Genomic DNA, 50,926 nt, shown 5'->3' on the forward strand with positions numbered 1-50,926 from the left:
TTTTCTAAGTCCTGCCGTCTCATTCCTCTGCCCGGTCTCCCTACGGCCCTACAGACTGTGGAGGCCCTATTTACACACGTCTTCTGGCACTACGGGGTACCTGAGGATATAGTGTCTGATCGGGGTTCCCAGTTCACCTCAAGGGTCTGGAGGGCGTTCATGGAACGTCTGGGGGTCTCGGTCAGCCTGACCTCAGGGTTTCACCCCGAGAGTAATGGGCAGGTGGAAAGAGTAAACCAGGATGTGGGTAGGTTTCTGCGGTCATATTGCCAGGACCGGCCTGGGGAGTGGTCGGTTTTCATCCCCTGGGCAGAGATGGCCCAAAACTCCCTCCGCCACTCCTCCACTAACCTTTCTCCATTTCAGTGTGTATTAGGTTATCAGCCGGTTCTGGCACCATGGCATCAGAGCCAGATCGAGGCACCTGCGGTGGATGAATGGTTTCGACCGCCACCGCAGTGAGGCCCCGGTGTATGCACCGGGGGACTGGGTCTGGCTCTCGACCAGAAACCTGCCCCTTCGCCTGCCCTGCCGGAAGCTGGGTCGGCGGTTTGTGGGGCCATTTAAAGTCCTGAGGAGATTGAACAAGGTTTGTTATAGGTTACAGCTTCCTCCTGAGTATCGTTTTAACCCCTCGTTCCATGTGTCTCTCCTCAGGCCGGTGGTAGCTGGTTCCCATCCACTCCAGGAGTCTGAGATACGGGAGGTTCCTCCGCCCCCACTGGACATCGAGGGGGCACCGGCGTACTCGGTCCATTCCATCCTGGATTCGAGGTGTCGGGTGGGGGGCCTGCAGTATCTTGTGGAGTGGGAGGGGTACGGTCCGGAGGAATGGTGCTGGGTCCCTAGGTGGGACATCCTCGATCCCTCCATGTTGAGGGATTTCCACCGTCGTCATCCGACTCGCCCTGCGCCGCGTCCTCCTGGCCGTCCCGAGGCCGGTGTCGGCGCACGGCTGGAGCCGCGCGTCAAGGGGGGGTGCTGTCACGGATTCAGCCGAGGCTGCTCCTCCTCCTTGCTCGGGCAGGCTTCGGCGTTCGTTGTCACCGGAGTACTAGCTGCCACCGATCTTTGTTTTTGTGTTCTACTTGTTTTGTCTTCATTGTACACACCTGGTTCCCATTATGTCTATGATTTGTTTCCTATTTAACCCTCTGGCTCCCACTGTGTTGTGTGCGTGTTTGTTCTATGTTTGGTGTTATCGACTGGTGAGCGGGTTTGTCCTCCCTGCGTGGAGGTTATGTTCATTTGTTATTTACGAGTAAAGTACGTTGTCTACTAGCTCTGTGTCCTGAGCCTGACTCCATCCTACTGCTACACACTGACACCTGACAGCCATATAACACAAACCCCCGAGGTGCCTTATTGCTATTATAAACTGGTTACCAACGTAATTAGAGCAGTAAAAATAAATGTTTTGTCATACCCGTGGTATACAGTCTGATATACCACTGCTGTCAGCCAATCAGAATTCAAGGCTTGAACCTGTCATGACTTCTGCTGAGGCTGCCTCCCCTCCTTGTTCGGGCAGGTTTCGGCGTTCGGCTTCACCGGATTACTAGCTACTGCCGATCCATTTATCATCACTCCATTTGTCTTGTCTTCAATCACACACACCTGGTCCTTATTCCCTCATTAGTCATTGCATAAGTGTTCCCTCTGCTTCCTTGTCTGTGTGGGTGATTGTTTATTGTGGAGGTTAGTGAAGCTCGGTGGAGCTCGTGTATTTTGTATCGACGGGAGTATTTCTCGTGTGCCTTGTATTTTCCAGTGCGCCTGTGTTGTGCCCTGGAGTGTGTTTGACACATTTCTGCGTAAACCTGTATTTTGCGGATTAAAGCCTGTTATTCTGTGATTTACCCTCCTGCGCCTGACTCCTTCAACACCACTTCATCACAGAACCACCCAGTTTATGATACTACATTGAGTAGCAGAGTACATTATTGAGAAATATTCAGTACATACACATTGATACAAAGACACACATAAAGAAAATAAATCCAATATCAAGACACAAATTACATAATGAACATTTTTTTAAAGTTATCATTACAGGATTAAAAATATATTATCGTTAATGCTCGCACGCTAGTGTCAACGGACGGAATGCACATCATGGATGAACAATAGGATGAACAGCAATACGACAATTCTGGAACTGGCACAAGCTAAACCAGGGTCAGAGCTTGGGTTTCTGCTGTCAAGAGTCAGTCAACAGCTTTTATAGTGACAGACAAAAGGGCAATGGACTGAGGTCTTCAAGGGCTCTGACAGACCATAGAACTCTGGTGGGGATAATGAGCTGCTGGGTATCTCCACACTCACCTTGGCTCCTCTTGTGGCCAGCCCTCCTCCCCCTCCCATTCGCTGCTGCCAGCCCCTCGTCATCCGCAGTAGCAGGTACCTGACATGACTTACACCATGGCCATGACTCAACAGGTTGGCAGTGAATGACTCAATAGCATTTGACACGTCTTACACTTGCCACAGGCTCAGCAGTCACTGAGTCATGTTCTGATATTGAGTCATGTCACATGTTGTTTTTGTAACCTTCATAAACAGACTTTATCCAAAAAAGAGACACTCTTAATGGAAATGTATTGTGTAATTTATTAGTTATATTTGATATTTTATACATTGTATCCAGGCTTCATTTGTGACTCATTTGTTCCATTTTCAGTTAATTTGTTGAGCAAATTTTTCCAGAATGAAAAGCGTGGAACTGTCCTCCTCTGTTCCCTCTACAGTGAGGGACGTTTCTTGTAGTTGTCCACCAGGTTTGCACACATCTCAGGAGGGATTTTGTTCCACTCCTCTTTGCAGATCTTCTCCAAGTCATTAAGGTTTCGAGGCTGACGTTTGGCAACTCAAACCTTCAGCTCCCTCCACATATTTTCTATGGGATTAAGGTCTGGAGACTGGCTAGGCCACTCCAGGACCTTAATGTGCTTCTTCTTGAGCCACTCCTTTGTTGCCTTGGCCGTGTGTTTTGGGTCATTGTCATGCTGGAATACCCATCCACGACCCATTTTCAATGCCCTGGCTGAGGGAAGGAGGTTCTCACCCAAGATTTGACGGTACATGGCCCCGTCCATCGTCCCTTTGATGCGTTGAAGTTGTCCTGTCCCCTTCGCAGAAAAACACCCCCAAAGCATAATGTTCCCACCTCCATGTTTGACGGTGGGGATGGTGTTCTTGGGGTCATAGGCAGCATTCCTCCTCCTCCAAACACGGCGAGTTGAGTTGATGCCAAAGAGCTCGATTTTGGTCTCATCTGACCACAACACTTTCACATCATTCAGATGTTCATTGGCAAACTTCAGACAGGCCTGTATATGTGCTTTCTTGAGCAGGGGGACCTTGCAGGCGCTGCAGGATTTCAGTCCTTCACGGCGTAGTGTGTTACCAATTGTTTTCTTGGTGACTATGGTCCCAGCTGCCTTGAGATCATTGACAAGATCCTCCCGTGTAGTTCTGGGCTGATTCCTCACCGTTCTCATGATCATTGCAACTCCATGAGGTGAGATCTTGCATGGAGCCCCAGGCCGAGGGAGATTGACAGTTATTTTGTGTTTCTTCCATTTGCAAATAATCGCACCAACTGTTGTCACCTTCTCACCAAGCTGCTTGGCGATGGTCTTGTAGCCCATTCCAGCCTTGTGTAGGTCTACAATCTTGTCCCTGACATCCTTGGAGAGCTCTTTGGCCTTGGCCATGGTGGAGAGTTTGGAATCTGATTGATTGATTGCTTCTGTGGACAGGTGTCTTTTATACAGGTAACAAACTGAGATTAGGAGCACTCCCTTTAAGAGTGTGCTCCTAATCTCAGCTCGTTACCTGTATAAAAGATACGTGGGAGCCAGAAATCTTTCTGATTGAGAGGGGGTCAAATACTTATTTCCCTCATTGAAATGCAAATCAATTTATAACATTTTTGACATGCGTTTTTCTGGATTTTGTTGTTGTTATTCTGTCTCTCACTGTTCAAATAAACCTACCATTAAAATTATAGACTGATAATTTCTTTGTCAGTGGGCAAATGTACAAAATCAGCAGGGGATCAAATACTTTTTTCCCTCACTGTATACTCAATCCCTTTCCAGAGCTGTGCAGCTTCTATCAATCCCCAGTCCTGATTGGCTCTCTTTCACGTCTGAGAAGTGCCACGTTTAAATTCAAGGGCTTAATTCAGTCAAGCCTCCATGATATTGTTATTATAATGTGATTGGCTGTGGAGTCTTCAGGGATTTTGTTCTGAATTCATTTGATTGGCTGTCACATTGATAACAATAGATAGGTTTCCATCCAAATTGCAACAGACTTTCATGCGAATATTATAAAATCTGCAAAATAAATTGAATTGTGTTTCCATCAGACTGACTTTGTTGCTGATAAAAGGCTGTGCGTGATTACGTTGGGCACATAAAAACCAATGTTGTGGTTTTGTTTTCACGTGTCTAATAAAAAACAAATAACGAGTTTAATGTTCCCTTTGCATTTTCCATTCTACCAATAGTTTTGTCACACAAACTGTTGCGATAAATGGCAAACTTGGCCAATCAAATTTTCGCGCATGCTCTCTATAGACAACATTTCTCTGATAAAGTGGACACTGGACAGGGTAGGTTATAAGATGAGATGGTGTCAAAGTTGCGTCAATTCAAATCTGGTATTAGGAACAAAAGAGGTCAACACGACTTCTAAGATATACTAGTTATTTTAATTAATGCAAAAACCTTCAATGGTAAATATGATGTTTCGTATATACGGGCTCTTTGAAATACCTCGCAGGGCACTTCAGAGAACTAATCCATTGTTCTAGGTTCTTGCTCAAATACTCTGACAGAGAGAGTTTCCCACCTCTCTGCTGGCCAATCAGAGCAGAGACTTGAGCGTGGTTAAACTTACTCAGCCTATCCGTTGGCGCACCCCTGTTGCCAGGCATAAGTCCATATCATCACAACCTGTCATAGTGAGAAGAGCCAGCTCCCTTAGACACCATTCCTACGTCCAAGGAAGGTTCACAGATCACAAAGAACCAGTATATTCCAGTATCTGGAGACACAAATCCCTATCTCATCTTACCCCCCAAAACAGCTCTTCACATCAATCACAGCCTGCCAGGTGACACAACCTACATTAGCCCAGTCAAGAATGCATTCTTTCTAAGTTAGTCATCCCATCAATTATAAAAATAATAAATCTCTCACAATGGATAAGAGCAAGATCATTTTTATTTGTTAATTGGCAGCTAAGCACCGATCATCATGCCCCTAGCATACAAATGAAGACCTCGATTTTATTGGAAAGGCGCATCAAGCTCATCACCGTGCACTTTCACCACCCTGTAGCCTAAACTGTGCTTGCTTTTCCAAGTCGCAGTGAGAGGACCACACAACATAGTATCGCTTGACTGCAAATGTACATCGACATGATGGTTATTCTATCAACAATTGTGCAAGAAATCATTTCCACCTCAATTTGTTGCATAATTAATTTTCCCGACACAAAAAGATCCCACCATGTCGAACGAACAAATTGTCTGTCCACTTTTATAAAATTGTACCGACACTTCCTGTTCCCAAGACACTTGTCCAGATTTTTTTTAATATGCCATGACTCGCATAAAAACTGTGGATGGAAACGTGGTTATTGACTCTTTGGAATACTGGAATACAGTATGAGCCTGGGTCTGGCAGAGGCCTCCATAGGGGATATTATGGATTAATAATGTTGTTGACTGTGTGGTTCGCAGAGGTTAATTTGATTGGCAGAGGCCCCTGGGTATGCTTGTGTGTATTTAATGCTAGGCAACACTGTCACAATGCCATAGATGCTCCGTGGCATGACAACACTCACTCACCACATACAAGAGTGCCACACACATTCTGATACACACATAAAGACACACAAACACACCTTTTTTTATCCAATATCTTGCGCTACAGTATCTTTACTTGTGGTACAGTAGCACAGACAAACTCCATAACATTGTGTCACCATCCATCACTGTCCGGATTAATATAGATGTATTACTTTTGAAGGTCAGTAGCAGAGTATGTGAGCGGAGTTAAACTCCACCTCTCCTGCACTCCACATCCTTTCCAACAACTCCGCTAAAAACCGCTCAGCGCTTAAAGAAAAAAAAACTGCAGCACAATTTAATAATCTATTGCTCTTGGTCCTCATCTTTGTAAGTCACCTTGATTTCGCACCTGTGTTTCTTTATGAAAACATTTAGCGAACTCCGTGACAGTAGCTAAAGCCAGGGGCTATAGCAGCACACAAGTAGACTACAAATGAATGCTGGGCCGGCATGCCCTGAGCTCGAGTGAGCGTTACTGGAGCGAAATTGGAGTGGGCTAGAAGGCCGACACTCCAACCTTTGGGAATCTCGCTCAGCACTCTCCTCACAATAGCCGCGGGAAGTAGTTTGTGGCTGTGGGTGCTATGATTTTTTTTATTTTGCCCACACTGCAGATGGCTATATAGGTCCGCTAATACAGGACTATTAAAGACCCAGTGCACTACTCTGTGCACAAATTTGTTTACATCCCCATTAGTGAGCATTTCTCCTTTGCCAAGATAATCCATCCACCTGACCTTGACTACACTGGGCCAATTGTGCGCCGCCCCATGGGTCTCCCGTTCACAGCCGGCTGCGACAGAGACTGGACTCGAACCAGATATATTCTGTTTTTGTTGGAAAGGAAAGGGTTAACACTGAAGAGAATTTTTTTATAATCTAATCAGGATTTTTCTTTGCTGTTTCTGGACAGGATATGTAGCAAGCTACAGTTGAAGTCGTACATTTACATACACTTAGGTTGGAGTCATTAAAACTTGTTTTTCAACCACTCCACAAATTTCTTGATAACAAACTATAGTTTTGGCAAGTTGGTTAGGACATCTACTTTGTGCAAGACACAAGTAATTCTTCCAACAATTGTTTACAGACAGATTATTTCACTTATAATTTACTGTATCACAATTCCAGTGGGTCAGAAGTTTACATACACTAAGTTGACTGTGCCTTTAAACAGCTTGGAAAATTCCAGAAAATGATGTCATGGTTTAGAAGCTTCTGTGCACAAATGTGTTTACATCCCTGTTAGTGAGCATTTCTCCTTTGCCAAGATAATCCATCCCCCTGACCGGTGTGGCATATCAAGAAGCTGATTAAACAGCATGATCATTACACAGGTGCACCTTGTTCTGGGGACAATAAAAGGACACTAAAATGTGCAGTTTTGTCCCACAACACAATTCCACACATGTCTCAAGTTTTGAGGGAGCGTGCAATTGTCATGCTGACTGCAGGAATGTCCACCAGAGCTGTTGCCAGAGAATTGAATGTTCATTTCTCTAGTATAAGCCGCCTCCAACGTCATTTTAGAGAGTTTGGCAGTACGTTCAACCGGGCTCACAACCGCAGACCGCGTGTAACCACGCCAGCCTAGGACCTCCACATCCGGCTTCTTCACCTGCAGGATCGTCTGAGACCAGTCACCCGGACAGCTGATGAAACTGTGGGTTTGCACAACCGAAGGATTTCTGCACAAACTGTCAGAAACCGTCTCAGAGAAGCTCATCTGCGTGCTGGTCATCCTCACCTGGGTCTTGACCTGACTGCAGTTTGGCGTCGTAACCGACTTCAGTGGCCAAATGCTCACCTTCAATGGCCACTGGCATGCTGGAGAAGTGTGCTCTTCACGGATGAATCCGGGTTTCAACTGTACTGGGCAGATGGTAGACGAATCAAATTAAAGCAAATGTTATTTGTCACATGCGCCGAATACAACAGGTGTAGACTTTATTGTGAAATGCTTACTTAAAAGCCCTTAACCAACAATGCAGTTTTAAGAAAAATCATTGTTAAGTAAAAAATAGATAAGTAAAAAAAAAAAAAAAAATATTAAAGAGTAGCAGTAAAATAACAGTAGCAAGGCTATATACAGGGGTTACCGGTACAGAGTCAATGTGCGGGGGCACAGGTTAGTCAAGGTAATTGAGGTAATATGTACATGTAGGTAGAGTTAAAGTGACTATGCATAGATAATAAACAGAGAGTAGCAGCAGCGTAAAAGAAGGGGGGGGGGGGGCAATGCAAATGGTCCGGGTAGCCATTTGATTAGCTGTTCAGGAGTCTTATGGCTTGGGGGTAAAAGCTGTTAAGATGCCTTTAGGACCTAGACTTGGCGCTCCGGTACTGCTTGCCGTGCGGTAGCAGAGAGAACAGTCTATGACTAGGGGGGCTGGAGTCGTATACACCGCCTGGTATAGAGGTCCTGGATGGCAGGAAGCTTGGCCCCAGTGATGTAATGGGCCGTACGCACTACCCTCTGTAGTGCCTTGCGGTCGGAGGCTGAGCAGTTTCCATACCAGGCAGTGATGCAACCAGTCAGGATGCTCTCAATGGTGTAGCTGTATAACCTTTTGAGGATCTGAGGACCCATGCCAAATATTTTCAGTCTCCTGAGCGGGAATAGGCTTTGTCGTGCCCTCTTCACAACTGTCTTGGTGTGTGGACAATGATAGTTTGTTGGTGATGTGGACACCAAGGAACTTGAAGCTCTCAACCTGCTCCACTACAGCCCCGTCGATGAGAATGGGGGCATACTCGGTCCTCCTTTTCATGTAGTCCATAATCATCTCCTTTGTCTTGATCACGTTGAGGGAAAGGTTGTTATCCTGGCACCACGGCCAGGTCTCTGACCTCCTCCCTATAGGCTGTCTCATCGTTGTCGGTGTTGTGTCGTCGGCAAACTTAATGATGGTGTTGGAGTCGTGCCTAGCCATGCAGTCATGGGTGAACAGGGAGTACAGGAGGGGACTGAGCACGCACCCCTGAGGGGACCCCGTGTTGAGGATCAGCGTGGCAGATGTGTTGTTACCTACCCTTACCACCTGGGGGGCGGCCTGTTAGGAAGTCCAGGATCCAGTTGCAGAGGGAGGTGTTTAGTCCCAGGGTCCTTAGCTTAGTGATGAGCTTTCAGGGCACTATGGTGTTGAACACTGAGCTGTAGTCAATGAATAGCATTCTCACATAGGTGTTCCTTTTGTCCAGGTGGGAAAGGGCAGTGTGGAGTGCAATAGAGATTGCATCATCTGTGGATCTGTTGGGACGGTATGCAAATTGGAGTGGGTCTAGGGTTTCTGGGATAATGGTGTTGATGTGAGCCATGACCAGCCTTTCAAAGCACTTTATGGCTACAGACGTGAGTGCTACGGGTCTGTAGTCATTTAGGCAGTGTGACGAGTACTGAGGATACGAAGAGGCAGGACGCAGACGCAGGAATCAAAAATGTAAAGGTTTACTTAACACTGAGCATGAGAACAACAAAGAGCGAGTACACGACAAGACACTAACAATCACACACAACACAACACTGAACAGTCCAGGGCTATATAGGGGTGGTGATGAGATGATGAGGTGCAGGTGCGCTGGAGGTGATTAGGGTGCGTTGGGTTTCCATTCCGGTGTTGCCGAGGTGGTGTGCTCAGACTGGTGGCTCAGTAGACCGGCGAATCAGAGTGCCGGAGGGGAACAACAGGAGGAGAAGTGACAGGCAGGTTACATTAGTGTTCTTGGTCACAGGGACTATGGTGGTCTGCTTGAAACATGTTGGTATTACAGACTCAGTCAGGGACAGGTTGAAAATGTCAGTGAAGACACTTGCAAGTTGGTCAGCGCATGCTCAGAGTACACGTCCTGGTAATCCGTCTGGCCCTGCGGCATTGTGAATGTTGACCTGTTTAAAGGTTTTACTCACATCGGCTACGGAGAGCGTGATCACACAGTAGTCCGGAACAGCTGATGCTCTCATGAATGCTTCAGTGTTGCTTGCCTCGAAGCGAGCATAGAAGTAATTTAGCTCATCTGGTAGGCTCGTGTCACTGGGCAGCTCGCGGCTGTGCTTCCCTTTGTAGTCTGTAATAGTTTGCAAGCCCTGCCACATCCGACGAGCGTTGGAGCCGGTGTAGTACGATTCAATCTTAGTCCTGTATTGACACTTTGCCTGTTTGATGGTTCGTCGGAGGGCATAGCGTTCCTAGAAAGCGGCAGCTCTACCCTTTAGCTCAGTGCTGATGTTGCCTGTAATCCATGGCTTCTGGTTGGGGTATGTACGGTCACTGTGGGGACGACGTCATCGATGCACTTATTGATGAAGCCAGTGACTGATGTGGTGTACTTCTCAATGCCATCGGAAGAATCCCGGGAACATATTCCAGTCTGTGCTAGCAAAACAGTCCTGTAGCTTAGCGTCATCTGACCACTTATTTATTGACGAGTCACTGGTGCGTCCTGCTTTAGTTTTTGCTTCTAAGCAGGAATCAGGAGGATAGAATTATGGTCAGATTTGCCAAATGGAGGGCGAGGGGGAGCTTTGTACACATCTCTGTGTGTGGAATAAAGGTGGTCTAGAGTTTTTTCCCCGCTGGTCGCACATTTAACATGCTGGTAGAAATGAGGTAAAACGAATGTAAGTTTCACTGCATTAAAGTCCCCAGTCACTAGGACCGCCGCCTCTGGATGAGCGTTTTCCTGTTTGCTTATGGCCTTATACAGCTCATTGAGTGTGGTCTTAGTGCCAGCATCGGTTTGTGGTGGTTAATAGACAACTACTAAAAATATAGATTAAAACTCTCTTGGTAAATAGTGTGGTCTACAGCATATCATGAGATACTCTACTTCAGGTGAGCAAAACCTAGAGACTTCCTAAATATTAGATTTCGTGCACCAGCTGTTGTTTACAAATATACACAGAACGCCAACACTTGTCTTACCGGAAGCGGCTGTTCTATCTTGCTGCAGCGTAAACCCTGCCAGCTGTATGTTATCCATGTCGTCGTTCAGCCACGACTCGGTAAAACATAAGATATTACAGTTTTTAATGTCCCGTTGGTAGGATATTTGTGATCGTAGCTCGTCTATTTTGTTATCCAATGACTGTACGTTGGCTAATAGGACTGATGGTAGAGGCAGATTACCCACTCGCCGTCGGATCCTTACACGGCACCCTGACCTACGTCCTCGATATCTCTGTCTCTTTCTCCTGCGAATGACGGGGATTTGGGCCTTGTCGGGTATCTGCAGTAAATCCTTTGCGTCAGACTCTTTAAAGAAAAATCTTAATCCAGTATGAGGTGAGTAATCGCTGTCCTGATATCCAGAAGCTATTTTCGGTCATAAGAGATGGTGGCAGAAACATTATGTTCAAAATAAGTTACAAATAACGCGAAAAAACACACATAATAGCACAATTGGTTAGGAGCCCGTAAAACGGCAGCCATCTCCTCCGGCGCCATTATGATAGGTGGCGTTGTGTGGGCAAGCGGTTTGCTGATGTCAACGTTGTGAACAGTGTCCCATGGTGGCGGTGGGGTTATAGTGTCCCATGGTGGCGGTGGGGTTATGGTATGGGCAGGCATAAGCTACGGACAATGAACACAATTGCATTTTATCTATGGCAATTTGAATGCACAGAGATACCATGAGAAGATCCTGAGGCTCATTACCGTGCCATTCATCCGCCACCATCACCTCATGTTTCAGCATGATAATGCACGGCCCCATGTCGCAAGGATCTGTACACAATTCCTGGAAGCTGTAAATGTACCAGTTCTTCCATGGCCTGCATACTCACCAGACATGTCACCCATTGAGCATGTTTGGGATTCTCTGAATCGAGGTGTACGACAGCGTGTTCCAGTTCCCGACAATATTCAGCAACTCCGCACAGCCATTGAAGAGGAGTGGGACAACATTCCACAATCCACAGCCTGATCAACTCTATGAGAAGGAGATGTGTCGCGCTGCATGAGGCAAAGGGTGGTCACACCAGATACTGACTGGTTTTCTGATCCACGCCTCTACCTTTTTTTTTTTTAAAGGCATCTGTGATCAAGAGATGCATGTCTGCATTCCCATTTATGTGAAATCCATATATTAGGGCCTAATGAATGTATTTCAATTGACTGATTTCCTTATATGAACTGTAACTCAGTAAAATCTTTGAAATGGTTGCATTTATATTTTTGTTCAGTGTAGTATGATGCCTTACATAAAATGGAATGGCATGACAGTTTGTGCATGAGAAGCTATCCATCAATGTTTCTTAAAGGCTAAATTCTACCCTTGTTCGTTCTCACTGTCACATAGATCATCTCTTTGTCAACACCAGATTTTAGGATCAAATGATATCGTTTAATATGTTCAGGAAAACCCCACAGAAACAGTTGCGGGAAAAACGTACAGATTTACAATCATTCTTAACAGATGTGCCAGCATAACATCCTCATGACCAGTTAGCCCCCCCATCCCCCCCTGTAGTCCTTCACACAGCACTGGGAATAGAGGTACTAGTACTGATACCAATACCTGTTGTGTTGGTCTTGGTAACTCAAGTGTATAGCACAAAGTTGCTAAATGTAGCCAATGTTAGCACTAAGACCATTGAGCTAGGCTTATTTCCTTCATTAGCCTAGCCCTAACGTTACAGTTAAGAGCATTCATATTTGGTGATTTTCCTTCATCACATCCAGGATATTAGCAAGCAGCTGGGTACAGCTTGCTGAGGTACTGCCAGCCTCTGAGACAAGAATAATCTTGTGAACATTTCCAGGTAGAAAACAAAAATGTAGAGTTTTTACACCCTTAAGGGTACACTACATTTAGATACAAGATTTGTCAAACTGCTCAATTGCATTTGGTTTAGCAGTTGTACAAAGAGAAATGCTAGAACTAGAGACAACAGACATGTAACATTTCAAGGAATAAAGTTTGAAGCTTCTGAATGTCCACCTTCGACCAGCCCAATGCAGCCTATCAAAACAACCATGTATTGAAATGCCCAGTTGAATAAATAGGTGACATAAGTTGAAAATGCAGGAGCAACTTTTACCATTAGGACAACATTTGCTTTCAATTCATTCAGTCAATAAAATGTCAAGTTTTTCAAAAAATGACCAAGAGGAATTCATGTAACATTTACAGTTTTTAAATTCGAAGCTAATTTTAACATTTGAATATTTCCCTATGGTTATTGGGTTGTGCTTCATGGTTTCTCTCTCTCTCGCAGGGAAAAGGTAGTGTTCGCTGGAGAACCATTAAAGATGTTGGTAATATAATAACAAAAAAAGAAAAAAGCATGGTTTTCAAATAACACGAAGAACGTCCAATGGTGGAACATAATATTTTTAATTTGCTTCAACCTGATACAGGTTACGATGCAGTGTTATCACAGGTGGGGCTAGGTAAGGTTTCAAAATGCACGTCCTATTTTACAATCTCAACACTGGTAGTACAAATAAAGCTCTATATCTACCAAGGAGAGAGAGGAGGACCGTTTACACCATTGCTCGTTCTTTGCCTTGTGAAAACCATGCTTGGCGTGGGGAGGAGGGGAGAGGGGATCATGCATGACTGAGAGTGGGGTTGGGTGGGATGGCGCTCGAGGAGCCAGACCACTATTTCCACAGCAGGTGTGTTAAAGGCACGCCAGGGTTACTCCTAATCCCAGCTAGACACAGAGACGCCTTCACAACCACGCACACACATAATGCACGCACACACCTGACTGCAAACACACAGTACCCAAACAAGCAGCACAGGCTAGAGCCCCAGGAGTAAGGTTTGATACAGAAAAATTGGTTTTTGGAGAAAGACTGGGAGGGAGGAGTTATAGGGGGCAAGGGGCTTGGAACCGGTGCTGCTATCGTGTTAGACAGACGGAAAAAAACTAAAATGGTGGAACGGATCATTTCTGGTTCTTCAGCTGGTTGGAGAGCCAGTCGAGGCCCTCGTAGAGGCCGTCCCCGCTGGTAGCACAGGTAGCCTGGATGTACCAGCTGCGCTGGCGGAGGGCGTGGAGCCCCAGCTTGTCTGTGATCTCTGCAGCATTCATTGCATTGGGAAGGTCCTGAGAAACAACAGGGTTCAAATTATTCATCCTCTGTCTGTAATAACACTGTGCAATTAATAATATCCTACTCAAGCCCAGTGATAGTGTAAGGGATTGGCAATTCAAATAATGATTAAGTATGCATGGTCAATGAGTATGGTCCACTCACATAATTGTTAGCAGGAGCAAAGTGCACTACAAGGAGTCAAGGCTTTCAGAATTCAGATACGAGTACCCAAGCTCACCTGTTTGTTTGCAAAAACGAGCAGCACGGCATCTCTCAGCTCGTCCTCTGCGAGCATTCTCTGCAACTCCTCCCTCGCCTCGTTCACTCGCTCCCTGTCGTTGCTGTCCACCACAAAGATAAGCCCTGCAAAGAGGTACACAGATGGCAATATGACACTGGTTCTCCGACAAGCAACCCTGGTTCTTGTAATGATAGGGCAATCTATGGACCACCATTGCAAACGATCATCAAAGCTCCATCTATTCTCGCTGTTTATTATCTATGCATAGTCACTTTACAAATTACCCCGACTAACCTGTACCCCCGCACATTGACTCTGTACCGGTACCCCCTGTATATAGCCTCATTATTGTTATGTACTTTTCTTGTGTTAATTTTAGATTTTCTTAACTCTTTTTCTTGAACTGCATTGTTGGTTAAGGGCTTGTAAGTAAGCATTTCACGGTAAGGTCTACACCTGTTGTATTCGGCGCATGTGACAAATACAACTTGATTTGATTTTGATTTGAATCTTACCTTGAGTGTTCTGGAAGTAGTGGCGCCACAGCGGCCTGATTTTGTCTTGACCACCAACGTCCCACACTGTGAAGCTGATGTTCTTGTATTCTACCGTTTCAACATTAAAACCTGGACAAAGAACAACGAGTCAGAGAATGTTATAGAGGCACATATTCCATAAGTAGCCTAATGTGGTAGTGGACATTTTTTTGTGATAAGCTAATGCATTCAAGAAAAATTGTCTTTACCAATTGTAGGAATGGTGGTAACAATCTCTCCTAGTTTGAGTTTGTACAGGATGGTTGTTTTTCCGGCAGCATCGAGTCCAACCATGAGAATCCTCATCTCCTTCTTGCCAAATAGGCCCTTGAAAAGGCTTCCAAACATATTCCCCATTGTGACTTATCTGAGAGAAAGAGGAATGCAAGGTGAAGAAAATCAGTAATGGTACACGTTTAGATTTATACAGGGTTCATGCACATTTTGACAGATGGAATTTCATGACTTTTAACCAAATTTCCATGACCAATAAAAAGTATGTGTAATGTGGTATTGACACTGGTAGGCTGCTCTCTGATCCCATGTACCATCTACTGTCATTGTGCAAGGCACTTAAACCCCACAAAGCAGAATACCTGTTAGGCAACTCTATAAAACACATGTGGTCAACCCTCAGTCTGGAGAGCTACTGGGTGTGCAGGCTTTTGATCAAGCTTTGCTCAAACACAGAGACAGTTTATCAAGGTCCGGTTAAGCAGCTAATTTCTAAAAAAAATTAAAAATAACCTTGATGTATAAAATTGCAACATTACAACCAAATACATTTTATGCCTTTTGAAATAATTAATTCATTTAATATATCAAAGATCAAATGGCTATGGTAGGATACAAACATTTTTATTCAGCTGAAGCAAGCCCACACATTTTCTTCAGGAAATGTACATTTTAGTTTAGTCATATTTTGCATGTTGACTAGCATCTATAGAGTTGCAATGTCCCATACATTGGATGCCCAAATCAACTGGAAGTATCTACCAAAAGTTTTGAAGCCACATAATCCAAAAGAAAGTCTACATCTAATATTTGGTCCTAAAATTACAGTTCGCGATTCACAACTTATTATTTTGATTCACATTCGATATTTTGATTCACATTCGATTCATCGCGATTGAACCGAATCCCAACTAATACAATGGTAAAGTGAATCATTCGTTTCGTCAAAAATAATCGTTTAAATGAATGGCCTTATTCGCGAGTGTCGGTGTTACATTTTGGGATACATGACATAATGAAAACATCAACACATGCTAATAAAAGCTAAACAGTTAACTACAGGGTACAATATATGTTTTGAATTGGCTACCTAGTTATTAGTCTGTTCTCTATCATATTTTATAGGCTATACCGGTATATGGGCCTACCTGCTGCTGGAATGTCCGACTGTCTCTCTCTCTCCTTTGAGTAACGGCCCACTTGTCTCGCACAATTGCAGGTTATGCGGGCAAACACAGACGTGCAAAAGTGTCATTCCGATCCTGGCTGATATGTTGATTTTTATTTGATCGATACAATATTTAAAAACGGTGCTAAATAAATTACGTTAACAGACATTCGAATGAATTTCCATGACTTTTCCTAAACTTTCAGGATTGTATCATTATCCAAAACTTTTCCAGGCCGTACAAACCATGTTTCTAATGCTGGAATGGCATTAGCTAACTAGCTATGTAAATGTCAGGGGACAGATACGTTTGTAGGAATTAACTCCAAGCCACCAATATATTCCCAAACCCAACAGCCTACGTTAGCCTCCTGCTTTAGCTAGCTAGTTACCTAGCTGTATGGCTGTGGATGCCATTCAGTTCATTTAACACGTCAGAGCCGACTTCAAAAACGACAACAATGAACGGAATCCTGACGTCAGCTGACTCCCCACAGCTAGCTGCTTTGAGCCTGTCAGGTTTAAGAGTTCGGTAGCTGGAGTTCCGGGACAATAATCATCAACATAATATATTATTATTATTATTATTATTATTATTGATATAAGTCCTAGTTTCAATACACAGTGCAATTGTGAATTAATCTACGTTAAAGTTAACTAGGCCTTTCTTGACCGGTGCAAGGCTAACTAAGCCTGAATGTTTCCCATCAGGATCTACTAGAAACTATCATACAATTTCATGATTAAAATAAATATTTTTTAAAAATAGTAACAGGCGTAACCGGTGGATAGAGAACTGGACGGCCGAAAACAATCTTCCAACTAACGTTAGCTAGGTAAAGCTAAAATAAAAAGCTCTAACTAGTTAGCTAGCTAGCTTAGCATGATGCTAAGCATCCGCCCATCTTCTTAGCTAGCTAGTTAGCGGACAACCATAACAACAAACTGGGGATCTCAGGCATTTCAAAACATTTACCGAACATATCGTTTTACACGCATTTGATACTCATCTTATGACAAAACTAGTCAGCCTGAAGGAAGAGGCTATGTTCGCTACTTAGCATCATTAGCTAGCCATGCCGCAACGTCAGATATAGATGAATTGTGACGTCATTTCAATAATCGAAAATGGGACGTTTTTGTCAGATTCTAGTTCACTCGAACATACATTATTGTATGTTAAACAAACGTGATGTATGATATATTCACCTTAGAAAGTCGGCTTCTCGATCTTTGCTTCTCTATCAGTCACTCCAAAATGGCGTTTTGCGCAACTCAGTAGACACCGGTGTGTGAGCAGGCACTTCCCACTGTTCATCTTATCCAATCATATCACCCATTGTATTTAAAGACCCTTCCTTTAATACCATGTCATCCAATCACGGGGCCGATATGATTTGTAGACAACGAGGAAGTGAACGTACACATTTTAGCCAACTACTTTTGAATCACATTATTAATACAACGCAAGTTATCAATGCAAGTGGGAGATAATAGATTCGGATCAATGCAGTCAGTAGTAGAATATTCTGTGATTCAACTCAATGTGCACTGACTCTCCAGTGAGGTGATGTATCAGGGTGTCTTCTTTCCCAAGCCCACAGAGCTTGTTGACTGAATCTTTGTTTTAACACAAGCTTTTCAGAAGTATTCCAACTCAATAAACCAGATGTTGGTGGACTTGTTCATGTGATTAATTTATTCTCAACACGGTGGATTGTCTTTAAAAAACATGAATTGTAGGCCTATGCATCATCACACTGTGCCATTAAACCCCTTCAACTTATCCAGAACGCTGAGCCCGTCTGGTCTTCAACCTTCCCAAGTTCTCTCATGTCACTCCGCTCCTCCGCACACTCCACTGGCTTCCAGTTGAGGCTCGCATCTACTACAAGACCATGGTGCTTGCCTACGGAGCTGTGAGGGGAACGGCACCTCCTTACCTTCAGGCTCTGATCAGACCCTACACCCAAACGAGGGCACTACGTTCATCCACCTCTGGCCTGCTAGCTCCCCTACCTCTACGGAAGCACAGTTCCCGCTCAGCCCAGTCAAAGCTATTCGCTGCTCTGGCACTCCAATGGTGGAACAAGCTCCCCCACGACGCCAGGACAGCGGAGTCACTGACCACCTTCCAGAGACACTTGAAACCCTACCTCTTTAAGGAATACCTGGAATAGTATAAAGTAATCCTTCTTCCCCCACCCCCCATAAAAAAAAGGTGGTTGTCCCACTGGCTATCATAAGTTGAATGCACCAATTTGTAAGTCGCTCTGGATAAGAGCGTCTGCTAAATGATGTAAATGTCAAATAAAAGGCAGAATTGTTGAGAGACACAGCCCATCTATTCCAATGAGTAGCTAGAGACCTACTATTATAGGCTAATAATTACATTCAGAGAAAAATATCATCACAACGTGAAAATGTTGTGCCTGAGTCTCAATTTACAAAATAGCTGCATGTATACACCTTCAAAGTTGGCTCATTCCCGAATCTCAAGCTTTCCCTCTTTGATCCTCCAGCTCCATCGTGGACAGCAGTCTGGGGCAGGAATACAGCAAAGCCACAAGCCTGACTCCTGGATTTCCTGTTGGAAGGACACCGGCTTCCTGTCCAGAGTCTCCAGACTGAAGGCCTTCACTGTGATCTAAATGAGACACAGCACACTCTCATGTTATCTGTACATCAATTAGACAGGCTAATGGTATATTCAACCTTACTCAGATTTACAGTGATCTCTTACCTGCTCGCTTATCCCTATGGCAACATGACCCACTTTGACCTGACGCCGTTCACGGATCCTCAAACACTCACCACCAATGTTTTCAATCCATATCTCAATGCCTAGACCAGCAATGCACAGAGAACAGTGAGTTTATCAACAATCAGACCCTTCTCCCCTAATGGTTACAGGCAAGTCTACACAGAGCATTTGTTCACCTTCAAAGCAGTAAGATGGTGGCTGGTTGGTGGATACCACCAGCCATTCCAAGTTGAAGCTCTGTCCATCTGTCTGGCTGTTGTAGGAGAAGACTCCAGAGCTGAGGTCATCAGACGAGCAATCAGAATCTTTGTCTGTGTCTGTATCATCCTTGTGGGATGAACCAGTGCTGCTCATACAGGACGGAGGGTGGTCCCTTGGCTCAGGGGAAGGGGTCTGAGCCAGAATGCCCACAGTAACACCTGGAGAGAGACAGATCGCCTTACTTTCCTGTCTCAAGAATATACACTGCATCCTTTAGATGTACATAAAGCCTGCAGCAGTAGCCGTTTAACTCACCATCTCTTAAGTATTCCAATTCAGGCTCTGACCCCCAGGATTGGTCAATCTCCGGCAGGCCTTTCCGCAGGACTGGGAAGTGGGTATGGAGAGCTTGGTAAAGTTCTGTGGAAGACTCCTCTTCCTCCCAATCGCCTTCATATTCACAGTCACCTTTCTTGAAGACACTACTTTTCTCCGGATCTCCATCCTCCCCCAAGTAAATATCCACCTCGGAATCTGTCTCATATTCCCAATCTTCCACCACATGGCTCTCCTCCAAGGAATGTTGATAATATTCCCAGTCCCTATCCTCCAGGGAGTATGTCACCGATTCAGAATTTCTCTCCAATTCCGATCCGCCCTCCTCAGAATCACTACTGTCCGCTTCAGCGGCCAACGCTCTCCAGGGGCTCACCCAATGCATTTTGGGTGCTGACTGTGTGGCTGCTGGCTTAGCAGGGGCAGAGGGAATGTAGGGTCTGTCATGATTCCCATCCTTGCTGTTCACCAGTTTCTGACAATGACCTTGACCAGAACTGTGACAAAGTCCTCCCACTGAAGAGAAAAAAGGTGCACTCTCATTATTCTAAAACATACACTTGCTCCATCTCACACACAAACACCAATGTACTGAGGGAACATCTTCACAACAATCACAGTGATTGAATTCCAGCCATGGATACGCACTTGTAAGGAGCTAATTCAAGTTTGTCAATTCATAGATAGATTACCTGCTCTCAGGGCCTTGGTGGTCATCTGCCTTAGCGCTCTGGCAGAGGCTCTACTGGCGGGATCCTTCTGTAGTCCAGCTCTCAAGACCTCGGCAGTGTAGGGGTTACAGCTGGGGGGCACCTCCCTCAGAGGAGGTGGCTCATTGACAATCTGACCAGTGAAAGGAAATCTTTTAAATCACATGTTTGCAGCAAGGACTTTTCTCTGATCCTGGATAACATGGGTTGTTTTTTACCTTGAAGCACAGCGGGTGGTTGTAGTAGCGGATCCAGGGGTGGCATCCATTAAGCATGTGCAGTAGCATGCAGCAGCTGCTCCACACGTCTGCCTTGGCACAGCGGAGGTCCCCTCGCGCCACCTCGGGCGCCATGTGGGTCTCTGTGCCAGCGGGCCACCCAGATACTGAAATGTCAGGAAATAGTTGTGTGGGCATCGTTTCGTTTTTGTTTATCTCATTGAATACTAACTCATAAAGATTTTTCATTGTATTCACACATATACACTGACGTCTAAAGGCTTTGGTGCTCTGTCCATTTGGGTCCAGCGTCTCAGAGAGACCAAAGTCACAGAGGAACGTGTCCCTCCCATCCTCAGACAGCAACACATTGTCAACTGCAACGAGAAAGGAAGAAAAAGGGTAAACAAAATGTACAAGTAGAAGACTAACTGAGGAATAAGGAGTTAGGGATGAATAGGGAACTGCTTCCTGACAGACATAACAGTACTGTACATCCTGAAACTACAGGATGTGCTCTCTTATCTTCTGACACTAGAGGGAGTGCAACAACCACAAATAACTTTGCTCTACAAAGTCTCCATCTAGTAAACTACACTCAAATTTACCCAGTGGTGTAAAGTACTTAAGTAAAAATACTTTAAAGTACTACTTAAGTCGTTTTTTGTGGTATCTATACTTTACTTTACTATTTACATTTTTGCCAACTTTTTATTTTACTTCAATACATTCCTAAAGAATATAATGTACTTTTTACTCCATAAATTTTTCCTGACAACCAAAAGTACTTTTGACAGGAAAATGGTCCAGTTCACACACTTATCAAGAGAACATCCCTGGTCATCCCTACTGCCTCTGATCTGGCAGACTCACTAAACACAAATACTTAGTTTGTAAATTATGTCTGAGTGTTGGAGTGTGCCCCTGGCTATCTGTCAATAAAAAATACAATTGTGCTGTCTGGTTTGCTTAATATAAGGAATTTGAAATGGTTTATAATTTTACTTTTGATACTTAAGTACATTTTAGCAATCCCATTGACTTTTGATACTTAAGTATATTTAAAACCAAATACTTTTAGACTTTTGCTCAAGTAGTATTTTACTGTGTGACTTTCACTTTTACTTGAGTCATTTTCTATTAAGATATCTTTACTTTTACTAAAGTATGACAATTTAGTACTTTTTCCACCACTGAATTTACCTATGCTATTCTTTCAGATTTTACACGTGTCTAGGGGTTGTTAACATGCCTTTAACATCCAGATGCAGGACGTGTCTGTGATGCAGGTGCTCCAGTGCTCCCAGGAGCTGACAGAGGTACCGCAAAGCCAGTTCCTCTGGTAAACTTCCCCTCTCCCTCAGTAGCTGGGCCAAACAACCTGTTTTCAGGTCCATGAAGAGTGTGACGTATGGACCCTCCCTCACAGCCCCAAAGAGCTTCACAACACCAGGGGAGTTCAGAGCACTCCACGTGCTCACCTCCTCACAGTTGAAATGACTCAGTGGGATCTGGAATGAGTAAAATACATTATTTTATGAGATTATGGACCATGTTTACTAGGAGCTTGCACCAAGTGAAAAGTTTGGGCCTATTTCTCTACAGAGGGAATTCAACTTTGAAGCTGCTGCATATAGTGAAAAGGATCATAAGACATCTCTGTTGTATTGGGGACATACTTTTTTTGCAGCACACTTGAACCCGGTACTTTTGTCCTGAACACTGAACACATCACCGTACGATCCATTCTGGATGTGGTATAGAATGTGATATTCCTTTCCCTCCCTGTACTCAAACTTATTGGGCTGGAGTTGCTGAAAGATACACAGTACACATAAATGCACATTCTGGTTATTCATGCATTCTTTATAAAACAAGGATACTGAATATTGATGAGGAAATAAATGAAGAGTACTCCTACCTTGTGGAATATGAGGCCTTCGTTGATCTGTGCAGTGAACTCTTTCATCTCATCCGAGACATCTTTGACCAATGCTTTGAAAAAAGGTGAGACGAATCGCTGATGCTTCTGGGTAACTCTGCTGCGCAGTTCCTCAAACATTGTCTCAGAGTCAGACACTCCCCCAACGCTACACAACGATCCAGACACACCCCCTGGTATGTTAGACACACCCACCAGATTGCAGAAGGAGTTGGACGCACCCTCCACACTGGAGGAGGATCCGGACTCCCATCCCCGGCTGCAGGTGGAGTCCGAGTCAGACACGCCCATCAGATTGCAAGATGAGTTAGAGTCGGACGCGCCCTCTGGTGCCAGGAAGTTGTCCGACACACACATCACACTGGAGAGACAGTCCGACACGTCCACCAGGCTGCAGACTGAGTCCGACAGACCCCCATCCCCAAAACTACATGAGGAGTCCGACTCGCTCTCATGAGTACGAATGGATTCAGAATCAGATATACTCTTCAGACTGCATGGAGACTCAGACATTCCTCCTGATTCACTAGAAGAGTCGGACACACCCATGAGTTCGTAGATGTCTGACAGGCCATCTGCACATTTTGACACACCTTCCAAGCTGCAGTGGGATACAAGTTCAAAAACAGTGTCCAAACTGCAACCTCCGCGTCTATGAGGTACCCAGATAGAGTCTGTGTGTTTGGGGAGGTCCACAGGAAGCTGGTTTACCTCAGAGGCCCAGCTCATGTCCTTGTTGGTTGATTTGGACCAGTCGATCTCCTGCACCCATAAACCTTGGATGACTGGTGGCTCTTGTTCTTCCTCCCTCTGTCTTCCTTCCTGAGGCTTTCGCCGAAGCTTCCTTCTAATGTGGTGGTGTGGCACTGTGCGTGTTGTACCCACATAGTTCTCTTTGTCTGTATCACTCTCGGTTGTAGCTTTCTTGGCTATGGACCTGCAAATTAAGTGACATTGATTGAGTTGACGAGACTTCTAGGGGAGTCTGTGGGCATGTAACCCCTGAACAATATGTTTTGGGGAATTGAACAGCTAATTGTAATGAGCCTAAAATGTACTAACTTTATTACGAACAATTTCTTGTGCACTTCTTAAGGATACAGTGCAAACTCCATCTAACGGCAGTACAGTTTTCTAGTCCCAATTCAATTTCAAACATGAGATTAAAGATCGTTATGCTCTGGTAAGTACCTGTGGCTTTTGAGCAGGTGAGATCTGGAGTAGACACATGCTGTGCTCGTAGGGCTGAACTCTTGGGAGCCTTCACCTGGGACACACAGATTTACTCTGGATCAAACACGGCTCACTAAATAACATGGACTTGTTGTTCCCCTCCTTTCTGCTCCAAAGAATAGGGCATAAAAGGCCAGAAGAGAGGGAACAACTTTCTAGAATGTAACCCCTATCCCTCCTCCTGGTTGCATGCAGATACAAAACTCTTTCAGTGGTACTTAGCCATTTAGCAGTATACCACCCTACATCCCACTGCTGGCTTGCTTCAGAAGCTAAGCAGGGTTGGTCCCTGGATAGGAGATCAGATGCTGATGGAAGTGGTGTTGGAGGGCCAGTAGGAAGCACTCTTTCCTCTGGTCTAAAACAAATATCCCAATGCCCCAGGGCAGTGATTGGGGACATTGCCCTGTGTAGGATGCCCTCTTTCGGATGGGACGTTAAACGGCTGTCCTGACTCTCTGTGGTCACTAAAAGATCCCATGGCACTTATCGTAAGAGTAGGGGTGTTAACCCCGGTGTCCTGGCTAAATTCAAAATCTGGCCTTCATACCGTCATGGTGACCTAATCATCCCCAGCTTACAATTGGCTCATTCATCCCCCCTCCTCTCCCCTGTATCTATTCCCCAAGTTGTTGCTGTAAATGAGAATGTGTTCTCAGTCAACTTACCTGGTAAAATAAGGGTAAACTAAAACAAATAAGTACAAAACATTTACTACTGTGTAACTACTATGCACTTTGGAAAGGAAGAGTTCTCCATTAGTTACTGGCTTACCCTCTGCCTGGGCGATGATTGAGACACATGGGACTTGGTCGCTGTCACCATGCCCCTCTGTGCCCACCTGCTTGGCAGTGCCCTGCTCCATCACCAGGCTCAGGCTAGGAAGGACGGTCTGCACCAACGGGTCCTTGTTCTCTTCACCCTCCATTATGTTCTCCTCCCCCAAAGAGAACAACAGTGACACCCCCTTCACTTCGAACATCTTGGGTATGGCCATTCCTCTTGGCACCCTTAGAGAAACTGAGATAAAATCAAAGATAAAAAGTAAAATGAGTGCTAACATGCTACTGGAGAGAAATGGGGGAAGTTTACTTTCGGAATAGTGAGAATGGTGACAAACCCTCTCCTCAAGGTCTTCTTCAAGGAGATCTGTGTGCCAATAAGCACTGTTGCTCAAAAGCTAAGGCTATGTGGTAGTTAGTAGTAGGATTTTATTTGAAGAGCTCTAGGAAATGTAAAGGGATACCAAACACAGAACAATAAATATTACGTAAATTCACCAAATTGTCTTATAATACCTGGCAAAATAATTCTCACCATGTCATAAGACAGTTTGTGACCCCAAAGGGAGTGAAAATATAGGGCTTATTCATTGTGTGGATATGCTGACGTTAGCTATGCATTTGGCAGGTATTTTAATGTGATGGCATTTGCCATGGTCGGTGTGAATTAACTGACTCGGCTAGTGATCCAGACGAGCGTGTATAAATAGCATGCAGAGATTCGGCATTCTCTGAACTTGTTACATGCCTTCCACTGGGCTGCTCAGCTGTCAAAGTCTCTCTTAGTGCCCGCCATATTGACAGGGAAGGCCGGGGATCAAAACAATCCTTTCTCAACTCACACACAGACAATGCTACACAGGTTATCTGTGTCCTTGTACTAACTTAGCCACTAACTTAACTTAGTTCAAGGGTTTCCTATGTTTCTTAGTCCCTTTTTTTGAAAAATTACATCATTGTTCATTATTATGTGTATGTGTGGTTCCACTGCAAAGTTGTAGGAATTTTAGATCGCAATCCTGATTCTTGTACATGCATCACTGTAAAGTTCCCATTCCCTGTGAAGTTGGCATTCAACTAACACCCTCAACCCTCAAATCTTACTGTGTGAGAACCTTTATATCTAAGTCTTCTGTACACCTAAGGGAAAAGAATGGCCCATCTCTCCCATTACTTCCTGTTATCTTCATTGTCTGCCAACACCAACACCCACATCCCCTTCCTAGCCCTAGTAGCAATAAAACCATTAATACCAAGAAAATACATTGGTTTGAATGACAATAAAAAATCAAGAGGTAGTAATCCAACATACCGTAAAGGCGAAACAGTTGCTCCTTTTCTGTGAGAAGTTATCTTTGTATTAGTAGTAGTAGAGACAGACAGAGTACTTCGGCCAGTTGGACTAAGCTACTTGCTTCTGTTCTGTGAATGTGTGTGGGTGTCTGTGTATGTCTGTATGTGCTGTCTCCAAGTGTAACCAACCGGCTTTCTGCTGACAGGCCGTGCTGATTGGTGGGCCATATGTGAGAGTTATGAGACAGCTTTCTCCCCCGACCCCCGGCACATATTACTGTTACTGTATCTAGACTCGAGTACTGTCTCGAGTCTATCTAGCAGTTTTACTATTAGAATATTTATATTTTTAATGTGTCTTTTGACTAACGATGTAGTCATTGTTCATTAAATAAACCAACACATACATCCGCCTCCCCACATGGAACTGTCCTCCCAATCTCTGTCCTCATCTCATTCTTTTGTACAATCATCTTCAAAGATACGTTCAAGTTTGTATTGATAACTATGGCAGTCATAGAGAATGAAATACATAGGTTTAACATGGATATAACATCGATAAATAAGTGTGTAACTCAATGAAGGTAGAATAGCAGTATTGAGACTGATTGACAAAAAAGTGCAATTTAATAGTCCACTAACAGTTTTAATCAAAGTGACACTGATAAAAGTTATGGTAGAGTCAAGTCAAACTTTTCATACAAGTATGGTCGTTGGCACTGGTTCAATAATACTTCCCATCCCATCCAACACCCGTGTGCTACCCTGCCCCAAATTCTGATCCCCAGAATTCGCACATTCCCATGGGAATTAGCAACATGCCAGAGGAGGGGGTGTCAGCAAAAAACACATACTACCCATGAGACATTTTACCTGGCAACATCTGAATGGTGAAGGGACAAACCAATGGAGAGGCACTCAGCAGGAACACACATAAGCAGGTCAGCGAGTTTCATCCGTGTACTGGTCGAGTGCCCTGGGATCTAGCTATACATAGACTTGGAAAAGGTCCATTGTCATAAGTCTGTCTCAGTGGCGGTCAAATTAAATTCTGTTTCTAACCATTCATGATAAAGTGGTACAGTTATCTAATTACGGTACGGTACAAGTTGAAATGACTGGAAACCTTGGACTGTGGCTCTTTACAATCGTGTCCATTTGTCAAAATACAACAAAGGGTTGTAAAAGCCAAAGGGGCCATGGGCCAGAGCATTATAGTGCAGACGTGCCTCATTGGAGTTAAAACTCATTCTCTCTACCCTTGTCCTCCACTGAGGCTGATTAGTCTATGGCTCTTAGCAGCCAGCAGAGAGCACCAGAGCCAAGCCTGGCTGTGTCCACTGGTAACTGGGACACATCTCACCAGCTGTGATATGCCAGGGCAGGGTCAAGGATTCTGTTACTCTTCATGCCTCTGCTTGCTACTCACACCTCTTGTTTTCATTGGTCGTCATAACAACTTCTGAGGGGAAAAGGGGCTAAGGGGGAAAGCAAATAAGCCCAATGCGTTTCTATGGGCTTATTTTGGACCTAAGCTTGTTGCTGGCCTTTCCGCCTTTGGGACGACTCCCATTGTTAGAGCGGAGACATGAGCATCTCGTCATTATATACAGATCTCTATGTAAAGGGAGAGGGGAGAAGTGGATAGGAATTGAGGTGTCCTTTCCTTGGGAATCTCCATGACCATCCCCTCCAAGGTTCAGGCAAAAATATGACTCATACATTGCTTATTATTGTGCTTATTATTGGGGCGGAAGGTAGCCTAGCGGTTAAGAGCATTGGGCCAGTAGCGAAAGGTCGATGTTTCGAATCCCTGAGCTGATAGGTGAAAAATCTGTCGATGTGCCCTTGAGCAAGGCACTTAAGCGTAACTGCTCCTGTAAGTCGCTCTAGATAAGATTGTCTGTTAAATGACTAAAATGTAATTGTCCTACAGTACAGCTCAGGAAATTATATGGCTCATGTCTAAATTCATACACACAAATGTAAAGTATGTCAGATAATCTATTTGCACATGATTGACTGGAAAAGGACTAATCCCCCATGGAATCATATACAGTACAAAATCACAATGCCACGAACACACCCAAAATGGTTGTTTTATGACGAAAACTTTGAAATATTTTAAACAATTTTATTTCACCTCAGTTGGCATACACTTATCACTGACACAAATTCACCCTCTCTTCAATGAGATAAAATATTTTAAAAGGAAACTAGAATTAACAGAGAAACGTGCCCTTCCTTTATTAATAACATCACATTTATTAAAATAAATAATGTCAAATCCAAAACAAAAAGCTATAATTGAGTACAGATACAAATTTGGGACGTTAGTCGGTAGTTATGATACGCTAACTGGTATTGTGTATGCATTGATTTTCAAAGTTGTATTGTTGCTTAGTATTACTAGGGCTGGTAGAACACAGTGTTTGGTGTCCATTTTGATATCAACCAATCAAATCAAATTTTATTTGTCACATGCGCTGAATACAACAGGTGTAGACCTTACAGTGAAATGCTTACTTACAAGCCCTTAATCATACATCATTCCTATGAACTAGATTGACTTCCCTATCACTTTTGTAAAAGCACCACAAATTGCATGTAGAAACCATTTAACTGGGGTTTCCAAGTAATTCCTATACTGAAAACCTAAAAGGCACAACCATAGAATTAGGAATTAGAATAATTTAATAGGATCTCTATGGGCACAATCCTTTATTTAAAACAAAGTTATTTATGATAATTTGTATTGATCATAATAGTGATCAAAAATGAGTATTATGAAATCAAGATAAAATGACTGATTAAAAGGTTTTGCTTTAAATACATTGTATGCAACTGATTGTAATGTATTCCAACTATACGATTATAAAGATGTATATAGATCCATGGAAATTACACATTTAAGAAAATGGCTATGACTTGACGGGTTTGAGTGACAGCATTCAAATTTTAATGACAGAACTGTCTGAGGTTGGACCATCCATCTCGATCCTCACTTCACAGAAAATAAAGAACCAGCAGCCAAAACAGAAATAAAATCGAACAAAATGTTAAATCACTAACACTGTCGGCTGATCAATGGCTACGTAGTGCTTCCAGCTAGAACAATACACTAACGGTCACTTACTAATGCTAGGTTGTGCCCTACATCAACGAAACATGAAAATCATCCTTTCTTATAGGATGTAGCTGCGTTCTTGAAAATAGTTTTGTATACAAATGCAGGCTTATTCTGGAGAGTGAGAGTTCCAACAAGAGACTATAATACATTAATGTTTCTCATTTGCATAGAGAAAATGGCATGATATGGGGCAGAAGTAACTAAACGTAAATCTAAAAGACATTAAGAGGGACAAACGGACAAGCTAGCTGCATAAAAAAAAAAACGCTCTAGATGGGCGTTTGGTGTAGATGCTGAATTCTCGACTTCCAACCATTTCCATTTCCTGGTTCTACCCCAATTGAAAACCAAATACATTCACTTCAAAAAAAAGAAAGATAGATAGAAAATACAAAATATTCAGTCCCTTGTCCATAAGGTTGTGTTCCTCTTATGGCATGTTCTGCAGGTTAGTTAGTGCTGGAGGGAGGAACATTAGATCAGTGCTGCTTCCTGACTGGCTCAAAGTCCAAAAGGAACAAAGTCTCTCTTTTTGTTGTGGGTGAAGAAAATGTCCCAGGTCAACTCCGCCTGCTGGGAGCAGCCTCCCTTCCCTAGGTTACATGTGTATCCCATGGGGCAGCAGTGCTTGGCATCACTGCAGCATACTGCCTGTGAAGAGAAAGCGAGTTTAAAAGGAGTATTTCAAGGTTTTTCAACTTGATGTTAGATGGTTCCTCACCCTGAAAGTAGTCTATGGGTCAGGAGAAACTGTGGTTCGGTTTTCTTTAAACAGCCACCACAAACATCAGCAAACATTAGCCACCACAAGCTAACAATCAATAGAAGTGATGGGGGCATGTAATTTACCACCCACAAACATTGGAACCTATGTGCGGCAGACTGATCACTTGAATTGCCGGGCATGTTAACATCTAAATGCGCAGAATATTGTATAAAAAGTTGAATGTTACTTATGGTCAAAAGTCAGTTACATATGTCAAGTTAAATATTCAAAGAATTTTCATTCCAAGTAGCTGTTTCGCTACCTTTGGTGCAGGGCAGCAGGACCATTCTGTGGGTGAGGTCTTGCAGCATGTCTGCAGTTTGGGACAGCTGTACTCTCCAGTGCCATCACACTTCACATCTACCCCCATCTCCGCTGCTCTCTGCTGGGACTCTTCCACCTTCGTCAGGGGCATTGTATGGGGGAGCACACCCTCTACCGGTTTCTCACAGGTCCCAGTCTGCATGTTGCAGCTGTAGCCCTGTGGGCAGCAGTGCTCTTGGTCTGTACAGCAAACAGCCTGCGGATAGAGGGAAATAAGGAGAGAGAGAGAAAAGGAAAGTGTCCCAATCAAATACAAATATAAGTGTGTGTGTACTATACAGTGCCTTCGGAAAGTATTAAGACCTCTCGACTTTTTCCACGTTTTGTTACGTTTCAGCCTTATTCTAAAATTGATTAAATAAAACAATTTCCTCAGCAATCTACACACAATACCCCATAATGACGAAGCAAAAACAGGTTTGTAGAATTTTTTTGAACATTTATAAAACAAATCAAAAAACCTTATTTACATAAGTATTCAGACCCTTTGCGATGAGACTCGAAATTGAGCTCAGGTGCATCCTGTTTCTGTTGATCATCCTTGAGATGTTTCTACAACTTGAATGGAGTCCACCTATGGTCAATTCAATTGATAGGACATGATTTGGGAAGGCACACACCTGTCTATATAAGGTCCCACAGTTGACAGTGCATGTCAGAGCAAAAACCAAGCCATGAGATCGAAGGAATTGTCCGTAGAGCTCCGAGACAGGATTGTGTCGAGGCACAGATCTGGGGAAGGGTACCAAAACATTTCTGCAGCATTGAAGGTCCCCAAGAACACAGTGGCCTCCATCATTCTTCAACGGAAGAAGTTTGGAACCACCAATACTCTTCCTAGCGCTGGCCGCCCGGACAAACTGAGCAATCGGGGGAGAAGGGCCTTGGTCAGAGAGGTGACCAAGAACTCGATGGTCATTCTGACAGAGCTCTAGAGTTCCTCTGTGGAGATGGGAGAACCTTCCAGAAGGACAAGCACTCCACCAATTAGGCCTTTATGGTAGAGTGGCCAGACGGAAGCCACTCCTCAGTAAAAAGGCACATGACAGTCCGCTTGGAGTTTGCCAAAAGGCACTTAAAGACTCGCAGACCATGAGAAACAAGATTCTCTGGTCTGATGAAACCAAGATTGAACTCTTTGGCCTGAATGCCAAGTGTCACATCTGGAGGAAACCTGGCACCATCCCTACAGTGAAGCATGGTGGTGGCAGCATCATGCTGTGGGGATGTTTTTCAGCAGCAGGGACTGGGAGACTAGTCAGGATCGAGGCAAAGATGAACGGAGCAAAGTACAGAGAGATCCTTGATGAAAACCTGCTCCAGAGCACTCAGGACCTCAGACTGGGGCAAAGGTTCACCTTCCAACAGGACAACGACCCTAAGCACACAGCCAAGACAACGCAGGAGTGGCTTCGGGACAAGTCTCTGAATGTCCTTGAGTGGCCCAGCCAGAGCCCGGACTTGAATCCGATCGAACATCTCGGGAGAGACCTGAAAATAGCTGTGCAGCAACGCTCCCCATTCAACTTGACAGAGCTTGAGAGGATCTGCAGAGAAGAATGGGAATGTATAAATCCAATCCATTATCACAGAAAGTCAATGGAGACGCACCTTGACCAGAGGACAGCAGCCCCATTCTCCCGTGGGCAGCTTGCAGCAGGTGGTCCCCGAGGCGCAGCTGCTCCTGTCGTCACACTTCACGTCTTTCAACATGGCTCCCTCAGTCAGGGCCTTCTCCTTGCGGTACCAAGGGATGGTCAGGCGGCCCTTAGAGCAGGAGGTCTTGTGGTTATCACAGCTGTAGCCGCTGGGGCAGCAGTTGTCTCCGTCGGCACAGCACACTGCCTGGGGAGGAGAAGAACATTACAGTGAGGTCATACAGAGATTACTACTGTATAATCACCATGTCATTTCAGGCAGCTTTATGCTCCACAAGGAGCATAGAGAAGTAAGTAACCAAGACTATTATTTTCATAATTTCAACTAAGTGGTAATTCTATGCTATGTAAAATGGTGCTAACTTCCCATTACTGTGTTAATCATAAATAAGAATATTTTGAAAGGTTGCCACAGCTAAAGGCTCCATAGTAACCTCCTTACCTTTGGCAGGGGGCAGCACCCCCATTTGCCAGCCTTTTTCATGAAGCAGCAGGTGGTATCTTTGGGGCAGCTAGTGTGGGGGTCACACATGTTCTTGGCTGGGGGGACGGAGGGGGTACTGGCCTGGGGAAGCCCCCTATGCAGGGGCAGGGCTCGCAGCTTGGGGACCCAGGGCAGGCTGAGGAGCCCGGGCTTGTCACAGGTCTGTTCGGCCACATTACACGTGTAGCCTTTAGGGCAGCAGTGCTCATGGTCGTCGCAGCACACCACCTAAGGGGCAACAATAACATTATTTTAAAGCATAACTTCCAGTTAAGAGCCCTTGTTTTGTAATCACAACAAATCTGGGCCGGTATTGATAAAGAGTAGTCGTGCTGAGACACTTTATGAATATTGGCCCTGATCTACAGTATCTGGTGTCTTAAAGTGAGAAAACAGAAGATATGACAGCTTAGGAAACTTCTGTAACACACATCCAGGGCCCGGAGTCAAGTCTAAAACAATATTATACACAACTCTTCAATTCATCTCAGTCTCTATGAAGGGAGTCATTGAATGGGAGCGAGTTAACTCACATGAGGTAGAGGACAGCATGCCGACTGTCCTGAGTTCTGCCTGCAGCAGGTGGTGCCCCCGGGGCACATGGTCTGTTCGTCACACTTCTCAGTGGCCAGTGGTGCCTGGGTGGCGAGGGCTGGCACCTTGGTGACCCACGGCATGGTGAAGCCTGAGGGATCATCACAGGTACTGGCCTCCAGGTTACACACGTTGCCGTGGGGGCAGCAGTGGAGGTGGTCGTTGCAACACACCGCCTGAAGGGCAGAGAACCCATGGGCTTGTTATTATTGAGATAAGTTAGGCTACCTTTAGGTTAGAAACGTGATGCTTATTTGACTCGGATTTAATTCAATGACTGACAGAGATGACTGGAATAAAGGACAATTCATAACATTATCAAATTAGGACCACTTATGACTTTAATCTGTACAGGGACAGTTGTGATTTCCAATTAGAGTCAATTCAATTTCATGTCTAGTTACTTCAAGAATATAATTTAATATCGACGTCATTCAATCAGATTCAACCTGAGGTAAAGTTGCCTAAAGGTTAGACCCTTAACAAGGACTTAGCAAAGAATAAGTCAGTGGGGGTGTATGTGGAAATGTCCGTACATTGGGCAAGGGGCAGCAGGCCCAGTTTCCTGTGGTGGTCTTGCAGCATGTGGATTTGCCCGGGCACGACGTGGATTCTTCACATTTGCTGTTGGGCAGCGGCTCCTTCTCCGACACATAGCTGAAGGCAGGCACCTTGTCCAGCATGGGAACCAGGGCAGAGCCCGAGGAGGGGTCATCACACGTACTCTCTACCAAGTTACAGATGGTCCCATGGGGGCAGCAGTGGAGATGGTCATCACAACACATAGCCTATGGGAAGCTCAAAGGAATCAGTGTGGGTTTTGTTGGTTCAGAAGGAGTCCACAGTTTATATAGTGTTTCTGTTTGCATATCTTGAATGCTACAAGACAAATTTAACACCACTGACTGTAAAATAATGGCAACACTTGCAACATGAATAAGATTTATAAGTAAGATTTAATAAATCAGGTGAGTCTCAAGGGCTGAGCTCTACTGTCAAGTGTGACAAGAATTATGGCTGACACACACACACTCACACAGGGGTTCACAGTACCTTGGGCAGGGGGCAGCAGAGCCATTCTCCAGCTAGTGATTTACAGCACGTGCTCCCATCAGCACAGGCCACAGAGTCGTTGCAGGGCACAGCATTGACTAGAGGACACAGACCACACAGACCTTCACATGTTAACGTATGGACATGACACCTCTGGCGAGATGCAGAATAGCTACAGATCTGGCCAAATATAAACTTTCATTCCTTGGTCACTATGCAGCTGTCTATCTTGAATAGCCCGACTTGGATAGTCGGTTGCAAATTGATGTTAACATCATGCGCTAATGTTTGATGTAGAACTTTGTCTCGGACCTCTGCTCTGTAGGGATGTGGTGGTCAATGTGGCGGGGAATTTGACAGCCATGGGGGTTTGGCCATGTTTAGACACACAGGTGCCCTGTTCCAGGTCACAGGTAGTGCCCTGTGGACAGCAGTGGAGGTCATCCGAACAACACACAGCCTGCGGAGAGCAACAGAGGGGTCTTGATAAATAAAAATACATACTTGTACTCCGTCACAGAGACAGAGACAGAGATCTGGCCAAACTAAAATAATTCCTCTTCATCCAGCTGAATTCTACAGGAGCTGACACATTTCCTGGCAGCTGATTATAGATGTGTGGTGAGTCATTGGGCTCAGAGCAGAGTACTTACACTGGGCATAGGGCAGCAGCCATAGCTCCCATCCACCAGCAGGCAGCAAGTGGTGAGTTCAGGACACGATGACAACCTGTCTGGACAATCCACTAAAAGAAAGATGCACATTAAAAAATATATTGTATACCAACAGAAACTCACAAAATAATTGTGTTATACTTTTCTTACAAGAGCATAGAATTCAAAAAGGACCACATAACCACTCATTTCACTGGAAAATTACACGCTTACACTACAAATTCAATTAGTAACATCCCAGTAGCCAGCGATTAGGGTGAGAAGTGGTTGGTGCCTCACCATCGTTGGGGATGGCAGGGATCTTCTTGGCCAATGGAGTCTGTGTATCGGGGGAAGTGCACATCTCATGCTCCAGGTTACAAGTTGAGTTGCCAGGGCAACAGTGGAGTTTGTCGGTACAGCACACAGCCTGTACAGAACACATGATTTAAAACATAGTTCATCAGTTTTGAAATGTTCGATCTCTACATCTCCCTTTAGCTACACTTTCCTCACGTTGAAACACTTTCTTAGACATGTGACTAACAGTTATTACACATCCGCCTGTGTGCAACACACATTGTGCAACACACAGCTGAACAAAATGGCTTAAGATTGTGTGACCCAGGATCTACTCAAATGACCCAGCACCAGCTCCACTCACCTCAGGGTAGGGGCAGCAGCCAAAGTCTCCACTGGCCAGCAGGCAACAGGTGGTTCCGTCTGGGCACGTGCTCTTACCACTTGGGCAGGTCACTGCTTGTCCAACTACAGCTACTGAGACACCAGGAAGAGAACTGTGTTGTGTTCATTAGGCACCAAACCGAAGAAAGCAGACTGAAAAAGGAAGTGACTGGACTATTCCAATAAAAAAATAGCTTTCCGTTAATTTTGTGCCCTAACGAACATAACCCTGGAACATAATTCAACAGCAACTTCATGATAATCTTGTCATTTATTTCTGTCTGTCCCTTCAGTACCTGTCTGCCTCTTCCTTGCAGGCACTTTCTCCTTCATGAGGAACGTGTCCAGGGTGGGCGACACACACTTGGAGTGGGCTAGGTCACATTTGGTGCCCTCTGGACAGCAGTGCATCTTGTCCTCACAGCACACTGCCTTGAGAGAGAAGAGAAGACAAGGTTTAGAACGCACTCAGGCGGGAAGACCAGGTCTAGAACGCGTTCAGGCGGGAAGACCAGGTCTAGAACGCGTTCAGGCGGGAAGACCAGGTTTAGAACGCGTTCAGGCTGGAAGACCAGGTATCTCCCAAGATAATTTTCTACGGTTATAGTCACGGCCGTGTATATCCCCCCTCAAACCGATACCACGACGGCCCTCAAAGAACTTCACTGGACTTTATGCAAACTGGAAACCACATATCCTGAGGCTGCATTTATTGTAGCCGGGGATTTTAACAAAGCAAATTTGAGGACTAGGCTGCCGGAAGTTCTATCAACATATCGACTGTTGTACTGCGCTGCTAAAATCCTTGACCATTGCTATTCGAACTTCCGGGATGGTTATAAGGCCCTCCCCCGCCCTCGCCCTCCTTTCAGCAAATCTGACCACGACTCCATTTTGCTCCTCCCTTCCTATAGGCAGAAACTAAAACAGGAAGTACCCGTACTAAGGACTATTAAACGCTGGTCTGACCAATCGGGAAACCACACTTCAAGATTGTTTTGATCACGTGGACTGGGATATGTTCCGGGTAGCTTGCGAAAATAATTTAGATGAATACACTGAAACGGTGACTGAGTTTATCAGGAAGTGTATAGGTGATGTTGTGCCAACTGTGACTATTAAAACCTACCCTATCCAGAAACCGTGGATAGATGGCAGCATTCACGCAAAACTGAAAGCGCAAACCACCGCATTTAACCATGGCAAGGTGACTGGGAATATGGCAGAATACAAACAGTGTAGCTACTCATGCCGCAAGGCAATTAAACTGGCAAACAGTATAGAGACAAAGTGGAGTTGCAATTTAACAGCTCAGACACGAGACGTATGTGGCACGGTCTACAGACAATCACAGACTACAAAAGGAAAACCAGCCACGACACCGACGTCTCGGTTCCAGACAAGCTAAACACCTTCTTCGCCCGCTTTGAGGATAACACAGTGCCACCGACGAGGCCCACTACCAAGGACTGTGGCCTCTCCTTCTCCATGGCCGACGTGAGTAAGACATTTAAGCATGTTAACCCCCGCAAGGCTGCCGGCCCAGACGGCATCCTTAGCCGCGTCCTCAGAGCATGCGCAGACCAGCTGGCTGGTGTGTTTACGAACATATTCAATCTCTCCCTTTCCCAGTCTGCTGTTCCCACATGCTTCAAGATGGCCACCATTGTTCCTGTACCCAAGAATGCAAAAGGTAACTGAACTAAATGACTATCGCCCCGTAGCACTCACCTCTGTCATCATGGAAGACCAGGTTTAGAATGCGTTCAGGCGGGAAGACCAGGTTTAGAATGCGTTCAGGCGGGAAGACCAGGTTTAGAATGCGTTCAGGCGGGAAGACCAGGTTTAGAATGCGTTCAGGTGGGGAGACAAGGTTTAGAATGCGTTCAGGTGGGAAGAAAAGGTTTAGAATGCGTTCAGATGGGAAGACCAGGTTTAGACTGCGTTCAGGTGGGCATTCGCACTTCAGCAAACAAAGGAAAGGAGCTCAACAACAATGACAAAAATAAGGGCTTGCCTTCACATCAAATGACTTCCAATACGTGGGCAGTTTCCACTAACACATTCGGGGTACAACGATGGGAGCTGCATTCGTGTCTAACTATGCGAATTTATGGTACACTGGAAGGAGACCTTCATTTGACCCATATTTCCAGAATGTCGCCCTTTGGAAAAGATACATAGACGACATCCTACTGGTATGGAACGGTAGTGATGCTCTCCTCTCTGAGTTAATTTCTTATATTCACTTATCTGACCCCAATCTCAAATTTACAGCAGAGAGAAGAAGTCGGGAGAAAATAGACTTCTTGGATCTTACAATCCACAAAAATTAAGAAAACAAGTTGGAGTCTAACATCTTCCGCAAGGCGCAGAGTAGGAATACACTTTTACATGCAGATAGTAACCATCCGGTACACCTTAAGCGGAACATACCGGTGGGTCAATTCCTAAAACTCAGACATAACTGTAGTAAAGACATACACTACCAGTCAAAAGTTTTAGAACACCTACTCATTCAAGAGTTTCTTTAATTTTACTATTTTCTACATTGTAGAATAATAGTTCAGACATCAAAACTATGAAATAACACATATGGAATCATGCTGTAACCAGAAATGTGATAAACAAATCAAAATATATTTTATATTTGAGATTCTTCAAATAGCCACCCTTTGCCTTGACGACAGCTTTGCACACTCTTGGCATTCTCTCAACCAGCTTCACCTGGAATGCTTTTCCAACAGTCTTGAAGGAGTTCCCACATATGCTGAGCACTTGTTGGCTGCTTTTCCTTCACTCTGCAGTCCGACTCATCCCAAACCATCTCAATTTGGTTGAGGTCGGGGGATTGTGGAGGCCAGGTCATCTGATGCAGCACTCCATCACTCTCCTTCTTGCTAAAATATCATCAGATGTGGAGGTGTGTTGGGTCATTGTCCTGTTGAAAAACAAATGATAGTCCCACTAAGCCCAAACCAGATGGGATGACGTATCGCTGCAGAATGCTGTGGTAGCCATGCTGGTTAAGTGTGCCTTGAATTCTAAATAAATCACAGACAGTGTCACCAGCAAAGCACCCCCACACCACAACACCTCCTCCTCCATGCTTTACAGTGGGAAATACACATGCGGAGATCATCCGTTCACCCACACCACGTCTCACAAAGACACAGCGGTCGGAACCATAAATCTCCAATCTGGACTCCAGACCAAAGGACACATTTCCACCGGTCTAATGTCCATTGCTTATGTTTCTTGGCCCAAGCAAGTCTCTTCTTCTTATTGGTGCCCTTTAGTAGTGGTTTATTTGCAGCAATTTGACCATGAAGGCCTGATTCAAACAGTTGATGCCGAGATGTGTCTGTTACTTGAACTCTGTGAAGCATTTATTTGGGCTGCAATTTCTGAGGCTGGTAACTCTAATGAACTTTTGCTCTGCAGCAGAGGTAACTCTGGGACTTCCATTCCTGTCGCGGTCCTCATGAGAGCCAGTTTCATCATAGCGCTTGATGGTTTTGCGACTGCACTTGAAGAAACTTTCAAAGTTCTTGACATTTTCCAAATTTACTGACCTTCATGTCTTAAAGTAATGATGGACTGTCGTTTCTCTTTGCTTGTTTGAGCTGTTCTTGCCATAATATGGACTTGGTCTTTTACCAAATAGGGCTATATTCTGTATACCCCCCCTACCTTGTCACAACATAACTGATTGGCTCAAACACATTAAGAAGGAAATAATTTCCACAAATTAACTTTTAAGAAGGCACACCTGTTAATTGAAATGCATTCCAGGTGACTACCTCATGAAGCTGGTTGAGAGAATGCCAAGAGTGTGCAAAGCTGTCATCAAGGCAAAGGGTGGCTATTTGAAGAATCTCAAGTTTAAAATATATTTGGATTTGTTTAACACTTTTTTGGTTACTACATGATTCCATATGTGTTATTTCATAGTTTTGATGTCTTCACTATTATTCTACAATGTAGAAAATAGTAAAAATAAAGAAAAACCCTGGAATGAGTAGGTGTTCTAAAACTTTTGACCGGTAGTGTAGATTTTGAGCACAAAGCTAATGATATGTGCACCAGGTTCCTGCAACGCATGTAAATTTATGATAAGAGTGTCATTGAACAGGCCTATACCCGTGAAAACCTATTTGCTGGCACTAATAGAAACCAGAAAACGTTTGTTTTTCCACAGAGTACAGCCTATGTGCCGGTCCCGTCAAACCCATTGTATTGAAACACCGGAACATCCTCAAAAGTGATCCAGGGCTTGGGCCACTCTCTCGGGGCAAACCCGTTCCAGGGCTCCCTGCCTCAGAAACGTGGGGGCGTGGTGACATAGGGCCACAAAATTGTGAACCGCTATAAAATAAAAATATAAAATACCATTCTCTGAAGCATCTTGTTACAAATTACATTTCTTTTTTTTTTTTTACAACTTTCAAATACATACAGTGGGGGAAAAAAGTATTTAGTCAGCCACCAATTGTGCAAGTTCTCCCACTTAAAAAGATGAGAGAGGCCTGTAATTTTCAACATAGGTACACGTCAACTATGACAGACAAATGGAGAAAAGAAAATCCAGAAAATCACATTGTAGGATTTTTAATGAATTTATTTGCAAATTATGGTGGAAAATAAGTATTTGGTCACCTACAAACAAGCAAGATTTCTGGCTCTCACAGACCTGTAACTTCTTCTTTAAGAGGCTCCTCTGTCCTCCACTCGTTACCTGTATTAATGGCACCTGTTTGAACTTGTTATCAGTATAAAAAGACACCTGTCCACAACCTCAAACAGTCACACTCCAAACTCCACTATGGCCAAGACCAAAGAGCTGTCAAAGGACACCAGAAACAAAATTGTAGACCTGCACCAGGCTGGGAAGACTGAATCTGCAATAGGTAAGCAGCTTGGTTTGAAGAAATCAACTGTGGGAGCAATTATTAGGAAATGGAAGACATACAAGACCACTGATAATCTCCCTCGATCTGGGGCTCCACGCAAAATCTCACCCCGTGGGGTCAAAATGATCACAAGAACGGTGAGCAAAAATCCCAGAACCACACGGGGGGACCTAGTGAATGACCTGCAGAGAGCTGGGACCAAAGTAACAAAGCCTACCATCAGTAACACACTACGCCGCCAGGGACTCAAATCCTGCAGTGCCAGACGTGTCCCCCTGCTTAAGCCAGTACATGTCCAGGCCCGTCTGAAGTTTGCTAGAGTGCATTTGGATGATCCAGAAGAGGATTGGGAGAATGTCATATGGTCAGATGAAACCAAAATATAACTTTTTGGTAAAAACTCAACTCGTTGTGTTTGGAGGACAAAGAATGCTGAGTTGCATCCAAAGAACACCATACCTACTGTGAAGCATGGGGGTGGAAACATCATGCTTTGGGGCTGTTTTTCTGCAAAGGGACCAGGACGACTGATCCGTGTAAAGGAAAGAATGAATGGGGCCATGTATCGTGAGATTTTGAGTGAAAACCTCCTTCCATCAGCAAGGGCATTGAAGATGAAACGTGGCTGGGTCTTTCAGCATGACAATGATCCCAAACACACCGCCCGGGCAACGAAGGAGTGGCTTCGTAAGAAGCATTTCAAGGTCCTGGAGTGGCCTAGCCAGTCTCCAGATCTCAACCCCCATAGAAAATCTTTGGAGGGAGTTGAAAGTCTGTGTTGCCCAGCGACAGCCCCAAAACATCACTGCTCTAGAGGAGATCTGCATGGAGGAATGGGCCAAAATACCAGCAACAGTGTGTGAAAACCTTGTGAAGACTTACAGAAAACGTTTGACCTGTGTCATTGCCAACAAAGGGTATATAACAAAGTATTGAGAAACTTTTGTTATTGACCAAATACTTATTTTCCACCATAATTTGCAAATAAATTCATTAAAAATCCTACAATGTGATTTTCTGGATTTTTTTTCCTCATTTTGTCTGTCATAGTTGACGTGTACCTATGATGAAAATGACAGGCCTCTCTCATCTTTTTAAGTGGGAGAACTTGCACAATTGGTGGCTGACTAAATACTTTTTTCCCCCACTGTATGACTAAATACTCCAAAGTAATTAAAATACCTATTTCAAATAATTATAATAAATAATATAATAATAATAATATGCCATTTAGCAGACGCTTTTATCCAAAGCGACTTACAGTCATGCGTGCATACATTTTTTTGTGTACGTGTGGTCCCGGGGATCGAACCCACTACCTTGGCGTTACAAGCGCCATGCTCTACCAGCTGAGCTACAGAGGACCCAAATAGGCCTACTGCCCATCTGTGTATATGCACACCCAAGTCAACTCAACTACATTTGCCAACTGGCACAAGCACACTGTTTCAAAGTATTAATACCCTAGGCCTAAGTAGCATTTTCCCCGCTATTCTGGAGTGTTAACCATTACAATCAAATATTTACCATCAAAATTCAGAGACCAAGGGAGTATTTCACAAGGCAAGGGTCATGAGTCAGTGAGCCCGCTTTTGCAAATACTATAGAAAAGGGAAGTAAAAAACATATTCAATATTTACTGAATGTAGCTAGCTCCTTGCTTCTGTTTAGTGAAAAACCCCTCCAGCCGTCACTGGGACTCACTTCATTAACTATGTCTAATCTACTGCCTAGTAGTCAGGTCAAGTCACTTTCTAAACAAATGTTTACTCTGTTAATACCTGAAGCCAAGCTTACCATTTTATTTATCACGCTCAAGAAGATCAGAGGAACTTATAATGTGTGGATGAATCAATTATTTCAATAAGGTCCCTAGGGTATTTTAGTGTGCAGTGTTGACAGTTGCAAAATCAACTGAAACATTGTTTCAACACATTACAGTGGTTGTTCCAAATGAACATTGTATGACCACAGGAAGAAAGAATGGTTCTGAGGCAGCAGTTATATGCAAGGGGCCTCATTTCGACAGCACTAAAATATGCTGAAATGTGCAAAACACTACTGTATTATTCACCTATAGATTTTTGATCTCTGCAATTTTATACTCTCAAAATGTCACCCAAAGAGGACTTCCAAATATGGAATAGGCCTTATGGAAAAGTATGTAACGTACCTTGGCCAGGGGACAGCAGCCCCAGGAACCGTCTGGGAGTTGACAGCAGGTGGTGTCGTCTGGACACTCTGCCTCGCCGTCGGGACATTTGACTGCCTTCACTCCCTCCAGCATCTAATGGAGTGACAGGCAACACATACCAATGAGTGAGTTTGAAACATGCGTTACATTTATTCAGGCAACAAAGTGAATTACCATGAATGAATAGGCTTCATAAAATTAAGAAATATAATCTATATTAAACAAAACATAGATATAATAGATTATACTAGACAAAAATACACAGATATATGGAGAATAACGTTGCATTCCCTTTACCAGATGGCCGATTAGGTGTTTGGCAGGAACTCTTCTGACCCACGGCAGAGAGACGGTTTTATTAAGGCACTTGGAGTGCACTAAATCACACACTGTCCCCTCATAACAGCAATGCAGGTGGTCTGAGCAGCACTCAGCCTGGAGATGGGATTCAAAACAGCGTCATGATTTTGGCAGCAAAACAGTCCATTTTATAGCTATGTTACAACAATTGAATGAAAAGCACCCCCACAGAATTAGCAAGACCATCAATGCTGATTATGGTTTTGCTGAGCAATGGCCATAAAATTAGCTACAGCATGTTCTTAGCTTTGTTCTTTCACACTATGGTGTTGAGTAAGCATGTTTCACACTACCAGTATGATTCAAAGCGGGGTCAGCTAGACTGACAATATGTCCTGCAGTAACCAAATTTAATCAAGCAACCACACACACAGAAACTTTAGACCAGAGACTAGTCACTTACATTCGGTAGTGGACAGCAGCCATATCCACCGCTGGGCGTCTTGCAGCAGGTGTTCCCATCTTCACACATCCCACCATCGGGACAAATCAGAGCTGAAGTCAGGCCTAGCAGAGCCAGACACACCACCCCTATCTGCACAGTCTGAGGAGAGAGATTAAGAAAACCTAAGACTGTGTGCTCGAGACATATTTCTTCATTTTTCTGATTCTGCTATGTCAATAGGTGGTGGTGATGAATAACGTTGTACACAGGGTGATCAATGTTTCAGCTGTAGGCCTACTGCGTTCGCCCACTTTAGGAATGCAGAAATCTGTGCTTAACTCCATATATTTGCTCTGAGGTTCATGTCCTTTCTAGGCAAATATTTATATGTGCTGGATCACACTAGAAAATGTAAACTCCAATCTTTAAGTCTTTATCTACACAAAACCGCCATAGCTAGTATGTCGTCTGTGTACCTATGAACCTGAAATGGCCTATTTATCTCACTCACTCACTGTAGCCTAGTAACCCATGTCCAGAAACATGATTGCTAAAATGTTATCAGAATGGACTTTTAGCACGTCCAACTCATTCCAAATAAGTACTGTAGCTAGCTAACTCAGCTACAATGCTTATTTAATACTCCTACAATGATTTTAATTGATTCTCAACAAAGAGTTGGAGGTGAATCTCTTACCATTGTATTCAGTCTGAGAAGAGGGCAGATGAGGGAATATTGTCATAAATTAGCCTTCTAAAGATGAAAGAAAACAAGAGTACACCATTATCAGATGATCACAACAACATTGAATAACAGAGCTGACAGTTGTCGCTAGCTTGGCTCGCATATTAGCTAACAAGTTAAGCAAAATCAATTGGTCAGGCGTGACACAAAATGAATGAAATGTGTTCTCTACCTTCGTGTGCAATGTAAAATTATCCTTCATTCGACGCGAGGTTGGAGTATTTTGCGATCTGGGATGACTTCAGCTTTTTTCTGAAAACAACATGCTTATCACAAGATACTCGCACGGTGTGACCAAGGGGCTTGTTCCAAATCGTCATCAGTCGCCCTGCTTGGGCGCGTTCCACAGCTAAGGCGAGGCGATGCAACAACCAATGGTGACTCATCGACTGACAAGGGTTTTAACATATGATGTGGTTAGCTGATAGTTAAATACCTATCCAGGCGTTGTAAGATCTGTTACGCGTCATCAACGTCTAAGTCCATTAACGCTAATATTTTTCTCTCAAAGCTGGAGAACCTGGAGAACTGACTTCTCAGGAAGGAACCACATCAATATAATACATTATTGTTAAATATCTTTGTCAATACTGTAACTAACCAAGCGTTGATAAGACCTTCCGAGATTGGTACAGTGATAACACAGATAGAACAAAGAGACAGATGTTTCACCAGATGTATAAATCTGAAGTCAGGTTGGAATTTCCCTCCCCACCAAATGTGGTGAGGAGAGGAAGCCCAGTGGCTGGCAGTGGGAGAGTATGGACCGAGATGGAACTGGGCTGACATTCTGCAGATTTAATGTGTTATGGGTTTTTAACCTCTGCCATATTGTGGATTCAGAGCTATCTATCTAATAAAAAACAGAGGGTATTCTTTTATGGAAGCTTCTCTAATGTTAAACATGTAAAGTGTGGTGTATCGCATGGCAGCTCTCTTGGCCCTCTACTCTTTTCGATTTACCAATGACCTGCCACTGGCATTAAACAAAGCCTGTGTGTCCATGTATGCTGATGATTCAACCCTATACGCGTCAGCAACCACAGATTCAGATGAACTTTATTATCCGATCAACATTATTATCCCACCAAGGGGAAATTCATTTGGTCATGTGCTCAAAAAGATGGCACATAAAACATGAAAACACAGAAACTACACAACAGAATCGATTCAAAGTGCCACAGCTACACACCTAAAGTGAAAGTGCAATATGTTGTATACTCGAGGGACCAACAGACTATCTATTATACAGCCTAATCTGTTTTAATTTTCTTTTGAAGACGTCTCTTTCCCCTTGTCCGGCTGCTGCTGTGAGTGAATTTTGAGTGAAGGGGATGAGTACTGTCCTGTAAAATGCTTTCAAGTTTTAGGAGGATGAGTTTTGTGTACAGGTTATTGGCTGATTCTTGATCTATACCAATTATCCTTGCCATCGTCTTAATCAAGTGCTGAAGCTTGACTTGGTCTTCCACTCGCATGTTTCCAAACACGCATATCAGACCAAAGGACAGCACACTCTGCAGGACAGATTTATAGAACATTTGTAAGATATGGCGATCGACATTAAAATGGTTGTTGCGTTAAAAAAAATCATTCTCTGTTGCAATTTCTTTATCTTTGCAAAGGCACAGTCATTGAATTTCAGTTTATTATCTATTTCGATTCCCAGGTACTTATATGAGGTCACTCTATTTCCCCATTGATCTTCGTAGGGGTTAGTGGAGTTTTGTTCCTTCTGAAAACAATTTCCATCTCTTTTGTTTTCTTAACGTTTATTTTCAAGAAAGTTATCTGGGCACCACTGGATGAATTTTGCCGTATTCACCATTCTAGATCTAGAGATGGTGGAGTTAAACTTCACTTGTTGAGTATGGTTCACAAGGAAACTATTAATCCACCTGATCAGTAGAGAGTTGACACCCAAATTCACCAGTTTATCCACCAGTAGGTGGGGTTGGATGGTGTTAAACGTGCTACTGAAGTCAATGAATACAATTTTCAATAGGCTATTTGCCTTTTCTAAATGTTCGTAGATATTGTTCAGCATGACTAGTAATGCATCATCAACACCCCTGGAGGCACGGTAGGCTAAGTGGTTTGAGTCTAATTGGGATGAGAGACAGCTAGTGAAATCACTGCAACCCTAAACAAAGGGTTGCAGTCCGTTTTAGAATGGGTGGCCAGTAATAAACTGGTCCTGAACATCTCTAAAACTAAGAGCATTTTATTTGGTACAAATCATTCCCTAAGTTCTAGACCTCCGCTGAACATGGTGTGGCTGTTGACCCAGTTGAGGAGACTAAATTACTTGGTGTTACCACAGATTGTAAACTGCCATGGTCAATAGGTTCAATGGTTGTAAAGATGGGGATAGGTATGTCCATGATAAAGAGATGCTCTGCTTTTTTGACACCACACTCCACAAAGCAAGTCCTGCAGGCTCTAGTTTTATCTTATCTTGATTATTGTCCAGTCATATGGTCAAGTGCTGCAAAGAAGGACCTAGTTAAGTTGCAGCTGGTCCAGAACAGAGGGGCATGTTTTGCTCTTCATTGTAATCAGAGGGCTAATATCAATAATATGCATGCCAGTCTTTCTTGGCTAAGACTAAGAGTTGAGGAAAGACTGACTGCTGTATCGCTTCTTGTTTTTATAAGGAACATTAATGTTTTGGAAATTCAAAATTGTTTGCATAGTCAACTTACACACAGCACTGACACACATATTCAAGGAAACGTACGGTATTATACAGAGCCATGATTGCATGGAACTCCCTTCCATCTCATATAGCGCAAGTGAACAGCAAACCTGATTTTTAAAAAAACTAATAAAGCAACACAAGGCATCTCCCCCATGTGCAGTGGTGGAAAAAGTACTAAATTGTCATACTTGAGTAAAAGTAAAGATACCTTGACAGAAAATGCTCAAGTAAAAGTGAAATTTACCCAGTAAAATACTACTTGAGTAAAAGTCTAAAAGTATCTGGTTTTAAATGTACTTAAGTACAGTAGTAGAAAAAGTACTCAATTGTCATACTTGAGTAAAAGTACAAAGTAAAAGTAAATGCTATACATCAAATTCCTTATATTAAGCAAACCAGACGGCACAATTTTTGTATTATTTTTAATTACGGACAGACAGGGGCACACTCCAACACTCAGACATAATTTACAAACACAGTATTTGTGTTTCGTGAGTCCACCAGATCAGAGACAGTAGGGATGACAAAGCGTTATATTGATAGGTGCCATAATTCTGTCCTGCTTGAGCATTCTAAATGTAATGAGTACTTTTAAGTGTCAGGGAAAATGTATGGAGTAAAAAGTAAAAGTTGCAAAAAATATAAATAGTAAAGTAAAGTACAGATACCCCAAAAAACTACTTAAGTAGTACTTAAAATTATTTTTACTTAAGTACTTTACACCACTGCCCATGTGACATACTTTTTGTGTGTATGTAGGTACTGACAATGTATGTGTAATTGATAGATGCAAACACACACGCACACTACAGGTTAATGTTTTAAAATGTATGTAAATTGTAAAGTATTTTGTCTGTAATGTATTTTTCGTTATGTATCGGACCCCAGTAAGACTAGCTTTTGCCACTGACGTCAGCTAATGGGGATCCTAATAAAATCAAATTTAAAAAAAAATGCTAATTGAAGAAAAGCCCGATATCAGTACAGTTTTCTGTTCCCAAAACTAGAATCTGTTATGAACATAGTGCACTAGGTTTTGTAGACGTGACCCTTTGCCAAAGTTTCTAAAAATGGCGTTGTTTACGAGGAGCGCAAGAGCGAATTGAGCTATTGCACAAGTGCACTCCACAGAGAAGGCGTTCCCTACAGGAAATATACATGCTAGAATGCACCAATAGGATCTCGCTAGCTCATGCTTGGCTCTGCCCACCTCTTTCCTTGTTCTGCCCACTATGCTTAATTTGCTCCCATTGAAAACGACATAGATGAACTATTTGGGGTTAGTTATTTATTTGGTGATAATCTTTCGTGACAGGGCTAAAATTAAGATGACCTGGAACGCGCCCAGTCTTTGCTTACAGCTGATTTCTGACCAATCACTGGTTAGGTACATGGTTCCGTAATTTCCGTTTCCGCTCCGCCATCCAAGCCCTTCCCCCTTACCGTGAAAACCCAAAATAGTTTTTAAAAGCTTCTAACAGCTCGCATTTCAATTAAATAAACCACTGAGCGTAACGTGTGTGTGTTGAGGCAGGCGGAGTTTTGCAAGAATTTGCTACGAATTCAGGTGGTGAGTGAACGCACCCGTAGCCACCTGTTTAGCCAATAGCTAACTAGCTAGCTAGCCAGGCACAGAGACCCCCCCATAATGTCATGGTGTAATTCGCACTAGTCACTGAGGTAACCCATACAAATGAATGGAAGTATGGAGGTAGTTTTGTGCCAACAAAAATAAGGGTTTAAATATGTGTCCAAAACCCACAAATATTTCCTGAGCTTTCTTATATCTCCTACATATTAAAAACCTTATTCCTTAGGATTTATTTTTTGACTATTTAGCCATTTATGAATGTGTTATTCAATGCGTTTCTATGGGCTATAATTCAATATTTTATGAAAATATTTTTTTATATACCTAAAGGGGTCCTACAATTCAAAATCAAATAGCTAAATGATCCATGGTATAACCATCAGGTTTTTTTTTATCAAGAAGGGGCACATAAGTGACCCTGCAGGGACAGTTTCATCAGCTACCCCATAAAAGCACATGAGGGGGAGGAGTTTCTGTGATGTAGGCTGGCTTTGGCTCTGCCATTGGTTGATGGCAGGTCTTGTTTATACTGTCTGGAATGTTTAATAAAAAGGTTGGACAGTAGCCATTTCAAAGGAGATGGGCTTATAGACGTGGCTTCATAACAGACATAAACAGGACTTGGTTGATAAGCAGGTATCACCGTGAGTTTTTCTCTCCTTTATCCAAATGCAGACAGACTATGTCATTCAATAAAACCTGGAATCCTAACTTCTGTGACTTTTTTCAGTGTTCAGCTGTGATGTGAATTCTGCAAGTTCAAGAAATGAAAAGAGAGATAGAACTTGGAACATTGAAGATTTGACAGGGATTTAATTTCTCTAGCTTTTATAGCGGCTGAAAGTGCGGGTCAGTTGACCATGCTGCTACGGAGGCTGTCTCTGTGTGCCGGGCTCCCCCTGAACCCCAGGACTCAACGCGCCATCATCTTCCCTCGTCTAGCCAAAGCACTGACACAAGGCAAGTGGGAATGGCAAACATATGCATACATTCAAATACCCACACACATGATATAGGCCTACGTGCACCTGTAATTGAGGAGATGTATAGATGTCTATGTAGGATAAATGTTGAAAATATTAGGCTATTATTCCAGTGATTGCAATTTCAATGATTTCAGTAGCTTGAGTTTTTAGTAATAGCATGATCATTTCCCCAAGCAAGAAGGATAGCCTAGTTCCCTAAATTGATCAAGTCCCAATCGTTCAATGATATCATCTTGAAAACTTGTGCATACTTGTGTATACTTTTTTATCCTCCTGGGGCCCCTGATAACATGAGTTGGGATTGATTGCATTAAGATAATGGAGGCCTATCCCTTTCTGTCCATCTTAATCTATCTCTCTGTTTCTGTTATTTCCCCTCACCCCTGCACCCCAGTCTTTTTCTCTTCCCCTCTCTGTTTCTATCTCCCTCTCTCCCTATCTCTCTCATGCGGTTGGCTGCTCTTTAGTGGAGAGATGTGTGCAGTTTGCACTGGCTTTGGCGGTTGCCGTGCTGATGTGACAGTTTGCACCCTGGCATTTTCCATCTCCATGGATACCAGGGAATTTAGGAGGGGGGTGAAGGGGATTCCTGGCTGCTCTGTTAGCCTAACACTTTATATAATCAGTGATGGACCAAAACAGAACCTAGCACACACACATACTGGTAGGAGATGTACTGTTGTGTGTATGCTTATGCTGGTTAGGCACAGTGTTTATGAACATTGTCTCAAGCTAACATGGCATGTGTGCACAGCACACTATATGCATATGTGAAGGTTGCATGAAGCTGATCTGTTATCTTAGATCTTCCCTCCTCCATTTAGGCCCTGCTTTAATTATTCTTTCATCCAAGTAAGGGAGGGAGGCAATAAGGATACATGTATAAAGCATTTGAACAGGGCTTCAGACTAGAGCTGGGACGATAAACTGGAAATGATCGACACCGACCATACTGATCATTTATCGCTGTAGCGGGTGATGATGGACAGAGTCAGACGCAGGAGAGGAAATCACAGAATAAATGGTTTAATCAATAAACAGAGGTACGCAGCAATGTGTAATACACACCAGTGCGGACAAACGGCGCACTGGGGAAAATAAGGCACACGGGTGAATAACCCAGCGATACACAATAGAAACGAGCTCCACCGAGCTATAATCTCTACAATAAACAATCCCACACAAAGACAAGGGGGCAGAGGGAACACTTATACAGGTACTGATGAGGGGATATGAACCAGGTGTGTGTAATAAACAAGACAAAACAAATGGAATGATGAGATGAGGAGCGGCAGTGGCTAGAAGGCCGGTGACAACGAACGCCGAAGCCTGCTCGAACAAGGAGAGGAGGCAGCTTCGGAGGAAGTTGTGACAGTAGCCCCCCTCCCCCTTGACGCGCAGCTCCAGCAGCGCGCCGACTCCGGCCTCGGGGACGGCCAGGAGGACGTGGAGCAGGGCGAGCCGGATGGCGACGGTGGAAATCCCACAACAGGGAGGGATCGAGGATATCCCTCACCGGGACCCAGCACTGCACCTCCGGACCGTACCCCTCCCACTCCACGAGGTACTGAAGGCCCGGCCTGAGGAGAGACACAGGGAACGAGGGGTTAATACGGTAATCTGGAGGGAGTAGTAACCTAAAGGTAACCTTGTTTATTCTCCTCAGGACTTTGAACGGCCCCACAAACCGTGGGCTCAGCTTCCACCAGGGCAGGCGGAGGGGCAGATTCCGGGTTGAGAGCCAGACCCAATCACCCGGTACAAAGACCGGGGCCTCATTGCGGTGGCGGTCAGCGTTGGCCTTCTGGCGACGCATGGCGCGCTGGAGGTGGACGTGAGCAGCGTTCCACGTCTCCTCCGTGTGCCGAAACCAGTCATCCACCGCAGGAGCTTCGGTCTGGCTCTGATGCCACGGTGCCAGAACCGGCTGATAACCTAAAACACATTGGAATGGCGATAGGTTAGTGGAGGAGTGGCGGAGAGAGTTCTGGGCATATTCGGCCCATGGCAAGAACACTGACCACTCCCCCGCCCAGTAGGACCGCAGGAACCTACCCACGTCCTGATTCACCCGTTCCACCTGCCCATTACTCTCGGGGTGAAACCCAGAGGTCAGTCTGACCGAGACCCCCAGAC

General features: G+C 44.0%; 3 protein-coding genes across 5 annotated transcripts; all 3 read right to left on the reverse strand.

Moving 5' to 3' along the window:
* Nucleotides 1-12,186: 12,186 nt before the first annotated feature.
* On the reverse strand, nt 12,187-17,401 carry LOC121549465 (ADP-ribosylation factor 1). 2 transcript variants are annotated; one of them, XM_041861289.2, is made up of 5 exons: nt 17,300-17,401; nt 14,898-15,055; nt 14,668-14,778; nt 14,150-14,274; nt 12,187-13,922 (listed from the first exon to the last, which is right to left on the reverse strand). In XM_041861289.2, exons 2-5 carry the CDS (start codon nt 15,043-15,045, stop codon nt 13,761-13,763), a joined length of 546 nt encoding a protein of 181 aa, XP_041717223.1. In that variant the 5' UTR covers nt 15,046-15,055; nt 17,300-17,401; the 3' UTR covers nt 12,187-13,760. The 2 variants fall into 2 exon arrangements, with proteins under 2 accessions (XP_041717223.1, XP_041717291.1); XM_041861357.2 differs by lacking the exon at nt 17,300-17,401 and adding an exon at nt 16,071-16,549.
* Nucleotides 17,402-18,323: 922 nt separating this feature from the next.
* On the reverse strand, nt 18,324-25,711 carry LOC121549348 (mitogen-activated protein kinase kinase kinase 14). The gene is made up of 13 exons (XM_041861214.2): nt 25,589-25,711; nt 24,269-24,514; nt 23,453-23,528; nt 22,241-23,198; nt 21,999-22,133; nt 21,572-21,830; nt 20,592-20,696; nt 20,320-20,486; nt 20,084-20,234; nt 19,371-19,907; nt 19,031-19,273; nt 18,834-18,934; nt 18,324-18,737 (listed from the first exon to the last, which is right to left on the reverse strand). The coding sequence occupies exons 2-13, from the start codon at nt 24,489-24,491 to the stop codon at nt 18,573-18,575; spliced, it is 3,120 nt and encodes a 1,039-aa protein (XP_041717148.2). The 5' UTR covers nt 24,492-24,514; nt 25,589-25,711; the 3' UTR covers nt 18,324-18,572.
* A 1,978-nt stretch (nt 25,712-27,689) lies between these two features.
* On the reverse strand, nt 27,690-43,833 carry LOC121549629 (progranulin). Of its 2 annotated transcripts, none has more exons than XM_041861535.2 (17): nt 43,685-43,833; nt 43,465-43,521; nt 42,786-42,926; nt 42,320-42,457; nt 42,002-42,115; nt 35,212-35,347; nt 34,896-35,005; nt 34,532-34,661; nt 34,232-34,323; nt 33,891-34,038; nt 33,579-33,676; nt 33,062-33,313; nt 32,465-32,701; nt 31,890-32,159; nt 31,401-31,634; nt 29,728-29,985; nt 27,690-29,350 (listed from the first exon to the last, which is right to left on the reverse strand). In XM_041861535.2, exons 2-17 carry the CDS (start codon nt 43,465-43,467, stop codon nt 29,201-29,203), a joined length of 2,511 nt encoding a protein of 836 aa, XP_041717469.2. In that variant the 5' UTR covers nt 43,468-43,521; nt 43,685-43,833; the 3' UTR covers nt 27,690-29,200. The 2 variants fall into 2 exon arrangements, with proteins under 2 accessions (XP_041717469.2, XP_041717381.2); XM_041861447.2 differs by having other exon boundaries at nt 34,896-35,008.
* Between the last annotated feature and the right edge of the window lie 7,093 nt (nt 43,834-50,926).

The sequence above is a fragment of the Coregonus clupeaformis genome, unplaced genomic scaffold (genome assembly GCF_020615455.1).
Source record: "Coregonus clupeaformis isolate EN_2021a unplaced genomic scaffold, ASM2061545v1 scaf0086, whole genome shotgun sequence".
Classification (NCBI taxonomy): domain Eukaryota; kingdom Metazoa; phylum Chordata; class Actinopteri; order Salmoniformes; family Salmonidae; genus Coregonus; species Coregonus clupeaformis.

Excerpts from the sequence above, each read along its gene's own strand:
- LOC121549629 (XM_041861447.2), bottom strand. Across the intron at positions 42,458-42,785 it reads GCTGCTGTCCACTACCGAAT|GCTGAGTGCTGCTCAGACCA; the intron begins GTAAGTGACTAG and ends TCCCATCTCCAG. Across the intron at positions 42,116-42,319 it reads AACACCTAATCGGCCATCTG|ATGCTGGAGGGAGTGAAGGC; the intron begins GTAAAGGGAATG and ends TCACTCCATTAG.
- LOC121549348 (XM_041861214.2), bottom strand. The coding sequence starts at position 24,491 with ATGGCCATACCCAAGATGTTCGAAGTGAAGGGGGTGTCACTGTTGTTC. Across the intron at positions 23,199-23,452 it reads CACCTGCTCAAAAGCCACAG|GTCCATAGCCAAGAAAGCTA; the intron begins GTACTTACCAGA and ends CTTAATTTGCAG. Across the intron at positions 20,487-20,591 it reads GAGCACCAAAGCCTTTAGAC|TATCTGGGTGGCCCGCTGGC; the intron begins GTCAGTGTATAT and ends CTGACATTTCAG.
- LOC121549465 (XM_041861289.2), bottom strand. The coding sequence starts at position 15,045 with ATGGGGAATATGTTTGGAAGCCTTTTCAAGGGCCTATTTGGCAAGAAG. Across the intron at positions 14,779-14,897 it reads TACCACCATTCCTACAATTG|GTTTTAATGTTGAAACGGTA; the intron begins GTAAAGACAATT and ends TTCTTTGTCCAG. Across the intron at positions 13,923-14,149 it reads TCGTTTTTGCAAACAAACAG|GACCTTCCCAATGCAATGAA; the intron begins GTGAGCTTGGGT and ends GTTGTTTCTCAG.